The sequence below is a fragment of the Aegilops tauschii genome, chromosome 3 (genome assembly GCF_002575655.3).
Source record: "Aegilops tauschii subsp. strangulata cultivar AL8/78 chromosome 3, Aet v6.0, whole genome shotgun sequence".
NCBI classification, from domain to species: Eukaryota; Viridiplantae; Streptophyta; class Magnoliopsida; order Poales; family Poaceae; genus Aegilops; species Aegilops tauschii.
The window spans coordinates 84,196,390-84,268,478 of NC_053037.3; the positions used below are offsets into that span (position 1 = coordinate 84,196,390).

A 72,089-nucleotide genomic window follows, 5' to 3' on the forward strand; every position below is an offset into this window, starting at 1 on the left:
GGTGATTCCTAGTTTGTCACAGTGTCGACTTTGGTGGGGTCTACTGCTATTCCTTCTCCGGATATAACATGTCCAAGGAATCTAACTTCCTTCAACCAAAACTCACATTTGCTGAACTTGGCGTATAACTGATGTTCTCTGAGCTTCTCAAGTACCAAACGCAAATGTTCCTTATGCTCCTCTTCATTCTTGGAGTAGACCAAAATATCATCAATGAACACCACGACGAACTTATCCAAAAACTCCATAAACACCTTGTTCATCAGGTTCATGAAATAAGCAGGTGCGTTAGTCAGACCAAATGACATAACAGTATACTCGTACAGCCCATACCTAGTGGTAAAAGCCGTCTTAGGTATATCCTGCTCTCGAATCTTCAACTGATGGTATCCTGACCGCAGATCGATCTTGGAAAATACCTTAGCTCCTTGTAAGCGGTCAAACAGATCATTGATCATCGGCAGTGGGTACTTGTTTTTGATGGTCACTTCATTCAGTCCTCGATAATCAACAACCATCCTTAACGATCCATCCTTCTTCTCCACTAGAAGCACTGGCGATCCCCAAGGTGAAGAACTTGGGCGAATATAGCCTTTATCCAGCAACTCCTTAATCTGCTTCTTAATCTCCTCCAAATCCTTTGCGGGCATCCTGTACGGTCACTTAGATATTGGCCCTGTGCCTGGCAAAAGCTCAATCAAAAACTCAATGTCTCTATCTGGTGGCATGCCTGGCAACTCCTCTGGAAATACGTCAGGGAAATCCTTCACCACTGGTACTTCCTCCTGTACAACTCCTGATAAAGAATTCACCTGAGTCCTCTTCGGCACATGCCGGGATACATACTTGATCCTTCTTCCTTCTGGGGTGGTAAGCAAAATCGACTTACTAGCGCATTCAATGTTCCCTTCATACTTCGATAACCAATCCATGCCTAATATCACATCCAGTCCTTGCGATTCCAATACTATTAGGTCCGAGGGAAACACGTAGTTACCAATCCTTAATGGTAACCGATCACACCATAGACTAGCCATATACTCTGCTCCTGGCAAGGTTACTAACATGGGTGACCTAAGGGCTTGGGTTGGCAATTCATACTTATCCACAAATCCCCTTGATATGTATGAATGCGATGCACCAGTATCAAAAAGAACGAGTGCAGTAAATGACTTAACCAAAAACTTACCTATTACTGCATCTGGCTGGGCTTCAACCTCCTCCACGCTAACGTGGTTCACATGTCCTTTGTTGAAAGGGTTGGGCTTCTTCCCAGAGCTTCCATTGCCATTTCCATTCTTAGCTTCAGGACACTCATTAGCATAATGTACAGTCTTCTGGCACTTGTAGCAAGTGACTTGGCTCAGATCTCTCTTAGCTGGGGTTGATGGGTTGGTATGGTTCTGTCCGTTGCTTCCTCCATTCCCATTACCATTCTTGGGTCCACTATGGTTGTGCGAATCTCCTGCTCCATGGGTATGCTGAAAAGGTCCTCCCGAATTCGGGATAAAACGTGGCTTCTGATGAGCTCCAGAATTGTACTTCCCTTGTCCATAATTCCTCTTGCGGCTTTCAATCTGCTGCTGCTTCCCTTCAATCATGAGAGCTCTATCTACCAACTCCTGGTAGTTGTTGAAGGTTGCTACCATCAACTGCATGCTCAGCTCATCATTCAGCCCTTCCAGAAACTTCTCCTGCTTGGCTGCATCTGTAGCAACGTCATCTGGGGCATAACATGCTAACTTACTAAAGTCCTCCACATACTGGCCTACGGTGCGTCCTCCTTGGCGTAAGTTGCAAAACTCATGCTTCTTCATGGCCATAGCTCCTGCTGAAACATGGGCAGTACGGAAAGCTTGCTGAAACTGGTCCCATGTGACAGTGTCGATGGGGTGAGTGGCTGTGTAATTCTCCCACCATGATGCTGCGGGTCCATCAAGCTGATGTGCGGCAAAACGCACTCTCTCCGCATCTGTGCATCCTGCAGTGGTCAACTCCCTTCCAACTTTGTGGAGCCAATCATCTGCAACAATCGGCTCGGTGCTACTGGAATACACCGGCGGATTTAGCCTCAAGAAACGGGTCAAATGATCAACAGGTGGTGGTGGTGGTGGGTTGTTGTTGTTGTTGTTGCCTTGGTTCTGTACTAGTGCTTGCATCAAGACATTCTGCTGCTGAATCAACTGAGTGATCTACGGTGGGAAAACAAATCCGGTGTTGCATCTCGGAGGCATCTGATGGGTTTAGAAAAGATGAGAATTTAGAATAGAATGAGGTCTAGAGAGAAAACACTACCCATATGCACATGAGACAAACACAATCAATATCACTCAAATCAATTCAAACAAGGCATACAATCAATCTAACTATCGTCACAAAGTGCTCGGACTATACTATATACATGGGGGAATACTACTACTGATTATGGTGGTCTACTAGAAATTTTGATCGGTCGAAGACTCCATGATATCTGCTCCAGCTTCATCAACAAAGTCATCTTCACTGGGGTCCGAGTCGGTGTCGTCGATGATGATGTAGTTATCCGGGCAAGTGCAATCATCGTCTTCTCCTCCTGGTGCTGGGTCTCCCATGAATACTCCGATCTTCTTTATCAGGTCGTCATTCTTCTCCAACAACGTGGCGATCTCCTCCTCATATCCATCGCGCGTAGACTTGAGTTCTTCCTCCAACTCCATGATCTTGGTCAATGCCTTCTTCAGATCTATCATGCCTGTGCACATTTGCTTCTCCTGGCGACGAATGTGTTGGTTTAACTCCTGGATGAAAGCTGCAATTGATCTATCCTTCTTGGTACTGATCATCTCCCATTGCTCACCTCGGTGCCCAAAAATCTGGTAAATGGTATCCTTAAGCTACTTGTGGTAAACTTCTCCAATGCGTCCCATGGTGATGTGGGCTGCCATGCTCTTTCCTAGACTCCAGGTTGGTGCATCAAAGGAAAACTCTATGGGCTCGGTGACGGGCATGAACGTCCTTCCTGGAACTTGAACTTGAATCATCCAACGCTCCTCTTCTGGTAGTGTGGCGTTGTAGGTTACGGTGAAGCTTGGTATTCCGATGTTCAGGTATCTAGTGACTTCCTTCAAGTGGCGTCCAAAGGGTGTATCTTCATCCGGTTGCATGAACTTGTTCCTGGCATCCGCCATCCTATAAGAGTGGAAAAATGGAGAGGAGTCGGAAATGAGAAGAGAATAGTGATCTAGGGTTTAAGCATAGTGGTCGTGTCCTACAGTCAGCGTGTGCTCTGATACCATCTTGTAGCGACCAGACCTCAGACAGTCAAGTCTCTGTGCATCAGTGTCATCCCTGGATCAGTAATGCTGACACGCACAGTACTCGAAGAATTTATAACAGAGTAGCAATCACACACTTATTACCTCGAATGTCTCAAAAGAGAACTTAATACAATAAATATGGCTTAAGGCCATCTAAAAACGATAACAGCGGAAGACTTGGAAGATAAGCGAGTCCATCAACTCCAACGGCATCACTGAGTATAGAACCACGACCTAAGGCACCTTACTCGTCGTCTGAAAAGTCTGCAACATGAAATGTTGCAGCCCGAAAACGGGTCAGCACATGGAATATGCTGGCAATGTAACACATAGAGAGTAATGAACAGAATAATGTTATACTACATGCACATTTGGCTGGTGGAAAGCTCTATGGTTACAGTTTTGCGAAAAGCCAATTTTTCCCTACTGCAAAGGAATAAATTTTATTTAACTATCATGGTGGTTCTTAAACATTGAGAATGGGTGACACCATCTCAATCCCAATTAAGTTTCAACATTAATCCCAACAAAATTAATTAAAGTAACATGATGAGATTCACATGATAATCCAAGTACTAGATACTCAAGTTGTCCATAACCGGGGACATGGCTAACCATGATTAGTTTATACACTCTACAGAGGTTTGCGCACTTTTCCCCACAAGACTCGATCTCCTCCGTTGGGATTCTCGCACTACATGATGTTTGAGAAACAGATGACCGAGACATACTCTTTCAGAAGCGTTTGCACCTTACGATCGGGTAGACAGTACCACCTACAACCCCTACATCTGCTAGTCTACCACTGTAAGAGTTCACACAACTTAATCAACTATGCTAGAGCCCATAATAGCTTGTGGCTGCACACGGAAGTTTCTAGCATGAATAATCTCATGATCGCTTTGAGCCTGGGTGGCGGTCCATAAAAAAAACAGGCAATCGCTGGAATACCTAGGTGCCTCAATCCACCCAGATGTGTGTTTAAGCAGCCACCTTAAATTGAACCATTAATTAACAATCTCACATCTGTCATGGATACACTCACCCAATCCACGTCTACTAGCATAGCATAGCAATATAAGCAAACGTAGAAGTAACTCCCAAGGGTTTGGTAATAAACAGGGCAATAGGTTCTACCTCATCAGCTACTTCCCAACCACAATTTAATCAGATCCTAATCATGCAATTGTTTGAGGATTGATCTAATGCAATAAAACTGGGTATGAAAAGAGGTATGATCAAAGTGTTACTTGCCTTGCTGATGATCCGTGAAACCTAGGGATCCGGAGTAATAAGCGGCACACTCCGGGTACTCTATCGCAAACAAACAAGCATACAATAAGTACTCGTCTAATGCACAGGTAAAACTCAAATAAGAGATCTAACCAGAAAGTTCAACTTAAGAACTCCGGTTTGCAAAAAGAATCAAATCAAACGAAGCAACGAAAGTCAAGCGGCGAAAGAAACAAGCTTCGTTTACTAATCTGGACCTAAGTCAAATTTTACAGAAGCAAAAACTTGTTTGAGTTGGTTAAACAGAAAGAGGGTTTCGAGATGAAACTCTAGGCGCTTGAATCGCCTGATTCCGACAAACGAGCGAAAAGTTAAACCAAAACAAAAAACAGATCGGAAATCGCGATCAGAAATAATCGCGGAAAATCCGAGAAAAAGAAAAACTGATGAACAGTTTAACAAACGGACGTTCGTTAACTGTAACTAAACGATGAACGCGTTCGTTAAAACGAACGAACGAGAGAACGCTCGCTAAATAAGAAAACCGAAAAAAAGAAACAAAACCGATCTAAAAAACCTAGGGTTTCCTAAAAAAACGAATCGGTTTTCTTCCGAAAACCGGGCGGCGGGCGGCTACCTCGGCTCGGGGCTCCGGCGAAGTCCGGCGGCTCCGGCGGGGAGACGGGAGGCGGCGTGGGGCGGGGGGCTGCGGGCGTCGGCGGCGGCGGCTTTCCTGGCGACGGCGACCTTGGGCGGCGGGGCGGCTTGGCGGTGGTGCGGCTCCGGGGGCGGGGCGGGTTCCGGCGGCGGGGCTGCGGGTTCGGTGGCGGGGTGAGGGGCGGCGGCGGCGGCTATTTAAGGAGGGGGGCGGCGCGGCTTGGGGAAGGGGCGCCTCGGGAGGCGTGCTCCACCCGGACTCGGGTGGCGGCGGCGGTCTCCGATCCGGAGATGGCGGCGGGAGGCGGTGGCGTGGGCGGGCCGGCCTGGTTCGGCTAGGCTTCGGCCCAGTCGGGCGCGCGGGAGTTCTTTTTTTCAAAAACAATTCCGCCGAAACTTAGAAAAATTCTAGAAAATAAAATAAGTTTCTAAAAATGCCAAAATAAAATTTTCACCGTGTAAATAAAATATTTAGAACAAGATGAACATTTTCTTGGCCCTAAAATGCAATTTTGAAAAACATGCAATTTTCCTAAATTCAAATAAAATAGCAAAACTCCAAATAAAATAAGATTTGATTTTTTAATTAAATCCTCAATATTTCTTATTTTTAGGAAAGTCATTTTATTCCCTCTCTCTTATTTTTATAAATGAAATAATTGAAAATAAAATAAATAAAATCAAATGATCCTATTTTCAAAATTTGAGAAAACCCAAATATGAAAATAACGAAATCCCCAACTCTCTCCGTGGGTCCTTGAGTTGCGTAGAATTTCTACGATCAAACCAAAAATGCAATAAAATATGATATGCAATGATGATCTAATGTATAACATTCCAAATTGAAATTTTGGGATGTTACACGATCTATGCCAACTCAACAAACACCATCGGAGACACCTGTAGAGAATCTTTATAATCACCTAGTTACGTTGTGACGTTTGATAGGACACTAAGTGTTCCTCCGGAATTCGGGAGTTGCATAATCTCATAGTCATAGGAACATGTATAAGTCATGAATAAAGCAATAGCAACAAACTAAACGATCATCGTGCTAAGCTAACGGATGGGTCAAGTCAATCACATCATTCTCTAATGATGTGATCCCGTTAATCAAATGACAACTCATGTCTATTGCTAGGAAACTTAACCATCTTTGATTCAACGAGCTAGTCAAGTAGAGGCATACTAGTGACACTTTGTTTGTCTATGTATTCACACATGTACTAAGTTTCCGGTTAATACAATTCTAGCATGAATAATAAACATTTATCATGATATAAGGAAATACAAATAACAACTTTATTATTGCCTCTAGGGCATATTTCCTTCAGTCTCCCACTTGCACTAGAGTCAATAATCTAGATTACACAGTAATTCTAACACCCATGGAGTCTTGGTGCTGATCATGTTTTGCTCGTGAGAGAGGCTTAGTCAATGGGTCTGCAACATTCAGGTCCGTATGTATCTTGCAAATCTCTATGTCTCCCTCCTTGACTTGATCGCGGATGGAATTGAAGGGTCTCTTGATGTGCTTGGTTCTCTTGTGAAATCTGGATTCCTTTGCCAAGGCAATTGCACCAGTATTGTGAGGAAAGACTTTCATTGGACCCGATGCACTAGGTATGACACCTAGATCGGATATGAACTCCTTCATTTGCTGCTTCTGAAGCAGCTATGTACTCCACTTCACACGTAGATCCCGCCACGACGCTTTGCTTAGAACTGCACCAACTTACAGTTCCACCGTTCAATATAAATATGTATCTGGTTTGTGACTTAGAGTCATCCGGATCAGTGTCAAGGCATGCATCGACGTAACCATTTATGACGAGCTCTTTGTCACCTCCATAAACGAGAAACATATCCTTAGTCCTTTTTAGGTATTTCAGGATGTTCTTGACCGCTGTCCAGTGATCCACTCCTGGATTACTTTGGTACCTCCCTGCTAAACTAATAGCAAGGCACACATCAGGTCCGGTACACAGCATTGCATACATGATAGAACCTATGGCTGAAGCATAGGGAATGACTTTCATTTTCTCTCTATCTTCTACAGTGGTCGGGCATTGAGTCTGACTCAACTTCACACCTTGTAACACAGGCAAGAACTCTTTCTTTGCTTGATCCATTTTGAACTTCTTCAAAACTTTATCAAGGTATGTGCTTTGTGAAAGTCCAATTAAGCGTCTTGATCTATCTCTATAGATCTTGATGCCCAATATATAAGCAGCTTCACCGAGGTCTTTCATTGAAAAACTCTTATTCAAGTATCCTTTTAACTATCCAGAAATTCTATATCATTTCCAATCAACAATATGTCATCCACATATAATATTAGAAATGCTACAGAGCTCCCACTCACTTTCTTGTAAATACAGGCTTCTCCAGAAGTCTGTATAAAACCATATGCTTTGATCACACTATCAAAACATTTATTCTAACTCCAAGATGCTTGCACCAGTCCATAAATGGATCGTTGGAGCTTGCACACTTTGTTAGCATCCTTTGTATTGATAAAACCTTCGGGCTGCATCATATACAACTCTTCTTCCAGAAATCCATTCAGGAATGCAGTCTTTACATCCATTTGCCAAATTTCATAATCATAAAATGCAGTAATCGCTAACATGATTCGAACGGACTTAAGCATCGCTACGGGTGAGAATGTCTCGTCGTAGTCAACTCCTTGAACTTGTCGAAAACCTTTCGCAACAAGTCGAGCTTTGTAGACAGAAACATTACCGTCAGCGTCACTCTTCTTCTTGAAGGTCCAATTATTCTCGATGACTTGCCGATCATCGGGCAAGTCAACCAAAGTCCACACATTGTTCTCATACATGGATCCCATCTCAGATTTCATGGCCTCAAGCCATTTCGCGGAATCTGGGCTCATCATCGCTTCCTCATAGTTCGTAGGTTCGTCATGGTCAAGTAACATGACTTCCGGAACTGGATTACCGTACCACTCTGGTGCGGATCTTACTATGGTTGACCTACGAGGTTCAGTAGTAACTTGATCTGAATTTATATGATCATCATCATTAGCTTCCTCACTGATTGGTTTAGTAGTCACAGGAACTGATTTCTGTGATGAATTACTTTCCAATAAGGGAGCATGTACAGTTACCTCATCAAGTTCTACTTTCCTCCCACTCACTTCTTTTGAGAGAAACTCCTTCTCTAGAAAGGATCCATTCTTAGCAACGAATGTCTTGCCTTCGGATCTATGATAGAAGGTGTACCCAACAGTCTCCTTTGCGTATCCTATGAAGACACATTTCTCCGATTTGGGTTCGAGCTTATTAGGTTGAAATTTTTTCACATAAGCATCGCATCCACAAACTTTAAGAAATGACAACTTGGGTTTCTTGCCAAACCACAGTTCATAAGGTGTCGTCTCAACGGATTTAGATGGTGCCCTATTTAACGTGAATGTAGTTGTCTCTAAAGCATAACCCCAAAATGATAGCGGTAAATCAGTAAGAGACATCATAGATCGCACCATATCTAGTAAAGTACGATTACGATGTTTGGACACACCATTACGCTATGGTGTTCCGGGTGGCGTGAGTTGCAAAATTATTCCGCAATGTTTCAAATGAGGACCAAACTCATAACTCAAATATTCTCCTCCACGATCAAATCGTAGAAACTTTATTTTCTTGTTACGATGATTTTCCAGTTCACGCTGAAATTCTTTGAACTTTTCAAATGTTTCAAACTTATGTTTCATCAAGTAGATTACCCATATCTGCTCAAATCATCTGTGAAGGTCAGAAAATAATGATACCCGCCGCGAGCCTCAATGTTCATTGGACCACATACATCAGTATGTACAATTTCCAATAAATCTGTTGCTCGCTCCATTGTTCTGGAGAACGGAGTTTTAGTCATCTTGCCCATGAGGCATGGTTCGCAAGTACCAAGTGATTCATAATCAAGTGATTCCAAAAGTCCATCAGAATGGAGTTTCTTCATGCGCTTTACACCAATATGACCCAAATGGCAGTGCCACAAATAAGTTGCACTATCATTATCAACTCTGCATCTTTTGGCTTCAATATTATGAATATGTGTGTCACTACTATCGAGATTCAACAAAAATAGACCACTCTTCAAGGGTGCATGACCATAAAAGATATTACTCATATAAATAGAACAACCATTATTCTCAGATTTAAATGAATAACCGTCTCGCATCAAACAAGATCCAGATATAATGTTCATGCTTAACGCTGGCACCAAATAACAATATTCAGGTCTAAAACTAATCCTGAAGGTAGATGTAGAGGTAGCATGCCGACGGCGATCACATCGACTTTGGAACCATTTCCCACACGCATCGTCACCTCGTCCTTAGCCAATCTTCGCTTAATCTGTAGTCCCTGTTTCGAGTTGCAAATATTAGCAACAGAACCAGTATCAAATACCCAGGCACTAGTGAGAGCATTAGTAAGGTACACATCAATAACATGTATATCACATATACCTTTGTTCACCTTGCCATCCTTCTTATCCGCCAAATAGTTGGGGCAGTTCCGCTTCTAGTGACCAGTCCCTTTGCAGTAGAAGCACTCAGTCTCAGGCTTAGGTCCAGACTTGGGCTTCTTCACTTGAGCAGCAACTTGCTTGCCGTTCTTCTTGAAGTTGCCCTTCTTCCCTTTACCTTTTTTCTTGAAACTGGTGGTCTTGTTGACCATCAACACTTGATGCTCCTTCTTGATTTCTACCTTCGCAGCCTTTAGCATTGCGAAGAGCTCGGGAATTGTCTTATCCATCCCTTGCATATTATAGTTCATCACGAAGCTCTTATAGCTTGGTGGCAGTGATTGAAGAACTTTGTCAATGACATTATCATCAGGAAGACTAACTCCCAGCTGAGTCAAGTGGTTGTGGTACCCAAACATTCTGAGTATATGTTCACTGACAGAACTATTCTCCTCCATTTTACAGCTATAGAACTTATTGGAGACTTCATATCTCTCAATCCGGGCATTTGCTTGAAATATTAACTTCAACTCCTGGAACATCTCATATGCTCCATGATGTTCAAAACGACGTTGAAGTCCCGGTTCTAAGCCGTAAAGCATGGCACACTGAACTATCGAGTAGTCATCAACACGCGACTGCCAGGCATTCACAATGTCTGCAGTTGCCGGCGCGGGTGGTACACCTAGCGGTGCTTCCAGGACGTAATTCTTCTGTGCAGCAATGATGATAATCCTCAAGTTACGGACCCAGTCTGTGTAGTTGCTACCATCATCTTTCAAGTTAGCTTTCTCGAGGAACGCATTAAAATTCAAAGAAACAGTAGAATGGGCCATTGATCTACAACAACATAGACATGCAAAATACTATCAGGTACTAAGTTCATGATAAATTAAAATTCAATTAATCATATTACTTAAGAACTCCCACTTAGATAGACATCCCTCTAATCATCTAAGTGATCACGTGATCCAAATCAACTAAACCATGTCCGATCATCACGTGAGATGGAGTAGTTTTCAATGGTGAACATCACTATGTTGAGCATATCTACTATATGATTCACGCTCGACCTTTCGGTCTCAGTGTTCCGAGGCCATATCTGCATATCCTAGGCTCATCAAGTTTAACCCGAGTATTCTGCGTGTGCAAAACTGGCTTACACCCGTTGTATGTGAACGTAGAGCTTATCACACCCGATCATCACGTGCTGTCTCGGCACGACGAACTTTCGCAACGGTGCATACTCAAGGACAACACTTGTACCTTGAAATTTAGTGAGAGATCATCTTATAATGCTACCGTCGAACTAAGCAAAATAAGATGCATAAAGGATAAACATCACATGCAATCAATATACGTGATATGATATGGCCATCATCATCTTGTGCCTTTGATCACCATCTCCAAAGCACCGTCATGATCACCATCGTCACCGGCGTGACACCTTGATCTCCATCGTAGCATCGTTGTCGACTCGCCAACTATTGCTTCTACGACTATCGCTACCGCTTAGTGATAAAGTAAAAACAATTACAGGGCGATTGCATTGCATACAATAAAGCGACAACCATATGGATCCTGCTAGTTGCCGATAACTCTGTTACAAAACATGATCATCTCATACAATAAAATTTAGCATCATGTCTTGACCATATCACATCACAACATGCCCTGCAAAAACAATTTAGACGTCCTCTACTTTGTTGTTGCAAGTTTTACGTGGCTGCTACGGGCTGAGCAAGAACCGTTCTTACCTACGCATCAAAACCACAACAATTTTTCGTCAAGTGTGATGTTTTAACCTTCAACAAGGACCAGGCGTAGTCACACTCGATTCAACTAAAGTTGGAGAAACTGACACCCGCTAGCTACCTGTGTGCAAAGCACGTCGGTAGAACCAGCCTTGCGTAAGCGTACGCGTAATGTCGGTCCGGGCCGCTTCATCCAACAATACCGCCGAATCAAAGTATGACATGCTGGTAAGCAGTATGACTATTATCGCCCACAACTCTTTGTGTTCTACTCGTGCATATAACATCTACGCATAAACCTGGCTCTGATGCCACTGTTGGGGAAAGCAGTAATTTCAAAAAAAATCCTATGCACACGCAAGATCCATCTAGTTGATGCATAGCAATGAGAGGGAAGAGTTTTGTCCACGTACCCTCGTAGACCGAAAGCGGAAGCGTTATGACAATGCGGTTGATGTAGTTGTATGTCTTCATGATCCGACTGATCCTAGTACCGAAAGTACGGCACCTCCGCGATCTGCACACGTTCAGCTCGATGACGTCCCACGAACTCTAGATCCAGCTGAGTGTCGAGGGAGAGCTTCGTCAGCACGACGGCGTGATGACGGTGATGATGAAGTTACCGATGCGGGGATTCGCCTAAGCACTACAACGATATGACCGAGGTGGAAATCTATGGAGGGGGCACCACACATGGCTAAACAATCAACTTGTGTGTCTATGGGGTGCCCCCCTGCCCCGTATATAAAGGAGGGGAGGAGGTGGTCGGCCGGCCCTAGAGGGCACGCCAAGGGGGAGGAATCCTCCTAGTAGGAGTAGGATTCCTCCTTTCCTAGTCCTACTAGGAGGGGGAAGGAAGGAGAGGGAAAGAGGGGCCGCGCCCCCCTCCCCTAGTCCAATTTGGACTCCCTTGGGGGGGGCCACCTCTTGGCTGCTGCCCTCTCTCTCCCCTAAAGCCCACTAAGGGCCCAATAACTTCCCGGGGGGTTCCGGTAACCCTCCGGCACTCCGGTTTTATCAGAAATCTCCCGGAACCCTTCCGGTGTCTGAACATAGCCGTCCAATATATCAATCTTTATGACTCGACCATTTCGAGACTCCTCATCATGTCCGTGATCACATCCGAGACTCCGAACTATATTCGGTACATCAAAACACATAAACTCATAATACCGATCATCACCGAACGTTAAGCGTGCGGACCCTACGGATTCGAGAACTAAGTAGACATGACCATGACTCATGTCTGGTCAATAACCAATAGCGGAACCTGGATGCTCATATTGGTTCCTACATATTCTACGAAGATCTTTATCGGTCAAACCGCATAACAACATACGTTGTTCCCTTTGTCATCGTTATGTTACTTGCCCGAGATTCGATCGTCGGTATCTCAATACCTAGTTCAATCTCGTTACCGGCAAGTCTCTTTACTCGTTCCGTAATGCATCATCCCGCAACTAACTCATTAGTCACATTGCTTGAAAGGCGTATAGTGATGTGCATTACCGAGAGGGCCCAGAGATACCTCTCCGATACTCGGAGTGACAAATCCTAATCCCGATCTATGCCAACTCAACAAACACCATCGAAGACACCTGTAGAGCATCTTTATAATCACCCAGTTACATTGTGATGTTTGATAGCACACTAAGTGTTCCTCCGGTATTCAGGAGTTGCATAATCTCATAGTCATAGGAACATGTATAAGTCATGAAGAAAGCAATAGCAACAAACTAAAGGATCATCGTGCTAAGCTAACGGATGGGTCAAGTCAATCACATCATTCTCTAATGATGTGATCCCGTTAATCAAATGACAACTCATGTCTATGGCTAGGAAACTTAACCATGTTTGATTCAACGAGCTAGTCAAGTAGAGGCATACTAGTGACACTCTGTTTGTCTATGTATTCACACATGTACTAAGTTTCCGGTTAATACAATTCTAGCATGAGTAATAAACATTTATCATGATATAAGGAAATATAAATAACAAGTTTATTATTGCCTCTAGGTCATATTTCCTTCACTAGGGCCATAGGTTTCACTAGTGGCTTCTCTCAAGATAGCATGTATTACGGTGGGTGAACAAATTACTGCCGAGCAATTGATAGAAAAGCGCATAGTTATGAAGATATCTAAGGCAATGATCATGAATATAGGCATCACGTCCGTGTCTAGTAGACCGAAACGATTCTGCATGTACTACTATTACTCCACACATCGACCGCTATCCAGCATGCATCTAGAGTATTAAGTTCAAAAGAACAGAGTAACGCATTAAGCAAGATGACATGATGTAGAGGGATAAACTCAAGCAATATGATATAAACCCCATCTTTTTATCCTCGATGGCAATAATACAATATGTGCCTTGCTGCCCCTACTGTCACTGGGAAAGGACACCGCAAGATTGAACCCAAAGCTAAGCACTTCTCCTATTGCAAGAAAGATCAATCTAGTAGGCCAAACTAAACCGATAATTCGAAGAGACTTGCAAAGATATCAAATCATGCATATAAGAATTTAGAGAAGAACCAAATAATATTCATAGATAATATTGTTCATAAATCCACAATTCATCGGATCTCGGCAAACACACCGCAAAAGAGTATTACATCGAATAGATCTCCAAGAACATCGAGGAGAGCTTTGTATTGAGAATCAAAGAGAGAGAAGAAGCCATCTAGCTAATAACTATGGACCCGAAGGTCTGTGTAAACTACTCACGCTTCATCGGAGAGGCAATGGTGTTGATGTAGAAGCCCTCCGTGATCGATTCCCCCTCCGGCAGATCGCCGGAAAAGGCCCCAAGATGGGATCTCATGGGTACAGAAGGTTGCGGCGGTGGAAAAGTGGTTTCTTGGCTCCCTCTGATCGATCTAGGGTATAAGAGTATATATAGGCGGAAGAAGTACGTCGCTGGAGCTACGAGGGGCCCATGAGGGTGGGGGGCGCGCCTACCCCCTGGGCGCGCCCTCCTGCCTCATGACCGCCTCGTAGAGTTCCAGACTTCAACTCCAAGTCTTCTGGATTGCTTTCGGTCCAAGAAAGATCATCGGCAAAGGTTTGGATTCCGTTTGGTATTCCTTTTCTGCGAATCTCTAAAATAGGCAAAAAAACAGAAATTGGCACTGGGCCTCCGGTCAATAGGTTAGTCCCAAAAATAATATAAAAGAGCATATTAAAGCCCATTAAACATCCAAAACAGATAATATAATAGCATGGAACAATCAAAAATTGTAGATACGTTGGAGACGTATCAGGGGGACACAGAGATTTGCAAAATACATACTGATCTGAATGTGGCAGACCCGTTGACTAAGCCTCTTCCACGAGCAAAACATGATCAGCACCAAGACTCCATGGGTGTTAGAATCATTACAATGTATTCTAGATTATTGACTCTAGTGCAAGTGGGAGACTGAAGGAAATATGCCCTAGAGGCAATAATAAAGTTGTTATTTATATTTCCTTATATCATGATAAATGTTTATTATTCATGCTAGAATTGTATTAACCGGAAACTTGATACATGTGTGAATACATAGACAAAACACAGTGTCCCTAGTATGCCTCTACTAGACTAGCTCCTTAATCAAAGATGGTTAAGTTTCCTAACCATAGACATGTGTTGTAATTTGATGAACGGGATCACATCATTAGGAGAATGATGTGATGGACAAGACCCATCTGTTAGCTTAGCATAATGATCGTTAAGTTTTATTGTTATTGCTTTCTTCATGACTTATACATATTCCTTTGACTATGAGATTATGCAACTCCTGAATACCGGAGGAGTACCTTGTGTGCTATCAAACGTCACAACGTAACTGGGTGATTATAAAGATGCTCTATAGATATCTCCGAAGGTGTTTGTTGGGTTGGCATAGATCGAGATTAGGATTTGTCACTTCGAGTATCGGAGAGGTATCTCTGGGCCCTCTCGGTAATGCACATCATGACGAGCCTTGCAAGCAATGTGACTAATGAGTTAGTTACGGGATGATGCATTACGGAACGAGTAAAGAGACTTGCCGGTAACGAGATTGAACTAGGTATGAAGATATCGACGATTGAATCTCGGGCAAGTAACATACCGATGACAAAGGGAATTACATATATGTTGTCATTACGGTTTGACCGATAAAGATCTTCGTAGAATATGTAGGAACCAATATGAGCATCCAGGTTCTGCTACTGGTTATTGACCGGAGATGTGTCTCGATCATGTCTACACAGTTCTCGAACCGGTAGGGTCCGCACGCTTAACGTTCGATGACGATTTGTATTATGAGTTATGTGATTTGGTAACCGAATATTGTTCGGAGTCCCGATGAGATCACGGACATGACGAGGAGTCTCTAAATGGTTGAGAGGTAAATATTGATATATTGGATGATAGTATTCGGACACCGGAAGTGTTTCGGAATGTATCGGGTACATATTGGAGTACGGGGGGGATATGGGCCATAGGAGGGAGGAAAACCAGCCCACATAGGGGTGGCGCCCCTGAAGGAAATATGCCCTAGAGGCAATAATAAAGTTATTATTTATTTCCTCATATCATGATAAATGTTTATTATTCATGCTAGAATTGTATTAACCGGAATCATAATACATGTGTGAATACATAGACAAACATAGTGTCACTAGTATGCCTGTACTTGACTAGCTCGTTGATCAAAGATGGTTGAGTTTCCTAACCATAGACATGAGTTGTCATTTGATTAACGGGATCACATCATTAGGAGAATGATGTGATTGAATTGACCCATTCTGTTAGCTTAGCACTTGATCATTTAGTTTACTGCTATTGCTTTCTTCATGACTTATACATGTTCCTATGACTATGAGATTATGCAACTCCTGAATACCGGAGGAACACTTTGTGTGCTACCAAACGTCACAACGTAACCGGGTGATTATAAAGGTGCTCTACAGGTGTCTCCGATAGTGTTCGTGGAGTTGGCATAGATCAAGAATAAAATTTGTCACTCCGATTGTCGGAGAGGTATCTCTGGGCCCTCTTGGTAATGCACATCACTATAAGCCTTGCAAGCAATGTGACTAATGAGTTAGTTGCGGGATAATGCATTACGGAACGAGTAAAGAGACTTGCCGGTAACGAGATTGAGCTAGGTATTGAGATACCGACGATCGAATCTCGAGCAAGTAACATACCGATGACAAAGGGAACAACGTATGTCGTTATGCGGTTTGACCGATAAAGATCTTCGTAGAATATGTAGGAACCAATATGAGCATCCACGTTCCGCTATTGGTTATTGACCGGAGACGTGTCTCGGTCATGTCTACATAGTTCTCGAACCCGTAGGGTCCGCACCGCTTAAAGTTCTGTGACGATCGGTATTATGAGTTTATATGTTTTGATGTACCGAAGGTAGTTCGGAGTCCCGGATATGATCACGGACATGACGAGGAGTCTCGAAATGGTCGAGACATAAAGACTGGTATATTGGAAGCCTACATTTGGACATCGGAAGAGTTCCGGGTGAAATCGGATTTTACCGGAGTGCTGGAGGGATTACCGGAACCCCCCGGGGGTTAATGGGCCTTGTTGGGCCCTAGTGGAGAGACAGAGGGGCCGGCCAGGGAAGGCCGCGCGCCTCCTCCCCCTTTGGCCCGAATTGGACTAGGAAGGGGGGCGCCCCCATTTCCTTCTCCTTCTCCCCCTTCCTTTCCCCCTCCTAGTAGGAGTAGGAAAGAGGGGAGTCCTACTCCTACTAGGAGGAGGACTCCTCCTCCTGGCGCGCCCTACAGGGCCGGCCAGCCTCCCCCGCTTGCTCCTTTATATATGGGGGCAGGGGGCACCCTAGAACACACAATTTGATCATTGATCTCTCCCAGCCGTGTGCGGTGCCCCCCTCCACCATAATCCACCTCGGTCATATCGTAGCGGTGCTTAGGCGAAGCCCTGCGTCGGTAGCTTCATCAACATCATCTCCACACCATCGTGCTGACGAAACTCTCCCTCGAGCTCTACTGTATCGTGAGTTCACGGGACGTCACCGAGATGAACGTGTGCTGAACGCGGAGGTGCGGTACGTTCAGTACTGAGGATCGGTCGATCGTGAAGACGTACGACTACATCAACCTCGTTGTCATAACGCTTCCTCTTAACGGTCTATGAGGGTAAGTGGACGACACTCTCCCCTCTCGTTGCTATGCATCACCATGATCTTGCGTGTGCGTAGGATTTTTTTTTGAAATTACTACGTTCCCCAACAACCCCCTGTTGGAAATATGCCCTAGAGGCAACAATAAATGGTTATTATTATATTTCTTTGTTCATGATAATTTTCTATTGTTCATGCTATAATTGTGTTATCCGGAAATCGTAATACATGTGTGAATACATAGACCACAACGTGTCCCTAGTAAGCCTCTAGTTGACTAGCTCGTTGATCAACAGATAGTCATGGTTTCCTGACTATGGACATTGGATGTCATTGATAACGGGATCACATCATTAGGAGAATGATGTGATGGACAAGACCCAATCCTAAGCATAGCATAAAAGATCGTGTAGTTCGTTTGCTAGAGCTTTTCCAATGTCAAGTATCTTTTCCTTAGACCATGAGATCGTGTAACTCCTGAATACCGTAGGATTGCTTTGGGTGTACCAAACGTCACAACGTAACTGGGTGACTATAAAGGTACACTACGGGTATCTCTGAAAGTGTCTGTTGGGTTGACACGGATCGAGACTGGGATTTGTCACTCCGTATGACGGAGAGGTATCTCTGGGCCCACTCGGTAATGCATCATCATAATGAGCTCAATGTGACTAAGGAGTTAGCCACGGGATCATGCATTACGGTACGAGTAAAGTGACTTGCCGGTAACGAGATTGAACAAGGTATTGGGATAGCGACGATCGAATCTCGGGCAAGTAAAGTACCGATTGACGAAGGGAATTGTATACGGGATTGATTGAATCCTCGACATCGTGGTTCATCCGATGAGATCATCGTGGAACATGTGGGAGTCAACATGGGTATCCAGATCCCGCTGTTGGTTATTGACCGGAGAGGCGTCTCGGTCATGTCTGCATGTCTCCCGAACCCGTAGGGTCTACACACTTAAGGTTCGGTGACGCTAGGGTTATAGAGACATTAGTATGCGGAAACCCGAAAGTTGTTCAGAGTCCCGGATGAGATCCCGGATGTCACGAGGAGTTCCGGAATGGTCCGGAGGTGAAGAATTATATATAGGAAGTCCAGTTTCGGCCACCGGGAAAGTTTCGGGGGTTATCGGTATTGTACCGGGACCACCGGAAGGGTCCCGGGGGTCCACCGGGTGGGGCCACCTATCCCGGAGGGCCCCATGGGCTGAAGTGGGAAGGGAACCAGCCCTTAGTGGGCTGGGGCGCCCCCCCCTTGGGCCTCCCCCTGCGCCTAGGGTTGGAAACCCTAGGGGTGGGGGCGCCCCACTTGGCTTGGGGGGAAGCCACCCCCCCTTCCCCCTTGGCCGCCGCCCCCCCTTGGAGATCTGATCTCCCAGGGCCGGAGCCCCCCCAGGGGTCCCTATATATAGTGGGGGAGGGAGGGCAGCAGCACCACAGCCCCTGGCGCCTCCCTCTCCCCCTGCAACACCTCTCCCTCTCGCAGAAGCTTGGCGAAGCCCTGCCGAGATCCCCGCTACATCCACCACCACGCCGTCATGCTGCTGGATCTCCATCAACCTCTCCTTCCCCCTTGCTGGATCAAGAAGGAGGAGATGTCGCTGCTCCGTACGTGTGTTGAACGCGGAGGTGCCGTCCGTTCGGCACTCGGTCATCGGTGATTTGGATCACGGCGAGTACGACTCCATCAACCCCGTTCATTGGAACGCTTCCGCTCGCGATCTACAAGGGTATGTAGATGCACTCCTTTCCCCTCGTTGCTAGTATACTCCATAGATGGATCTTGGTGATGCGTAGAAAATTTTAAAATTCTGCTAAGATCCTCAACAGTGGCATCATGAGCCAGGCCTATGCGTAGTTACTATGCACGAGTAGAACACAAAGCAGTTGTGGGCATAGATGTTGCCAATTCTTCTTGCCGCTACTAGTCTTATCTTGTTTCAGCGGTATTGTGGGATGAAGCGGCCCGGACCGACCTTACACGTACGCTTACGTGAGACAGGTTCCACCGACTGACATGCACTAGTTGCATAAGGTGGCTATCGGGTGTCTGTCTCTCCCGCTTTAGTCGGAACGGATTCGATGAAAAGGGTCCTTATGAAGGGTAAATAGAAATTGGCATATCACGTTGTGGTTTTACGTAGGTAAGAAACGTTCTTGCTAGAAACCTATACAAGCCACGTAAAAACTTGCAACAACAATTAGAGGACGTCTAACTTGTTCTTGCAGCATGTGCTATGTGATGTGATATGGCCAGAAGATGTGATGTATGAGATTGATCATATTCTTGTAATAGGAATCACGACTTGCATGTCGATGAGTATGACAACCGGCAGGAGCCATAGGAGTTGTCTTTATTTTTTGTATGACCTGCGTGTCATTGAATAACGCCATGTAAATTACTTTACTTTATTGCTAAACGGGTTAGCCATAGAAGTAGAAGTAATCGGTGCCGTGACAACTTCATGAAGACACAATGATGGAGATCATGGTGTCATGCCGGTGACGAAGATGATCATGGTGCCCCGAAGATGGAGATCAAAGGAGCAAAATGATATTGGCCATATCATGTCACTATTTGATTGCATGTGATGTTTATCATGTTTTGCATCTTATTTGCTTAGACGGTAGTAAGTAAGATGATCCCTTATAATAATTTCAAGAAAGTGTTCCCCCTGACTGTGCACCGTTGCGAAGGTTCGTTGTTTCGAAGCACCACGTGATGATCGGGTGTGATAGATTCTAACGTTCGCATACAACGGGTGTTGACGAGCCTAGCATGTACAAACATGGCCTCGGAACACACGCAATACACTTAGGTTGACTTGACGAGCCGAGCATGTACAAACATGGCCCCGGAACACGGAGGACCGAAAGGTCGAGCATGAGTCGTATAGAAGATACGATCAACATGGAGATGTTCACCGATCTTGACTAGTCCGCCTCACGTGATGATCGGACACGGCCTAGTTAACTCGGATCATGTTTCACTTAGATGACTAGAGGGATGTCTATCTGAGTGGGAGTTCATTGAATAATTTGATTATATGAACTTAATTATCATGAACTTAGTCTAAAATCTTTACAATATGTCTTGTAGATCAAATGGCCCACGTTGTCCTCAACTTCAACGCGTTCCTAGAGAAAACCAAGCTGAAAGATGATGGCAGCAACTATACGGACTGGGTCCGGAACCTGAGGATCATCCTCATAGCTGCCAAGAAAGATTATGTCCTAGAAGCACCGCTAGGTGAAGCACCAATCCCAGAGAACCAAGACGTTATGAACGCTTGGCAATCACGTGCTGATGATTACTCCCTCGTTCAGTGTGGCATGCTTTACAGCTTAGAACCGGGGCTCCAAAAGCGTTTTGAGAAGCATGGAGCATACGAGATGTTCAAAGAGCTGAAAATGGTTTTCCAAGCTCATGCCCGTGTCGAGAGATATGAAGTCTCCGACAAGTTCTTCAGCTGTAAAATGGAGGAAAATAGTTCTGTTAGTGAGCACATACTCAGAATGTCTGGGTTACACAACCGCTTGTCTCAGCTGGGAGTTAATCTCCCGGATGACGCGGTCATTGACAGAATCCTTCAGTCGCTTCCACCGAGCTACAAGAGCTTTGTGATGAACTTCAATATGCAGGGGATGGAAAAGACCATTCCTGAGGTATATTCAATGCTGAAATCAGCGGAGGTGGAGATCAGAAAAGAACATCAAGTGTTGATGGTGAATAAAACCACTAAGTTCAAGAAAGGCAAGGGTAAGAAGAACTTCAAGAAGGACGGCAAGGGAGTTGCCGCGCCCGGTAAGCCAGTTGCCGGGAAGAAGTCGAAGAATGGACCCAAGCCGGGGACTGAGTGCTTTTATTGCAAGGGAAGTGGTCACTGGAAGCGGAACTGCCCCAAATACTTAGCTGACAAGAAGGCCGGCAACACCAAAGGTATATGTGATATACATGTAATTGATGTGTACCTTACCAGTACTCGTAGTAGCTCCTGGGTATTTGATACCGGTGCGGTTGCTCATATTTGTAACTCAAAACAGGAACTGCGGAATAAGCGGAGACTGGCAAAGGACGAGGTGACGATGCGCGTCGGGAATGGTTCCAAGGTCGATGTGATCGCCGTCGGCACGCTACCTCTGCATCTACCTACGGGATTAGTTTTAAACCTCAATAATTGTTATTTAGTGCCAGCTTTGAGCATGAACATTGTATCTGGATCTCGCTTAATTCGAGATGGCTACTCATTTAAATCCGAGAATAATGGTTGTTCTATTTATATGAGAGATATGTTTTATGGTCATGCCCCGCTGGTCAATGGTTTATTCTTGATGAATCTCGAACGTGATGTTACACATATTCATAGTGTGAATACCAAAAGATGTAAAGTTGATAACGATAGTCCCACATACTTGTGGCACTGCCGCCTTGGTCACATTGGTGTCAAGCGCATGAAGAAGCTCCATGCCGATGGACTTTTGGAGTCTCTTGATTACGAATCATTTGACACGTGCGAACCATGCCTCATGGGTAAGATGACCAAGACTCCGTTCTCCGGAACAATGGAGCGAGCAACCAATTTATTGGAAATCATACATACCGATGTGTGCGGTCCAATGAGTGTTGAGGCTCGCGGAGGATATCGTTATGTTCTCACTCTCACTGATGACTTAAGTAGATATGGGTATGTCTACCTAATGAAACACAAGTCTGAAACCTTTGAAAAGTTCAAGGAATTTCAGAGTGAGGTTGAGAATCAACGTGACATGAAAATAAAGTTCTTACGATCAGATCGTGGTGGAGAATATTTAAGTCACGAATTTGGTACGCACTTAAGGAAATGTGGAATCGTTTCACAACTCACGCCGCCTGGAACACCTTAGCGAAACGGTGTGTCCGAACGTCGTAATCGCACTCTATTGGATATGGTGCGATCTATGATGTCTCTTACCGATCTACCGCTCTCATTTTGGGGCTATGCTTTAGAGACTGCCGCATTCACTTTAAATAGGGCTCCGTCGAAATCCGTTGAGACGACACCGTATGAATTATTGTTTGGGAAGAAACCTAAGCTGTCGTTTCTAAAAGTTTGGGGATGCGATGCTTATGTCAAGAAACTTCAACCTGAAAAGCTCGAACCCAAGTCGGAAAAATGCGTCTTCATAGGATACCCTAAGGAAACCATTGGGTATACCTTCTACCTCAGATCCGAAGGCAAGATCTTTGTTGCCAAGAATGGGTCCTTTCTGGAGAAAGAGTTTCTCTCGAAAGAATTAAGTGGGAGGAAAGTGGAACTTGATGAGGTGATGGCCACCCCTTCCGAACCGGAAAGTAGCGCAGCGCGGGAAGATGTTCATGTGGTGCCTACACCGACTGGGGAGGAAGTTAATGATGATGATCATGAAGCTTCAGATCAAGTTACTGCTGAACTTCGTAGGTCCACAAGGACACGTTCCGCACCAGAGTGGTACGGCAACCCTGTCCTGGAAATCATGTTGTTAGACAACGGTGAACCTTCGAACTATGAAGAAGCGATGGCGGGCCCGGATTCCAACAAATGGCTTGAAGCCATGCAATCCGAGATAGGATCCATGTATGAAAACGAAGTATGGACTTTGACTGACTTGCCCGATGATCGGCGAGCCATAGAAAATAAATGGATCTTTAAGAAGAAGACAGACGCGGATGGTAATGTGACCATCTATAAGGCTCGACTTGTCGCTAAGGGTTATCGACAAGTTCAAGGGGTTGACTACGATGAGACTTTCTCACCCGTAGCGAAGCTGAAGTCTGTCCGAATCATGTTAGCAATTGCCGCATTCTATGATTCTGAGATATGGCAAATGGACGTCAAAACGGCATTCCTTAATGGCTTTCTTAAGGAAGAATTGTATATGATGCAGCCGGAAGGTTTTGTCGATCCTAAGAATGCTGACAAAGTATGCAAGCTCCAGCGCTCAATCTATGGGCTGGTGCAAGCATCTCGGAGTTGGAACATTCGCTTTGATGAGATGATCAAAGCGTTTGGGTTTACACAGACTTATGGAGAAGCCTGTGTTTACAAGAAAGTGAGTGGGAGCTTTGTAGCATTTCTCTTATTATATGTGGATGACATACTATTGATGGGAAATGATATAGAATTCTTGGAAAGTATAAAGGCCTATTTGAATAAGTGTTTTTCAATGAAGGACCTTGGAGAAGCTGCTTATATATTAGGCATCAAGATTTATAGAGATAGATCAAGACGCCTCATTGGTCTTTCATAGAGTACATACCTTGACAAGATATTGAAGAAGTTCAATATGGATCAGTCCAAGAAGGGGTTCTTGCCTGTATTGCAAGGTGTGCAATTAAGCACGGCTCAATGCCCGACCACGGCAGAAGATAGAGAAAAGATGAGTGTCATCCCCTATGCCTCGGCCATAGGGTCTATTATGTATGCCATGCTGTGTACCAGACCTGATGTAAACCTTGCCGTAAGTTTGGTAGGAAGGTACCAAAGTAATCCCGGCATGGAACACTAGACAGCGGTCAAGAATATCCTGAAGTACCTGAAGAGGACTAAGGATATGTTTCTCGTTTATGGAGGTGACGAAGAGCTCGTCGTAAAGGGTTACGTCGACGCTAGCTTCGACACATATCTGGATGACTCGAAGTCACAAACCGGATACGTGTATATTTTGAATGGAGGAGCAGTAAGCTGGTGCAGTTGCAAGCAAAGCGTCGTGGCGGGATCTACATGTGAAGCGGAGTACATGGCAGCCTCAGAGGCAGCGCAAGAAGCAGTCTGGATGAAGGAGTTCATTACCGACCTAGGGGTGATTCCCAATGCGTCGGGCCCGATGACTCTCTTCTGTGATAACACTGGAGCTATTGCCCTTGCCAAGGAGCCCAGGTTTCACAGGAAGACCAGGCATATCAAGCGTCGCTTCAACTCCATTCGTGAAAGTGTTCAAAATGGAGACATAGATATTTGTAAAGTACATACGGACCTGAATGTAGCAGATCCGTTGACTAAACCTCTCCCTAGAGCAAAACATGATCAACACCAGAACGCTATGGGTGTTCGATTCATCACAATGTAACTAGATTATTGACTCTAGTGCAAGTGGAAGACTGTTGGAAATATGCCCTAGAGGCAATAATAAATGGTTATTATTATATTTCTTTGTTCATGATAATTGTCTATTGTTCATGCTATAATTGTGTTATCCGGAAATCGTAATACATGTGTGAATACATAGACCACAACGTGTCCCTAGTAAGCCTCTAGTTGACTAGCTCGTTGATCAACAGATAGTCATGGTTTCCTGACTATGGACATTGGATGTCATTGATAACGGGATCACATCATTAGGAGAATGATGTGATGGACAAGACCCAATCCTAAGCATAGCATAAAAGATCGTGTAGTTCGTTTGCTAGAGCTTTTCCAATGTCAAGTATCTTTTCCTTAGACCATGAGATCGTGTAACTCCCGGATACCGTAGGAGTGCTTTGGGTGTACCAAACGTCACAACGTAACTGGGTGACTATAAAGGTACACTACGGGTATCTCTGAAAGTGTCTGTTGGGTTGACACGGATCGAGACTGGGATTTGTCACTCCGTATGACGGAGAGGTATCTCTGGGCCCACTCGGTAATGCATCATCATAATGAGCTCAATGTGACTAAGGAGTTAGCCACGGGATCATGCATTACGGTATGAGTAAAGTGACTTGCCGGTAACGAGATTGAACAAGGTATTGGGATACCGACGATCGAATCTCGGGCAAGTAAAGTACCGATTAACGAAGGGAATTGTATACGGGATTGATTGAATCCTCGACATCGTGGTTCATCCGATGAGATCATCGTGGAACATGTGGGAGTCAACATGGGTATCCAGATCCCGCTGTTGGTTATTGACCGGAGAGGCGTCTCGGTCATGTCTGCATGTCTCCCGAACCCGTAGGGTCTACACACTTAAGGTTCGGTGACGCTAGGGTTATAGAGATATTAGTATGCAGAAACCCGAAAGTTGTTCGGAGTCCCGGATGAGATCCCGGACGTCACGAGGAGTTCCGGAATGGTCCGGAGGTGAAGAATTATATATAGGAAGTCCAGTTTCGGCCACCAGGAAAGTTTCGGGGGTTATCGGTATTGTACCGGGACCACCGGAAGGGTCCCGGGGGTCCACCGGGTGGGGCCACCTATCCCGGAGGGCCCCATGGGCTGAAGTGGGAAGGGAACCAGCCCTTAGTGGGCTGGGGCGCCCCCCTTGGGCCTCCCCCTGCACCTAGGGTTGGAAACCCTAGGGGTGGGGGGCGCCCCACTTGGCTTGGGGGGGAAGCCACCCCCCCCTTCCCCCTTGGCCGCCGCCCCCCCTTGGAGATCTGATCTCCCAGGGCCGCCCCCCCCCCCCCAAGGGTCCCTATATATAGTGGGGGGGAGGGAGGGCAGCAGCACCACAGCCCCTGGCGCCTCCCTCTCCCCCTGCAACACCTCTCCCTCTCGCAGAAGCTTGGCGAAGCCCTGCCGAGATCCCCGCTACATCCACCACCACGCCGTCGTGCTACTGGATCTCCGTCAACCTCTCCTTCCCCCTTGCTGGATCAAGAAGGAGGAGACGTCGCTGCTCCGTACGTGTGTTGAACGCGGAGGTGCCGTCCGTTCGGCACTCGGTCATCGGTGATTTGGATCACGGCGAGTACGACTCCATCAACCTCGTTCATTGGAACGCTTCCGCTCGCGATCTACAAGGGTATGTAGATGCACTCCTTTCCCCTCGTTGCTAGTATACTCCATACATGGATCTTGGTGATGCGTAGGAAATTTTAAAATTCTGCTACGATCCCCAACACCACCCCCCCCCCAAGGGAGGAGTCCGAATTGGACAAGTTAGGGGGCGGCGCCCCCTTTCCTTCTCCCTTTCTCTCTCCTTCCCCCTTTCCCCCTCCGATAAAAGGAAGAGGGGGCGAATCCTACTAGGAGCCCAAGGGGCCGGCCTCCTCCCCTCTCCCTCCTTTATATACGGGGGTGGGGCGCCTCTAACACACATCAATTGTTCCAAGCCATGTGCGGCGCCCCCCTCCACAGTTTACGCCTCCGGTCATATTCACGTAGTGCTTAGGCGAAGCCCTACGCGGATCACTTCACCATCATCGTCACCATGCCGTCGTGCTGACAGAACTCTCCCTCGACACTTTGCTGGATCAAGAGTTCGAGGGATGTCATCGAGCTGAACGTGTGCAGAACTCGGAGGTGTCGTACATTCGGTGCTTGATTGGTTGGATCGAGAAGACGTTCGACTACATCAACCGCGTTAAGTAAACGCTTCCGCTTTCGGTCTACGAGGGTACGTGGACACTCTCCCCCTCTCATTGCTATGCATCTCCTAGATAGATCTTGCGTGATCGTAGGAATTTTTTGAAATTGCATACTACGTTCCCCAACACCATCGACTAACCCAAATTGGGATTTCAGTCGACTAGCACTTAGCCAGTCCCTTACACTTTTTTTAGTTGTAAGAGTGGTCATTCTTGATAAATTTTCAAAGGTACAATTGATACATCCCAAGGCTTGTTGAGCCAAACAAAATGACCACTACCGAGTGATAAAATGCTCCGAACTAAATTATGGGCATCTGCATTTGAAGCTCATTTTTCGTGGACGTGGATCACCTCCCAGAATCCATTCTTCCTTTCTTGAATCTCCCTGATCACCGAGCTATAATGGCCAAGTTCTCCTTTGTTGAGAGCATCACAACCGAGCTAGAGATTAGTCTTCCAATGCATGGTGTGAGGCCCGCACCAGTGAGAGCAGCCTGTGTTGGATCCTGCCTCCTGCTGGTTACATGAAATTCAATGTGGACGCGTAACTTGACCATGGGAGGTGTCCAAACCTCTAGATGGTCTTGTTCATGGTAGTCAACGTGGACCCGAAGAGTTGGATCCTATAAGCAGAGGGCGCCGAATACTTTCCATTTGCCTCAAATTTCCAAGAGATGATGTCATCAACGCCCAATTAAAGTTGAAACTGCTCGAGACGAACCCAAGGATCATTCCACGCAACCCAAGGCCATCTCAGTGCGAGAGCTCTCACAAATTTTCCTAAGTGGAGGATCCCAAGCCCACCGATGCGGGTGCGGCGGCAGGCAGACTCCCAGTTGACCTTGCATTTTGTGCCTGAAGTTTTATCTTTTTTTAGAGAGGGGGACACCCTTAGCTCCGCATCTAGTGATGCACACATCCATTTTTTATTAAAAAAATGCAAGGTTCAACATCCGAGTTCAATAGAGTTCAACAAATAAAATGCCACAAATGGCTGCCCTAAGGGGAATAAAAAGACATAGGAAAATGAGCCTCATACCAGAAGTTTATCCTTAGCTGACTAGAGGAAGGCACACTCAATCTTCTTGTTGTTGTGTAACAGGGGCCGTCGAGGGGGTGATGTGGTAAACGACTTGTGAAGTAATGACCAATTTAACCAAAGCCGCCCGGCCGACCATGGTGATGTTTCTCCCTTGCCAGGGAGGAAGCTTCCCAGAATGCTAGAGTCTTCAAGAAAAAATCAACGTTGCCCTACTACATTCGCGACCTAACTTTGGACCACCGCAACGGCTAGGCACCTGAGTATCATCATGCCGTGAGAGTAGTAGTTGTTGTTTTCTTTTCAAACGGGCTGTGTTGTGGAGCTGATATGTTGTACTCTAAACCCTTCTCCTTAATTAATGAAAAAGGCACGCCTTTTGCCTCTGTTTAAAAAAGAAAGTGAACGACGGTGCGGCGAAGGTGCAAGCGGAGAGAGCATCAGTGGTTGTTTGCAGAAATGTTGATGGACGTTTCAGGGCCCATCAGCTCGTGTGTTTGATAACCTGACTCATCCTGCAATATTAGAGGCATAGCCATGTTGTGAAGCTTTGGCACTTGAAAAGGATCTTCAGGCACAGAAAATCATGAACAACATGTGTAAATGGGCAATACTTAGGTGATGGTTTTTATGGCTAGTAGTTTACATGGACGACCCATGTAGGGAGGCGGCGCTACTGAACTCCCTTTTAGCCGGTTTTGTAAACATTTTAGATTGTTCCGCGCGAGGTTTGTTCTTTTTGTTTTAGTTCTTGTTTTGACTTTGATTTCAAATTTATTTTTCTATTCATGAATATTTATAAATTTTTGCTCTCTTTAAAAAAAGTCAAAATTTTCAAATTTGTGAATATTTTTAAATTCATGTTTTTTTCAAATTCATGGACTTTGTAAAATCCACAAATTTCTTTCAAAACCAATGTACTTTTTATTATGCCATTTTATGAATTAACAGAAAAAGGCAGATGTTTTCCCTAAGCTAGTTTTTCTACACAATTTTCCTAAGCTAGCTGACTAGCCATAGACGAGCGAAAAAAATCAATGAACATGCGGGTTCTTAAACAGGCTGGCCCATAGAGTCTGGTTTGGGGGAACAGTCTTTTGTGTGGTTTTTCCTGATTTTTTTATGAATTATCAGGTTTAAAAGATGTGAACGATTTAAGTTAGTGAAGGTAAAATAAATGAGTGCATTTGTTTGGGAGAGAAAAGGGCAGCGCATGCATAGTAGGTTGATAATAGGTAATAGGTGGATGAAGGGGCTCACCTCAATTGAATTCAGGGGGAGGGAGATGATTAGTTTGGAAAGTTATTAAGTAAAATGTTTGCACTCCTCCGCTCCTAAATGTAAGTCTTTTTAGACATTTTAAATGGACTACAAGATACGGATGTCTGTAAACATATTTTAAAGTGTAGATTCACTTATTTTGCTCCGTATGTAGTCATTTGTTGGAATCTTTAGAAAGACTTATATTTGGGAACGGAGGGAGTAGAATTTTGTAGGTCTAGCATTATATTGGACTGAATAACATGTGACCTATTGTATCATCTATCACGTTAAGAGTGTATTGCAGTTATTTCATTTGAGTAACAGTTCCACTTATACATTATTCTGGCCACCAATCTTGAGCACTCGATTAAGGATCCGGATCTGCCGGCACCCAGCGGAACCTCAATTTTCCGTTTTCATAAGCTACCACTACACAGAGCCGGAGGGTGTGGGGGCGGGGTAGGAACTCGCGCAGTCTGCTGGGGCGAAGGTCACGGTGCCCTTGTCGAGGTCGTACCCAACGTGCATGTTCTGCTGGGCGATGTTCCCGATGATCGACGCCGGTAACTGCTCCGACATCGCCGCCACCGCCAAGCACAGGGTCCCCTCCTGCACCTCCACGAACGTGTTCTCCGCCTTCAGCGTCACCGCAGCGCCGCCGCCCAGCCCCAGCGTCACGTCAGGGATCATGGCCGCAAGCTGCCCCTCCCGCACCCCGCTCACGTCGAAGCACAGCGGCAGGAACTTTTCTGGCGACTGCGCAGGCGGGAGCTTGATCCGCCGTGTCAGCTCCTTCACAAGTGGGTCTAAAAGCGCCTCCGGGAGGTATGTGAGCGTCGTGCCGGAGTCGACGATGATGGGGGACTGGTCCGGCGCCGGGAAGGTCTTGTTCCCGACCTTGACGGACCGGAGCTCGACGGTGTAGTATGCCTTCACTTGAGATGGGATCAGCGGCGTCGTCGCCGCGCCCGGATCCGTCACGGCGGCCCGGGAGCCGAAGTTGAGCGCGGAGGAGGCCATGACGGAGTAGGGCACGAGGCAGTAGGAGAACCTCCGGCCCAGAAAGGTGTGTGCGCCGAGCTGACTGACGAGGGAGAGGTCGCCGCCGCCGAGGCCGACGAGGCCGTCCCCGATGAACGTGCCGACGAAGGTCGTGGAGCAGCCGAAGTTGACGTTGGCCAGGCGCGTCGTCCCATCGCCGCGGCCGCCCGGGGCGGCGAAGGTGAAGGTCTCTGTGGAGAGGACGCCGCTCGTGTGGGACCCGTCGCCATAGGAGTATGAGTACCTGCACTTGGAGTCGGTGCCACAGGCTGCGTCGGGCAGCTCGCCGCACGCGCCGGAGTCGCAGTCCACGAGGCTGAACGTCGTCGATTTCGAGGGGTCGAACTGGACGCCCAGCGGCTGCGCGTACGCGTCACGGGCGGTCGCCGGACCAGGACCGTCGTCTCCGTAGCTGCAATTGAGCCAGATGAGGTCGCTGCCGGTGTCGGCGATGGCGACCATAGGAGTGGGCGGCGTGCCTATGTTCACGGCCATCAGGTACTCGGACGACCTGGACGTGACCTCGGACACGACGCCGTCAGCTGAGGGCGCGTCGGCGCGGACGTAGGAGCGCGAGAGCGCCGCGGCGCGGGCCGCGGACCGCCGCGCGGCCTCGAGCACGCGGGCGGGCGCGGTGAGCGTCGGGTCGTGGAACGGCGACCTGACCGAGTCACGGTGGATGAACTCCACGCTAAAGCCATCGCCACCGCTGCCGGCGTACGCCGTGCCCGCGCACAGCTGCGCCGTCAGGACGACGGCGACGAGCAGGAGAGCGCCGGATACCATCGTCCGAGGCATTCTGTGCTAGCTTAACTCCCAAGGATTAGCTCTACTGGGGTTGCTTTGCTGCTGCTGCTATGCAGAGGGCGGTATTTATAGGCGAATTTGCGTAAGATCATAATGGTAGATGATTAATGGGGAGACGAATGTGGTAAGTCGTGATATGATATGAAGTCATGAAACTGTCGAGTGCCATTCGGCAGCTCGCTGCGTTATTGTAATTACGTGCTGCACTACGCATGGAATGGAATCAAGGGTAGATAGTGCGGTTTCCACTGCATTTTTTGAAGGCAGCCATTAATTCGCGCCAAAAGATCACGACGAGAAATTTGCAATTTCTAATCTTGTACTAGCTAATCTTGTAGAAGAAGGATTGTTTCCGGAATATCGGCCACTGGAGTGGCAAGAAGAGGCAGTGTTTGATTGCTTGGTGCCACCGGTCACCTGGAAAATTTGTAGTAACCGTTCTCCAGTTTAAGCTTCCTTTTGTTCTACGTCTTGCCCTTCATGTCGGGCTCATTTCAGTGATTCCATTCCGCACTTTTCTGCAGCAAATATGCAATCTGTTACACTTTTTTTTAGCGGTATAAGGGCATCTACAATGCAGGCGCTAAGGACGGACGCCAGGTTTCGAATCCTACTCGATTTCAGCGATTCCCATCCAATCCCAGGAAAATTGTTGGCGTCGATGCCATATCATTCGCCGGGCGCTCCAGCCCTTTTTTCGCACGGATTAAACTGGTCCGGAGCCAGGCGCTTAACTATCAGCATTGTACACAAAGGCTCCAAGGCAAACGCCAGGTTTAAAATTCCTTTTTTTTTCTCAAGCGCCTTTGGAAGCGCCTTCCATTGCAGATGCCCTAAGAGTGGCCTTCATTGATCCATGTTCAAAGGTACTACTGTATAATTGATATATCCCAGGGCTCGATGAGCCAAACAAAATGATAAGTTTCGAGTGATAAAACGCTCCAAACTAAATTATGTGCATTTGAATTTGAAGCACGGTTTTCGTGGATGAAGGTCGCCTCCTCGAATTCACTCTTCCTTTGTTGTCCTAACTGATCACCGAGCTATAATGGCCAAGTTCGCCTTCGCTGGTTACATGAAATTCAATGTGGTCGGAGGCGTGGCGAAGGTGCAAGCGAAGGGAGCGTCAGTGGTTGTGTTGCAGAAATGTTGAAGGAAAGTTCCAGGGGCCATCAGCTCGTGTGTTTGATAACCTAACTCATCCTGCAACGTTAGAGGCATAGGCGTGTTGTGAAGCTTTAACATTTGCAAAGGATCTTCAGGCACGGAAAAATCGCATGTCGTCACATGAATGATGCATGGATCATGAACATCATGTCATGTGTAGTTGGGCAATAATACCAAGGTGATAGGTTTTTTTAGTGCGGGTGCTATATCTCGCATTAAGCGAGACCGAAACAACTCTCCTGCAAGAGTCTACAATAACGGGCCGGCCAACTCTCGCATGCTTAAAAGAAAACAGTGTAGAAAAAGGAGCACTGGGGTGATTCGAGCCTTGGTATCCTGGACGGGAGCTCCTATACATCGCGCTGGGGGAGTCGAAGTGCGCACCCCTCGCGCGCCCATTTGGGCCGGTGAAAGGATCGATATGGTTGACTAGAGGGGGGGTGAATAGGCAACTACCAATTTTTAGCTTTTCTTAACAAATTAAGTTTAGCAACAAATAGGTTGTCTAGATGTGCAACTAGGTGAACAACCTATATGATGCAAACAACAACAAAGTGAAAGCAAAGGATACAACATAATGATAGCTTGCACAAAGTAAAGGGAAGAGATAATCACAAGTGGAGACGAGGATGTATTACCGAAGTTCCTTCCCTTTGGGGGAAGTACGTCTCCGTTGGAGCGGTGTGGAGGCACAATGCTCCCCAAGAAGCCACTAGGGCCACCGTATTCTCCTCACGCCCTCACACAATGTGAGATGTCGTGATTCCACTAGTGGTGCCCTTGAAGGCGGCAACCGAACTTTTACAAACAAGGTTGGGGCTCTCTTCACAACCAAATTGGAGGCTCCCAACGAAACCACGGAGCTTCACCACAATGGAATATGGCTCAGAGGTGACCTCAACCGTCTAGAGTGCTCAAACACCCAAGAGTGACAAAATCCACACAAGAAAGTATGGGGGAATCAAATATCCTTTGGTGGAATTGTATATATAGGTCTCCTCCTTCAATGCCTAGCAAATCAACAAGTTTGAGTGGCTATAGAGAAATCGGGCAATAAGCTTGAAGGACATTAATGGTGGAGAGAGAGAGAGAGAGAGAGAGACAAGAGGTAAGAGGGTAGGTGGAAGAAGCCCCCTTTATATAGGAAACCCTAAGATCCAACCATTACAGCAGTTTTTACATTGCAGCGGTACAACCGCTCCTCTCCCCGGTACAACCGGGAATCACGGGTAAGTTGTTGAAACCCTGACAAGCGGTACAACCGGACGCTAGAGCGGTAGTACCGGTTATCAGTAATAACCGGACCAACCGCTTCTCTACTGCTCAACAACCGCCTTGAAACTAGAAGGGAGTGACCCCTATGGGCGGTGGTCGAGCGGTAGTGCTCCGGAACTACCACCTGCTCCTGGTGCTAGGGGTGGCTAAGTCCCAAGCGATAGAACCGCTTAGGACACCCGGTAGTACCGGTATGTAGAGCACAACCGGGCCACCGCCGCCCAAGTACTGCCCTATCACAGAAGCGAGTCTGGTGGTCGGGCGGTACCCAGCCGGTACAACCGCCCAAGATGCAACTCCGGAGTTCTTCCAGCGAGAGGGCGGTACCACCGCCCGGGGCAGCAGTACAACCGCTTGGCAAGAACCTGGGAGGTGCAACCCCAGGGTATCACCCATGGGGTGGTGGTTGAGCCGGTACAACAGGCCAGCGGTACAACCGCCCTAGTGGGCGGTACAACCGCGAAGGAGAAACCACTTCAATAGTATGAAACAAAAGGGACCTCTCTCTACACAGAATGGAAGGTAATGGTGGGTGACGAGAAGAGTGTACGTGCAATGATTCACCCAATGCCTTCCGATGTGGATTCCCTCTTGATAGTACGGGTTTCCTATGACCAAGGAAATAAACACGCAGAAAACTCCGTCTTCGATCTTTTCCTTCCAGAGAGAATGTCTAATCGATGCATACCTGAGCATAGAGAACCTGAAGAACTTAACACAAGATTAGACCATAAGGAGACTTGTCATCATCACCCAAAACACAAAGATGGGAAATTTCCTAACAATCTCCCCCTTTTTGGTGGATGATGACAACAACGAAATTTGCACAAGAGGTCTAGAAAATATAGACGGGCTCCCCATAGATGTGTGCGCTATTTTGATTTTGCTTTTGGAATGCAAAGTCACACATTAGGATCAAAGCTCCCCCTAGATTCTATAGACCCACCACTCCTACTATCTGAGATAGATAAACAATAAGCATATAAGTAGAGAGTAACAAGCTAAGGATAAACCGATAAGGTAGATAGATAGAGAATGCATGTCTCACGCCATGCAAGTCGAGTCTCACATCACAGGGTCCACAAACTAAGAAAGAGCAGAAAGAAACTCAAGTTCAACTCTCAACTCAAAAAACAAATACACCCAAGCAACTCCCATGCAAATCCCAAGACCTAATAGACCTCTCTCCCCCTTTGGCATCAATACACCAAAAAGGAAAAGAGTGATGCTAACGCCCCAGAGCTCAGTAGATCTCGTCTGACCCCTCAGTCTCATCTGAATCACGATCTTCGGACTCTGCATCTTCTTCCATAGCACCATCAACAGCAGCAGACGTGGAGGTTGCAGGATGACCAGATGCCTCAGCCTCATCATCACTCCAGGTGTTGTGCGTAGAGATCCACCAGTCCTCTGGAGTGATGCTCTTCTCAGATCCACTCTTCACAGGCATATTGAGGTGCTTCATCATGGCAATCTGACAGAGACGAGCAAGCTTCTTATTGACATGTGCCTCATACATCTTCTTCTGAATGTGTGTCTGAAGGCAAAAGGTCTTCTTCACTTTAGAAGTGAGCTTGGCCACCCAGGAGGGCTTGGCACCCGGCTCCAACTCAAAGTCCTCATCATCAGAGGTGGCATACACATCCTCGGGATCATCCGCAGGAAAGCGGGGCTCAGCATGCTTCTTCTTCTTAAGCTGCTTGATCTCATGCACGGTGAGGTTATCTGGTGAGGTGAGGAACTCTCCATGACAGCGAACAGCCCAAACTGAGTTCAGAAAGCACATGACAAACGGTGCATAGATGGGAACCTTTCTGTAGATGACAGTGTTGTACATATCCTGCCAAAGCCAATTGGACGCATCAAAAGTAGCACGAGTCCCCACTTTGGTCTTCATAGCAACAAGCAAGTCAACAAGATGCCCATAGATCTCATCCTGATTCCCAACCTTGGGCAGAAGCACATTGCGAAACACGCGATGCATGATGTCATAGACCTTCTGAATATCCTTGGACTCACCAATAAGCCTCGTCCACTAATGTCACTACAAAAAAAGACACATTCGTGACATTTTGGGCCGAACAAATTTTTTTCTGTCATGCTTATGACACTTCTATGACGATAATTGTGACAAAACCCGCTATCATCATAGATGTGGTGGGCTCCTACTTCTATGACAAAAAATCATGACAGAAAATGGGCTTTTCGTCCTGGGCGGGCCGGAGACGCAGCTGCATGACATTCTTTGGGCCGTCCATGACGAAAAAACTGTGGTAGAAGCGAGGGCGAGGAAAATATCGGGGGAGTTCCCGGTTACGGTGGGTGGTCGGGGGCCGAGCGATGGGCGTTTCTCTCATACGTACGCGCGTGTGTGCGAGGCATTGAGCTCTAACTGAACCCGAGCGAGGCGTTGGGCTCTAACTGAACCCGAGCGATGCTGCCTCTGGATGAACAGTGAGCGTTGTTGAGGGGGTTTGGATGAACAGTTCCCGATGGGGGGTTGGATGAACATGACCCCATGGTAGTAGAGGCCGTTGTCGCTGGAAGAACAGGACCCCGATCGAGCCGGTTGGGGGTGGATGAACAGGACCCCGTGAAGGGGTGGATGAACAGGACCCCGTGGAGGGCTGGATGAACATGACGACCCCGTGGAGGGCTGGTTGAACAGTAGCCGGTGGAGTGCTAGATGAACAGTAGCCCATGGAGGGGTGGTTGAACAGGACCCCGTGAAGAGGGCTGGTTGAACAGTAGCTGGTGGAGGAGCGGTGGAGGCTGGATGAACAGGAGCCCGTGGATGAACAGTGGTTGGTGGAGGCAGGAGGGGAGACGTCGTGGATGAACAGTAGCAGGTGGAGGCTGGAGGAGGTCGACGGTGGATGAACAGTAGCCCTTGGAGGCTGGAGGAGGTCGACAGTGGAGATGAACAATATCCCGTGGAGTCCCGTTTTGCGGTACGCCACACCCCTCCCGATGAACAGGACCCCCATTTCGACCGAAGCGCTCCAACATAAGTCCGTTTCCTCCGTTTTGCGGTACGCCACACCCCTCCCGATCAACAGGACCCCGTTTCGACCGTAGGAGGTCTGTGTCCTCCGTTTTGCGGTATGCCAGACCCCTCCCGATGAACAGGATCCCGTTTCGACCGTGGTCGGTCGAACACAAGGCCGTTTCCTTTGTTCTGTGGTACGCCAGGCCTCGTTTCCATTGGCTGTTCCGTCCAAGCCGGTTGGCTCCCGATGAACAGCACGCGTTCCGTTGCTTCCCGATGAACACGACGCATTCCGTTGCCTCCCCATGAACACGACGACGACGCAGTTTCTCTGTTCCGACCCAGCCATGTACACGAGCCCTGGCCGTACGTATGCGCGAGTAGGCGTTCGAGAGCCTGCCCGTATGTACGTACGTGGCCGTATTTACTTTCTTGCACCCTGGCCGATGTACGTACGTGTACATGCCACGTGCACGCCTCTACTACGACACGTGCCCTTCCTTACTCGGCCACGGTTCATCGCTGCAGCCTGCAGACAGACCGATCATATGCATGTACACGTTCGCGACCAGAATGACAACGCTACGTACGCTTCGACTAGGTGGGTCCCGACTGTCAGGCACTTCCTTGCGTGCGAAGATGAAGTTGGTGGGTCCCAGCAGTTAGGGGGCGAATCACTTTTTTGCCCGTAATATGGACGCACTTCCTTGCGTGCGAAGATGTAGCTGGTGGGTCCCAGCTGTCAGGGGGGAAACATTTTTTCCGTGAAATATGGTGGCCCGTCCGGTGGGTCCCTGCTGTCAGGTGGAGGAATAATTATTTTGTGCCTAATAAGGAGGCACTTCCTTGCTGCGGCCGTGGACCCAGCTGTCAGCCTCTCCACATACAGTACTCTTCCGATGGAAGTCGTTCGTTGACCACATTGACCACGCCGCGCCGAGAGCACCAAGGCGGTGGACAACGGTGAGGCCTGGGAAGGGGACGACGCGGAGCTGGGGAAGACGCGACAGTGGATGCCCGCGCGAAGGGGAGTACGTGGGTTGACTGCTTCGGCTGCGGTGTGAGGCTGCCGTCGCCGGAGAATAACAGGAGGTGTGGGTGAGTATAGAGGGATGACATGGCCAGCGGTGGCAGCACAGCCGGACACGGGAGGCAGGAGCAGGCGGCATGGCCGACGCTTGTTTGGGCGGCTGGAGCAAGAAGACCAGAGGTTGAAGAAGCACTACGGCCGTTGGATGGACATCGTACGGTCACTGGAGCTAGAATCATTCATATTGACTAAGTTGACAAAGCCCTCCGTCCGCGTCAACTTAGTAGGCCCACAAGTCAGCCTCCCACTATGGTAGGTCCCAGCTAGCAGGGGGAGTATTCATTTTTTTTGTGCGTAATAAGGAGGCACTTCCTTGCGTGCAAAGATATAGCTGGTGGGTCCGAGCTGTCAGCGGTAGTTTTCATTCTTTTTGGCGTAATAAGGAGGTACTTGCTTGCGTGCGGCCATGGACCATGTGGATCCCAACTATCAGCCTCTCCATGTACATCCCTCTTCCGATGTTGTCGTTTGTTGACAACGTTGACCACGCCGTGCCGAGAACACCAGCGCGATGGACAATGGCGAGACCCAGGAAGGGAATGACCCGGAGGCAGCGAAGCCACATCAGTGGAGGGATGTGGGTGAGTAGAGGGATGGCCTGACCAGTGGTGGGAGTAGTAGGGGCGGTGAGGCCTGCACGGCAGCACAGCCGGCCACGGGAGGCGGGAGCATGCGGTTCCGCCGGCGCTGGATTTGGCGGCTGGAGCAAGAAGATCAGAGATTGAAGAAACACGACAGCCATTGGATTGACATCCAATGGTTACGTTTGCTAGAATCGTTTGTTGTCATATATAATAAGTAAAAAAAATCTTGCATACGCGTCAACTTAATAGGCCCACAAGTCAGGCCATTCCCTATTTTTTTTAATAATTTATATATAGCTCATTGCAACTTCTTATGCAATTTATTGCAGTCCGTTATGTTTTGTTGGCCAGGGCCAAGGTTAAAATTTTAAACAAAATTTCGCATATTTCTATGGGTTCCAAACTATTTTTAATACCAAAATGTCGAGCCGGATTTAAAGTACTTTGAAGATATATTTAAATTAGGTTAAAGCCCAGTGAAATTGGAATCTGAAAATGTGAAAAAAATCAGAAATTATAAAGTAATTGCCAATTTGTCATCTGTTTTTATATTTACAGCCCATTTCATATTACTTTCAAGATTTGCGGGTGTCTTGAAAGAGTTGCAGCCCATCAGGGCATAGAAAAATAGGTATGCATGGATTGGGTATTCTTCAGAAAAAATAAATTGGGCTCATTTTCACAAAAAAATAGCTGGGCTGGTCATGTGGTGAACATAAAATATAAGCCTGGGCTAGACGGGCCACAGCCCAGTTCAAACCCTGCTCCGTCTGAACAATAACAAAAAAATATTGCTCGAGCAGCTACATCCCAGGTGTCAGCCGATCTTGTGTTGTTCTCTTGTCTATTGACTATATACGCTGACAATGTCATGGGTCCCAGATGTCAGGAAACCACTAGCAGGAAGCATTTTCTTTTTCCATACGCTGACAATGGAGTATATATAACAAAAATGAGGAACTTCCTTGCGTCCGGCCATGGACATGGTGGGCCCCTACTGTCATCCTCTCCACGTATAGTCCTCTGCCGATTCCTCTTGTTTGTTGACCATGTTGACAATGCGAGAGGGCAGCGCCGCGGCGAGCGCAGCAAATCGTGAGGAGGACGACGGCGAGGCCTCGGAGGTCGACGTTAACAATTTAGGAGACGGGCGGGCGGCGATGTGTGCGCTGAGGCGCAGCCAGCCGTGGGAGGCGGAAGCAGGCGGCCCTGCTGGCGCTGGTTTGGTTTTGGCGGCTGGAGGAAGACAGGACTGAAGAAACACGACAGACTTCAAAAGCAGCAGGAGTACTTAACAACCTTAACTGAAACCAGCAGGGGCACTTAACAACCATAGCTGAAAGCAGTATGAGTACTTATACAGGTTCAACCGTACAAAGCACGCCTCGAACGGTGCTACTTTGTCTACAGTTAACCAAAGGGTGAGGCCGCCAAGCCCCAGGACAAGGCCCAGGCACCACCCCGCGCATCCACAACCTTATGAAAGCGGCTTCATTTTGCAATGTGGTCAATAAACAGGATATTCGCTTTAGAGCCATGGAAAAGCAGGAACATAATCTTCTGTCCTATTCTCCAAGATGGACGGGCCTTCATTATTTGAGACCACCCATGAATAAGTATCTTTTCACCTCCAAGGGGAATGGAGTAGGTCGACATAAACATCATGTTGTGACCAAGCGCAAGTCTGGCCCGACCATGGTCAGGCATCTGTATAGGAACAATAGAACTGGGAAGTTCCTATTTCAAGAAGATCACAGCTGTAAAACTATGCATAAGCAAGAGTTTATGAACAACATATATAACAGAAAACAGCTCGTACCATAAGTTTCTCAACACAGTTGGACCTGTTCAACGAGTGCAGCAGTGGCACACATATCCCATGTGGCCTTCCACCATTGAAACACCCCACAAGGACCTCAAGACGATCAATAAAGTGTAGGAACTTGTGGATGTCGTCCAAGTCAACTTCAGTGCCATGAGTAACAGCCGAGTTCTTATAGAATAACAAACGAGTAGCCTGCTTAACTCTGAAAAAACCTACACGTGCCACCAATTATAAGAAAATATTAGTTAGAAGTAGCATCTTCGTGAGGGATTCGTTGCTACTTCTAAAGTTAAATTGTGATTAGTTAGACAGAATAGGCGGATTAAGAAGTAATCAAGGCAACAAGCAAGAACCAGATACAAAACTAACATGGATGAACAATTGGAATGACGTCGGGGTGGAAGATCGCAGTGAAGATGAGACCAGGCTCTGCTATTTCCATCAACATTCGTGCGCCAACTTTCAGTCTGTAACACTTGAGAAAGTTTATCCAAGTTCGGACATAAAAAAAGCAGCGATCTTCTTGCTTCATGAACCCAACTCAGAACTTATATCCATGGCTTGTCTTCACTGTGACCATTAAACTGGTGTATTCAGTTATGGCAAGGCCGAGCATCTTGAGTACATGTGTTCTGGCAGAGCAAGGAATGCACTGCAGGAAAAATAATATGAGAACGCAATGTATTCCCTATATCCAAATCTAGAAATAATTTCCTCCTTCACGTCAGTGTTGACCATGGTACTAGTACCTTTTATCCAAATATAGCAATCCAAATTTCCAAATTAGTCGACAGCATGTTCAAAAAACCCCACCCTCCCGGATAGAAAAGAGGATTCTAGGAACATACTGTGCGCGTTTTAAAATCCTGTGTTAGGATGAGAAGGAACAAGTGTGGCGTCTCGCTAAGGGTGCAGAAACCTGTAGGGTCCTCGCACTTTGGGCACTACAAATGAAACACACTAGATTCAGTAGGAAGAAAAATGCATCAACGGCGGCGGCTGCCATCCTAGGATTACCCGCGACCAAGAGACTTGGATTTATCGGGGATGGATGAAGAATTCGTGCCAGGTTCTCCATGAGAAAACCCTATGCAATCGTCGAGCGGGGGTTTTCTCTGAACAAGAATAGGAGGGAGAAGGGGATTCGGGCCTAGTGAAATATTGTCTCTTCGTCCGTCCAGCTTACTACTAAAGCTGGAAAGGTGGGGGGTTTTGTGATTTGATGGCTCATTGGGCATTACTGCGGCACTACGACCGGGGTGTGTCTACCGTGCAGTTGTGCATTCTAATTTGGTGCATATTGCACGTGGACCCCGTTGCCGGATGCCCCACATATCAGCGAAAGGAAGTAGAAAGACAGGAGTAACTAGTTACACATAAATATATTTTTGACAGAGATACTCCCTCTGTAAAGAAATATAAAGATCTTTTATATCACAACTTTATACATAAGAAAAATCAAGGGGAATATATATAACATATATAATTATAAAAACAGAGTTTTTTTGAACACAGTATAGACGAGTTGGTGATGATGGTGTGCCTGCCATTCTGCAATATAGGCCGTCCGATTTATATCTGACGGATAGGAAGGAAACTATGGCAATTTTGAAAAAAGGTACCCACACACCTCTCCACATTTGCAAATAAGGCCTTCCCTTGTTAATCCTTTTCTCTCACAAGATAAAATACTCATACAAATGCATCTTGATATTACGTGCAACGCACGGGCATTATGGGGGTTCAGCTGAGAAATAGTCAGACAGGCTCACGGTTCTAGACTTTGGGCCACAGGCCGGTGGGCCTACATGTTTGGGGGCCCATGTGTTCTACCTCAGCGCTTTTCATATTTCAAGCGATTGGTAGGGCGCTGGTTTTAGATGCTGTCGCAAGGCGAATACACAAAATTGAATAAAGCACTGCAGCTGTTGGAATGAAATCGAACGACAGTTCCTAACCAGCAATCAGAGTTGCAATTCTATCAACGATACTGTCGTACTACTTATACACACAGGACACTTGTTTCACCATGCCAGAGTATTACATCAAAATCTCTTGGAGGATAGATCAGTTCGGCAGTTGCGTGCTGCTACTGAAGAATTTCAAAGTTAATTTGGACCAGCTCTCCTTGCCGAGAAATTCGATTTTGACATCATCCCCTACCGCAAGATATGGTTTAGATTTGAACCTTGACCATCCTTTAGCATCAATCATCATGCCACCATCCTTTGTACTTACGATATATTGAGCAGGTTCATTCACACCAAGGTTGTGCATGGTAAGAGAAATTTGGCCACGGTCGCCCGAATTGTTGAACGACTCCCTCGTTGCTCTAGGAATTCTCTGTTTGCAAACAACAAGACATACACAAACAGTTAGATCAACACAGTGAATCATGTGAAACAACATGGAAAGAAAAAAGAATGAAGCACTTGGGCGGACAATGCTTACCAAGAAGGTGGACATGTCGGTTTTTGTAAGGACTTTGGTATATGAAGTGCGAACTGCAGCCCAGTCTGTTGTCGGTGCAACTGCTGGTTCCATTGCCGCTGCACGGGCCGGAGCAGATGCAAGTGCAAGTGTTGGTGCAGGTGCCGAAGCCGTTGCTGGTGCCCGTGCCGGTGCGACTGGTAGTGCCGCTGCTGCTGCTGGAGATGGTGCTCCTTGTAGAGCTGGTGCTGGTGTCGGAGCAGGTGCCGGTGTCGATGCCCGATCCTCCGGTAGATCAGCCTGATCCGCTGACGCGGTCGGTGCCCAATCCTCAGCTGGATCAGACTGAGTTGCTGCCGCTGTTAGTGCTAGAGCAACTGTCGGTGCTCGATCCGTTGCTGAAGGTGGTACCGATGTGCGAGACAGCGGCAATCGTGTCTGGTCTGCTATGATCAGCTTTCTAACTTGACTAGGCTCCGTGACCTTGATCCAGTCTTTTTCTTCGTTTCTTTTAAATGCGAGAAGGACTAATTGTGGCGTGTTTGTTAAACCAAACTGCAGTTCATCATAGGGATTCGGCTTGTACTCAGACAATAGACTGGTCCAATTTTTTCCAGTAACATAAGTGATGGACAGTGCCTTCGTTACTGACACGACATAAGAAGTGAAACCTGCAAAAATATCCATCATAGAGCAAACCAAACGGTTTATTCTGTGATGAATGTCACATGGCAAAACCTGCATCGTAAAATTGCAGCAAAAGAAAGAAAACATGACATTAAATCAATAAGATTTAGACAGTAAATCAATAAGATTTACTTGATGTGACATGAGTGAATCCTTACCAGGAAATCACTATGTTGAAGTACTAAACAGAAGATTGATCGTCGAACTACGCGTGGCATACAGGGCTCCCACCTACTCCCACAAGCAGGACAGTCCAAAGGTCTTGACAAATCGTATGGACCGAACATCCAAGGGACTGGAAATCCTGGTGGGTGTGATAAACCCTGCAATGCATACAGATATTGGAGTGTAACCATAATTGATAAACCATCCTCACAAAAAAGATGATCTGGATACTTCAGAATATACAGACTTAATTGAGTGGACAGACATTAACATTGACTGTTCTCAGGACTCACCACACACCAAAAGCGGCAGTACTAAACAATACAGGGTTCACAAACACAAATCAAGTACTGAACAATAGTACTTACTACAAACAAGCAAAGTTGCACTAATTAAAATCTGCAGACTATTTCTTGCCACCGACCTACGGGATGAACCCCGCATAACTCACTAGGCCATGGACTTCGTGGGAGATGTCTACCGGCACCATCACCATCTTGTCAACCTTGGAGAAGCTAACAGAGTGGTCTTTCCACTTATAAACATGACGATGAAGACAGGCCACATCAGATTTGTCGGGAAGCTTTACAAGAACCACACCCTTCGTAATCGAAGGCACAGCCATGAAATTGTTGTGGCCAAGTACAGCCTCAAGAACACGCCTAACAACAATGCTACAGGAAAACACTAGTTCAAGACATGTGGCGACAAGGACACAGCAGCTGGATAGTTTAGAAGTAGAACTCATCTTCAGGTCTTCCAGTTCACATGGCATGACTTTGAGAACTTATTCTCCACCGCGGACCTGGTTCCAATTCAAACAGAAACCAAATATTTTATTACTACCTCCGTTCAGAAATATAAGATGATTTTCGATATTTTACTCCATATATGACTACATATACGCACAGAAATGAGTGAACAAAGACACTAGAACATGTCTTCAAAGGCATGAGAGCAGAGGGATTACTTGCAATATCCATAACACAAGTTACTAAGGCAAATATACCCTCTTCAAAGGTAGCATTGATGTTCATAAAGTAACTGAAAGTAATCTATAAGAAATCAGTGTCAACCTCTCACATGTTTTGGTCAAAATAGGAATTTAGAACCGTCATTTGGCACACAAAAATCACATGCAAGATCACCTAGAAAGTTGTACTACTAGTACTAGTACTGCGTGTTAGATGAAAAAACATGATCAAGATCAAGAAAAAGATCTTCAAGAAGAGATATTACATGGACTTGCTTAATGAGGGATCCCGGAGAGGGGGGCTTGACAGGGCGATAGCATTGAGCTTGTCTGTGGTAGTCTCGGCGGGGTGCTTGCGCTTCTTCATACTAGGAGCCTCGACGGTTTTGGCCAGAGCCATAGACATCACTTCGGCCGGTGCTCCAGCATCCATCAAGAAACTGTCAAATAGAAATAAAATAAAAGAAACCATAATCACAAACCCAAAAGAAGAACAGAGAGGGAGTTATAGGATCAGTCTCAGGGTTGCAAGACCGGGCCTTGGCCAGAATAAACACCATTGATGTGCTCACCTTTGCTTCTTTGGGAGAGAAGAACAATGGCAGAAGCAAGTCGGGGTTTTCTTGAAGAAATGAGGAACAAGTTGAGGGAGAAGCGAGTTGGATAGAGAGGAAGCTGAGAGAGAAGAGTGAAATGATGGTTGCTTCGTCCATCCAACTTACTGCTGGAAAGGAGGGGGTTTTGTGATTTGACGGCTCATTGGGCATTACGGCGGCACTTCGATCGGGGTAGTCTACCGTGTAGTTGGGCACTCTACTATGGAGTAATTTAGTGCATGGCTGGTGGACTCTGATGCTGGTTGTCCCGCATGTCGGCGAAAGTGAGTAGCAAGGTTTCCGACGACCGTCGAGGAGGATCCGCATGGTAGAGCGAGTCCACTGTTTTTCTGAAGAAAAAAATGATTACATCAAGCGTTTCCACTCTTACGATGGAGGAGTGCGAAACACGGTAGCCACCTGAACATACACGGTGCTCCTACTACTAGGCATGTGCAGTGGTTCATACGTCAGTACTACATAATCTTGTTGCTAGTGTAGTAAGATATGATGATAACAAACGATGTTGTCCACTTTTTCGACTGTCCGGTCAAGAATGAATGGTGAGATCAATGTTAACAGAACTAGGTCTACAGTGCACGGAGAGTATGGTGCTACAGTTCTCCACGAAACATGAACCATATGAAGCACGACTCAGTGTTGGGCAGGGTGTATGAAGGGTGCATGGCATGGGAGCAAAAGTTCCCTTCTCGACCCACTTTTGGGTGTTTGGCAGAGTGCATGAAGGGTGCATGAGTCCACACTAGTAGGTTAACACAAATACACGAAGAGGGAACAACTATATTAAGATGAGAATGCAACCAAACACACCCACACGCTTTGTGCTACAGTGACTGATCTACACCGTCTGAGTTTGATCCAACGGTCATGTTGCGCTGAGACATGGACATGCCCACGCAGAGGACGCCTAAACACCACCAAAGTCCCTCTGCTTCTCGAGGCGCATGACGTTGGTGATGCAGGGTGCAACGGCCCGCAGAGCCCGCTCTCGGTCGACGGGAGCCAGCTCATCAAAGACGGCGTCCAATGGCACGAATGGATTCCGGTGACGGAGCCCTCAGAGGATTTGCCCGGCAACGGCGACGGCAGCCCGCAACCCCTCCTTGTCTAGCTCCGCCCCCACCATCGTGCGGAGACGGCTCAGCTCCTCGGAGATATAGGTGAAGAAGGAGACCAGGTCAGGAAGCCATAGCTCGTTGAAGTTGATGGGGTGGTCGAACGGGTTTAGCCCGACGGCCGGCATGGTCGCGCTGGCACGACGGTAGGCATCGCACAGCCGCAACATGTGCGTGGAAACTTGGTCCACCAAGTGGCTGAGGCGATCCTGGACCTCGTCATGATTGGCCCGCTCGCGCTCCAGCCGGCTCCCCTGACGGCCTATCGTATCACCCGCTTTCTGCAGCAACGCCGCCGACGCCTCGAGCATCTTTGTGGTGGACGCCTGCCGCTTTTGAAGCTCCGTGAACTCACGCACATAACGGAGGAGCATGGCACTCCTCTCCTCCTTGAGCTCACGGAGCTCCACGTCCTTGGCCCTGAGCTCCGCATCCTTGGCCTGGAGCTCCTGTGTCAGGCGCCTCACCTCAAACTACGTGATCTGTTGCACCACCATGGCACCAGGTAGAAGCAATGGGGAGAGGAAGCAAAGGGGGTGAAACGGCTGAAAGGCAATGCAATCTGCGGGAAGGCGGAGGGAGCGAGCCGAGGAGCGGGGAATCTTTTGGTTTTCACCATGGGAAAACACCAGCCGACGACTTCTCACATCAGGGAGCAGTGGGTTTTACCGGCGGAGTCATCGTGACTAATTACTGCCGCGCCTGATCCCGTCAATCAAAAATTAAAAATCCTGCCGCGCCTGCCGCACCCAAAGACTAGAGCAACGCCGCGGTGGATATTTAAATTTACCTGACGGCAAGGAGATAAAAAGGGGTAAAAAACAAATGTGGTGGCGGCCTAGCTAATCGGTCGCACTAGCCCAACTAGCTAGCCACCGTGCTTCACTGATGTACTCGGCGGGAAAGGTGGTCTTTCGTGATTTGACGACTCATTTACTTGCTTCGGCGCTATGACCGAGGAGGACCCAGAAAACGCGTGGTAGGGTGTCCCACATCTCGGCAAGGAAGAATATATGCGTGCACCACCCGGGAGGACCCCGAAACCACGCGCTAGGGTGTGACACATCTCAGCACGGAGGAAAAACGTGTGTGTAAAAATATACTGTATCAGACGTAGTAGTACCTATGGTTCAACCTCGGGACCCAGCCAGTCGGTCGAAAACACCCCACTAGCCACACAGCTTCATCATGCTAACATGGCACGGAGGATAGGTGTGGTTAGCTCCGTCTCGACCAGCCACAACGTCTCTTGTTCTAGGCGATTCTTCTGTTTTCCAAGCTTTTTTTAGTTATAATAACACCACGGCAAGCTAGCGCCGCTCTTCGTGTGTGCCCGTGCGTCTAAAGGTTAGACGATGGAGAGGAGAGAGAGATCGTAGGCCTGTGACCCACCAGTAAGTGAGTCAACAGTCATGCACGTGTTGACGAGGCACTCCCTCTACTCTACTCAATGTAATACTGTATAAAATCAAGTTATGGGACAAAGCCAACAACCGTTGTTGTTTCAGGCTATCGACTAACGCTTTGTATTCCAGGTTGCCAGTTCGAATCTCGTCTTTCAGATTTGTTAGTTTTAGGTCCAAATTTGATCAATGACAAGTGGGACCCCCGTGTGTTGTTCCGATATTTCAGTGTAATATGGTTTTTTTGAACAAACACTTTGCACGGTTAGACAAGTAACGGCACGAGTTACACGTATTTTGCAAGTTTACAAACAAAAATGACAGCGGCATAGAATATCACATCCACCCCGCAGCTTAGATGCTATGGTGATATGAGTTTTTACATCGTTGGAACTGAGATCCAATGGCTTGGGAGTAGTCTTTGTAATTATGCGCAATTTCCAAACTCTCTAAGGTTTTTTTGCAAATAAAACATTCAGGCCTCGTCTGTGCCGCTGCATCTTGGATCCAACGGCTCCCCGTTGCTCATATTAGGTGCTCCCCGTAGCTTAATTAGCCGCTACGGTGATACGAGCATCTAGGTTGTATGATATGTGATCAGATGCCACATGCGTAGTACTTGTACTTTCTGCGCAATTCCCAAACTCTCTCACGCGTATATTGCAAAAACATTCAAACCTCCTACTATGAGCCGTCAGATCTCCATGAACTCGTATCACCATAGAATCTACGGTGCGGGAGCACCTCATATTCTCCCGTGCGAGAAAACATCAGGTGCTCTCGCAGCTTGGATGGTACTGTGATACGAGCTTTGAGGTCGTTTGATCTAAGATCCAATGGCATCTGAGCAGTCTTTGTGCTTGTAAGCAGTGGCTGAACTCTTTGGGGGCTTTTCTGCAAAAAAACATTCGAACCACCGAGGAGTTGTTGGGTCACAAATCCAACGGCTCCGAAGAGCTTGTATCACCAAAGCATCTAAGGTGTGGTAGCACATGATATTCTTACATACAAGAGAATATGATGTTCTCCTTCATCTTAGATGCAACGGTGATACGAGCTTCGAGGTCCTTGGATATGGGATCCAAGGGCATCTGAGTAGTTTTTGTACAAATTGTGTGCAATTCTCAAACTCAGTAAGGTTTCCTGTAAAAATATTAAGACATCATGTGAGCTGCTATATCTCAGATCAACAAGCTCCAAGCAACTCGTATCAGCATATAGCATCTAAGGTGTGGGGGCACATGATATTCTCCCGGGGAGGAGGGGGTGCACAACCAATCGGTGTTTGGGAGGGTGGGGACAAATATAATCTAAACAATCCTAAACAGAGCTTCACAATTTTATCTAGGGTCAAGGGGTTAACCCCCGACAATCTACATAGCTCCGGCTAAACACAACATTTGCATGTACTGTAGTACTAGACATAATATTCATGTTTCAGTTTCCTGTTCATTTTAAATATTGAATTGAGGACCATGCATTTCTTACATTTTACTCCATTCGTTCCTAAATATTAGTCTTTTTAGAGATTTCAAATGGACTGCCACATACGGATGTATATAGACATATTTTAGAGTGTAGATTCACTCATTTTGCTCCGTATGTAGTCACTTGTTGAAATCTCTAAAAGACTAATATTTAGGAACAGAAGGAGTATTTTTGAGTTCGTTTCATACATGCATGGTTTGGAAAAATAGATGCACTATACTTATTGGATTGTTGTTGTGTTCGTGTGTTTGTGTGTGTGTGTGTGTGTGTGGTCGTATGCTTGATACATACAAAGTTTTCTCACCACCATACGGTTCATCTTTTAAATTTGAATTTGCAATGAAAAACTTACTAGGGATACCATGAAATGTGAAATCCACGTTCAGATCACTATATCACAAACTCACTCTAATTCAAGAACTTGTCATAAATCAATTACCACGTTGATATTACTATTTGCAAGGAAAATATGGGCATTGTAATACACATAGATTTGTTCGGCGATTTAAAAGATTCCTTTCGTATTCTTTTTTTAGGGATCCTTTCGTACTCTTGAATGGTAGGACCCAACGGCGTACCAGCCAGACCTTGGCTCATGTTGATCCTAAAAAAACGTGCTCGTGTCCTTCTGGTGGTGTGCGTGGTACGCACATTAAGCCAACCCCACCCAGTCGAGCCTCCGCGTTTCAAGTCGAAATATCTGAGGGCCAGAATTCCAGCCCTAGGAAATTCCCCTCATGTCCCCGGTCCATAATGACTACCGATGAACAATGGAGGGATGCTTTAGTAACTAGACAACGTTACCTACCGTGCCGAGCATGGTTCACTTCCCTCGGTCGCCGCTACCAAGGTCACCCGTCAACTGCATTGCCTAGTACTACTACTACACCAGGATGAGCACAGAATTGAGCCCGTTTGTCCGTGCCTACTAGTACTTGAGTTAATATATCAGGCAATGCACTGGTACGGAGGGATTATCCTTTTAATATGCATATATAACTTGTCTGAAGTCTAACTAAGCAAAATGTTTGACCAAATCCTTTCTTAAGAAATACAATAGGAAAGATGTATCGCTTGAAAATTGATTGCATGATGCAGGTTATGATATTGTTTCGAATCCTGGATTTTAAATTTCAGAAAATCCAAAAGTGACCAGAAATTCATGAAACTGAGCATGGTCACGTGATATGGCACAAATATTCCTACGTAATTTTTTTCTTCAATTTGAGACAAGCTGCTTATGAGAAGTTGCACAAATGAAGAGCCAAGGTATTTTGGAACAAAGACATGTCACGTTTAGGCGAACGCTTTCACTATTGAAACCGTGGGCGTTTACGTGCAGCCACGAGTCCCGCTTCTCATCGGCAGGTGCCATCCGAGCAAGCGTGTGAGTCAACGGGAGGCGTGCGAGCAGACCGCTGCGCCGGCTGACAGGGAGGCGTGCGAGCAGACCGCTGCGCAGGCTCACCGGGAGGCGAGCCCTTTGACCAGGCTCCGCCGCCCACCTTCGTCCCAACTGCTCCCACTTTCAATGTTGCCGGCGCCGCAGTTTAAAATCAACCCCGCACTACCCGGTATCGCTACAATCTTCTCTCTTCCCCTCCGACCTCCTGTCGTCTACCTCTAACCAGCCTGACCTAACCGTACGCCATGCCGCATCACGATGGTCTGCCCTTAGTCTTCCAGTTTCCTGAGGAAGACACCCAGCCGGAGTCTCAAGAACATAAGGCTCTTTGGGACGAGCTTGAACCGGCCTTGCGGGAAGACGTCGCGCATGTCCCCGGTCCTGTTCCAGCTCCCGTAGCCCCGACTGCGCCAGTGCCCATCTCCATGGCATTGATGGGCTTGGAGCCGCACATTGTCGCCGAGCTTGATGCCATGGGGTTCCACGAGGTCCCCACCGACTTTCACGCGCCCGTGCACCTACCAACGCATGCGCCTGCGCGTGCACTAACGTGCACGCCCGTGCCGATGCCCGTGCACCTGCCAGCGCATGCGCTTGCGTGTGCACTGACGTGCGCGCCCGTGCCGGTGCCCGTGCACACGAATGTATCTGTCGCGCCGTTGCCAGCGCCTGTCCCCGCGTGGGTGCCAGTGCCCCCTCAGCAGCATGGATGGCCGCCGTCGACCGCTTCCTTGCACCAACGCCAGTCGCCTCCTCCCGCCAGTTGACTCGCTCCTGGAGACCGAAGTCCAGAACATTGTGGCCTTCCTTGAAGCTAGGGCCAACTTCCAGGAGTACGCCAACAACGGCGCAAGATGCCGCCGTCGCCGTCGGTTAGTGGCCCGACGACACACAGAGCACGGCAGAGGAGCCGCTTCCCACCGCATGGCGCCCCCGCCGCCGCCGCATAATCTAAATTTGCCATGAAAAACGTTCAGATTGCCATGCTTAGAATCCGAACGTTTATCATTTCCGTTTATTTTAGATCGATCATCGTGAATGTAAATTCGGAGTCAGACTGAACGAAATCTATGGTTTGATCGATTGAATGTTCTGCTAGAGCCATATCAAATTAAATATAAAACGTCGTCAAGCCACATGTATTCCTTCTCATCCAACGACCTAGACAGCTTCAATGTCGAACTCTCAACACATTTAGCGTGCAGTTAATTTCATGCCAAAAATAGTGCTAATCACATAATAACACGCAAATAATATCCTACTTAATGTCCGCATGCACTTAATATACTTCCAAATTAACGTGCATAGCACGTACACATTGACTAGTACTACTAGTACATGAAACTGGTGCCGTAACTTGTGAACGCGTCCAGATATAGTCAACGGCGACATCGCCCGCGAGTTCTCCGTGTTTGCCCGTGCGTCTAAACGCAGAAGGGGAGGAGAGAGAGAGAGAGAGAGCACACATGGAACCTACCAGTAAGTGAAGGCGAATAGTACGTGCTAACGAGCTGGTCCCACTAATGTACTAAAAATAATATTACATGTTATCCATTAAATAGGCTGTGGTAATATAAAAATATTATATGAACAAAGGGGGGTACAACAAACATTGCTATTCTACGTATGTTGCCTATTGACGTGCGGCTTGAAGGCCCTGGTCACATGTTCCATCCTCGTCCTTTATTTTTTTAAATTTGTATATGGGTCCAAATTTGTTTCATGACAGGTGGGCCCCTCGGTGTGTAGTTTGTAGCACTTTAATTTATGGGTCGAAATTTGTTCCATTCCAGGTGGACTATCGGTGTGTAGTTTTGTAGCTTATTTGTAATAATTTAAGAGAACAACAGAGTTTTTGCAATAATACCATGGTGCGACGTTGAAGGCAAGAAAGGACGTGCAGAGAGCGATGACCGAGCCAGAGGGAAATCAATTGGGGGAGGTGCGGGGGTTGCAACGGCGTTTGGAGTAGTGTGTGGGCCGAATGCTCCGAAAATATAATCTAAACCCACCAGAATAAATGCCTATACAAATTAATTCAAGGTTGGAGTCCCCCTCGCAATGTAAGTAGCTCCGGCTTTGCGAGAGATGGAGAGGTAGCTTCAATGTGTGGAAGATACGGCGTGATAAAGCGAGGTCAATCGAGAGACATGTAGATAGAGAGACAAAGTGAGTGTGGTCCGATATTCATTGAAAAGATATATATGCTCTGGAGAGATATTATCCGATTGAGCTTTTAGGAAGGGTGAGGGCTATAAGATAGAGCTTGAGAGATGATCCAGTCACAGACATGTAGATATATTTTGTGCGTGGGAAGAAGCAAGGTCAACCGATTACATATATAAAGGGAGAGAGATTGAGCGAGTGTGGGTCGTCGTGCGATCGAAAGAGTGAGACGGGTTGGAGAGAGTGACCTAGATAGACAACGTGAGTGAGAGAGTATACAATATGAATATGTCGAATTGGGCTCAAACATGGAGATATATTGTTTGTGTCCGAGAAAGAGCGAGGTCAATCGAGACATACAGAGAGAGAGAGAGAGAGAGATTGAGCGAGCGGGGGCGGCTTGGATGGACTGACCTAGATAGACAATCTGCGTGAGAGAGTATAGAGTGTGTCGATCGAGGCCCGAACAGGGAGATATATCATTTGTGTGTGAAAGAAAACGAGGTTAATCGAGACTCGGATAAAGAGACCGAGATTGAGCGAGTGTGGCCCGCCGTGCGGAAGAAAGAGTGAGACAGTCTCGAGGGAGTGACCTAGATAGACAACGTGCGTGCGTGCGCACGAGAGGTTGGGGGCCTAGATAGGCAATGCATGTATCTAGCGAGAGAGGGTGGGAGGGAGGGAGAGAGAGAGAGAGAGAGAGAGAGAGAGAGAGAGCTCGGAATTGGGTGCAATGGCGGGTGTGTGAGGTAAATACATTTGGTAACAGGGTGTAAAAAGGGGGTTGTGTAGTTGAGAGAGTTAGAGATCGAAACATGGAGAGAAAGAATGAACGTGTGTCGGAAACCGATAGCTTCCTAATGTGGTTAGGAGAGAAAGATTGACCGATACAGGAAGTATGCAGCGTGTGTGCCGAGGGGGGGGCTAAAAACAACATTTGTATTTATATAGTACGAGACTTAATATCGATGTTTCAATTCGGTGTACATTGTAAGATTTGAACTGAGGACCATGCATATGGGTAATTATTTCGAATTCGTGCCATACTAGGTTTGGAAAAGTTGACATTGACTCGATTGTGGTGCTATTTATTAGGTCATATGTTTGAATCCATCCAAAGTTTTCTCACTACCATGGTGTTCAACATATACATATGAATTTGTATTAAAAAAAGTAGCGTGGATACCGTGAAATGCGAAATCCACGTTAGAATTGGAGGTCGTTGTGTGACACACACTCTAATTCAAATAACTAATTATGTGACACACACTCTAATCCACGTTAGCGTGGATACCGTTTCAACTTTTTTTCAAATAACTCCTCATTAATTAATTTATAGTATCTCATTTCAAATGACTAATTATTTGCAAGGAAAACACGGGCATGGTAATACATACAGATTCGTTCGCAAATGAAAGAAGATTCGTTTGCATTCCCAAATGTAGGTGCACCAGGCAGACCAGGGTCGTGTCGTGGTGGTCGCGTGTGTCGTACGGACGCTTAGCACCCAGCCACCCACCCCCTCCCTCCCTCCCCCTCCCCCCCAAAAAACGACGACACAATAAGTTCGCGCTTCCACGTTTCGGATTGAAATATCCGGCGGCCCCAAGCAAAATATCCCTTCTCCACCGTCCCCTTCCGCTCCCAGATTGCTCAAATCCCTAATTCGCCGCCAACCCAAGCAAAGTTTGAATCGGCCCTCGTCTCGTCTCTTTCCACACCTCTGTGCCGGACGACGACGACGACGAAGACAATGGTCGCGCTTCACCACCGCACCGGAGCTACCTCATCTATGCCCTCGTCCACCACACCGGGTGGTCCACCAACAACGTCGGCCGCCGCAAACGACGTGCCTCACAGGCACCGACTTCCACCGCATCAGGTGCGCTTCACCGACGTTGTCTCACACCTCACCGGGGCTACTTCACCAAGTACATCGTCGCACCTCCACACCCTCCCCCCCCCCCGAGGCTGTTGGGGCTTCACCAACGGTCTCGTCCACCGCATCGTATCGCTCCGCTGCCACTCAAGATCTGCATCCGTGCGCGGCCAGCCAGTGCATCACCCTCAATGGCTCTGAAGTGACCCGCACTCTAGCTAGGCAAGCATGCCCAAACGCCGGCCCAAACTAGGTATCCACACATCACTCCCTTGTGCATTGTTCCGATGATGTTTGGATATCCTTTCACTGCTCTCTTAGCTTACACGCCTATGCAACTCTGACTTTAACTCTTAACTCTTCTGGAGATATCATCTGAAACAAGCAAAACATTTTTTAGCAAACCATGATGGCGCTACGGGATCTGGTACACATCCTGCACACCCGTATAACCTTGTAAGTATCTGTCCTCCGGTACAACAGCAAGGTCGATTCCTCTTATTTGATCAACCATTCGCCGTGTCAAAAATGCAGAGGGGGATTCAAGGAGCACAAGGCCTGCACATCCAAGCAAGTGGTAACATGGACTTGTACATGGAACATCCCAAGCGCAAGCAGAGCTGCAGTGAGCCTGTACAACGAGCTAGCGTAAGTCCCTGCATTTCATTTAATTCATACTAGCCTGCGTGTATGATTTGTGTGCAGTGGCGGATCCACGAATTCAAGTTACCAGGGGCGAACATTTAACTTAAAAAATACGAAGTCACTTGCACTCCGGAAATCAACATAACTTGAGAAATATGAAGCTACATGCACTTTGAAAACCAGCTAATGATCCAAAGTAGTTCAGATTATAAAACACTAAATGATGTAAGCACCAAAAACACAAAATGCAACATGGTGTACAGGGACTACTAACATGGTCTGTACCTGCTTGAATTATTCGTTCTCTGGCTGAAAATATTGAAGTGTAATTGCACCTATAACCAGTGCGCAAACTGCATATCAATATATCTATCCTGCACAAGTATGCCAATAGTTTCAAATAACAGATTAGAAAAGTATTTATGCTACGTTGTCATGATACGGGGACTTTCTAGTAGATGGCCTCGACGTTTCCTCAAGCCATGAAAATGCACTATAATTTGCTTGTCATCAATGCCTGCAAATCTCTATGTCTCTCTCAACATAGCAGATCATCATTAGACACTAAATCCTTCAATGGGAGCTTGCAAAATGCTTGCATTGGATCCCTCATCAGACACTATATGTTCATCACCAGGAGCATGTAAAATGTTTGCATCAAATCCTTCATTAGCAGTCTGTTCATTAGACACTTCAGGCTCAAGAACAACATGAGCTTGTATGTTTGCACCGGAAACTTGATTAGATACATCAGATTTAGTCAATTCAGTATTGATTGGGGGAGTTATAAAATAAGCAGAAATTGGTTTCATTTTCTCATAGATTCCCTACATACAAGCAGTTTTACAACACCGTCAGGTTTAACTATTGGCCAGAAATTGAACAATTGAATTAGATATAATCAGGGATGTGAAGTACCTGCTCGTTGTGCATGCTACTCTTACAAGCTGCGAATGTCCGTTTGCGCATGCCCGTGCTGCCGCTGCTGCCTCCCACGCAGGCTACACCCGGGGTTGGATCTTCATCTTCTTGTCCTTCTGTTTGCTTGAAGCCCGGCGATCGCCCTCCAACGAGGGCGCGAGGAAGTGCTGTGTCGGTCTGTCCAGCGGCGGCTAGGTTAGGAGCGAACCAGACTGGAGGCTGGAGCGGATGAATTGGGATTTTTCCTGCTGTCGATCGATATGGGAGGCGCTCGTTTGGCCGCGAGCCTGCTATAGGGCCTGCCTTGCACTTATGTTATTGGCCTATCCAAATTGAAACATTTTTCTTCATTTTTTACATTGCCTGCTCGTGCGTTGGGACGAACAAAACTAGCCTGGGCCAACCTGGACGACTCGAACTAGGTGCACACTTTCGAGCCACCCGAGGCGGCCACCCATACCAGCCCCTATGGTGGCGTCGCCCCTTTTTGCGTGTATGATAGGGGTAGTGAAAAATATTCCAGTGGCACTTTTGATTTACCCACAGAATGGTTGAATTGCTTGTTTCTATGAACTGAGTTCACCAATAATGTGAAGGATGCCAGTCTTTTCATCCTATTGTAGATTGCTTAGATCTCGATATGCCAAAAGTAATCGCATGAAATATACAGTAAAAGCCAGTGTGATGTGTGTGGCTACAACTAGTCTGACTACACGTCCTCATATAACATATCAAGGACGCACCATGTTACCAGATTAACCATTCGACTTACCAATGCAGTGTGGGAAGAAAGAAGTATTGGGACTGCGTCTCCAAGCAATTGATGCCATGGACTCCTTCGTACAACCTTATAAGCGAAAAAGAAGTTGCAGTGTGCCTGTACAAAGAATTAGCGTAAGTTCAGTTACCTGCTTCTCGGAATTTTAGTTAGCCACTTATTGCAAAATTGTTCAATTACGTTGCTTGGCTTAATTTAGTTTGCTACTGATTACATAATGCCACAGCCTATTAATCGTATTATAGACTGCGTCCATCTATGTGTTTGGTACTTACTGTTAAGAATTACCTGTTTGCCTGAACTTAAATAGCTACTTGTTTGTTTAACTGCTTTGCTGCTGCAACAACGGGTTATAATGATGTTAATAACTACTTTTCAGCATCGAAATGAAACTCTTTAATTCCTTGTTTGTTTAACTGGTTTGCTGTTATAACTCCCAGTTGAGATGTTTTGCTAACTTCAACTTTTCTGAATCCAATCAGAACTTTAATGGCAAAACAGGTTAGCCCAAGATCAAAGAGCGAGGTCCCCATGTACGTTGTATCATCCCACAGCAGTGGCACCGGCCCAATCGTGCATTATGAATTGCCAACTGCTGATGCTCTAGAGGCTAAACTAGTGGTAGTAAGAGATTCTACTTCTGCACTTAGATATGAAGTTGACATGTTGAGGAAGCAAACAGCACAATCAGTAGCAGTACTCAAGACAACCATTAATAATTTGGTGGATTTCAAAACGAAGCAAGTTGAGACTGACCACACTGTTAAGGTCCTGAAGGAAAAAAGGAAATTAAATTCCCACTTGGTAAATCATAAGTGAAATGTTCTTTCCATCGTTGAATAACCTTTGTGTTGTTTGTTCATGTAATCAATCATACCATTTGTTTTAGAGATCATGTAATAATTGTTTTTTGTTTTTTGGTTTGTAATTTTATTTGAGCACAAGTCTGTATTAATTGATAAGACTCGGAGACATTTCATTTTGATTGCTGTGCCAGACCTGCAAATATGCCAATCGGGCTGAATGTGCATTCAGCAATAATAGTAGTATAGATGGACCATAAGTGGCACGCATCAGAAAGGGCCAAGATGCTGTAGTAGCTTGGCTAAAAAAAGGATGCTGTTGTAGCAAAGAAAAGTATAGTGGCCTGGCTTATGTATGTTAGTTGATATTATTGATCCATATACTCTATAAGTGTTTCAATGTCTGTTAGTTCTGTACATTCTTGGTTGATTGACTCGGTATTTGAATCTTGATACATCGCTTGTGTACATATCTAAATGGGAGTACACATTATGTTGCGTGTGAAATTTGAGTTGGACATGAAGTGTTCCAAATATTTGAATTCACCTTAAACTGGATTCTAGCTTCTGAATTTGAGTATTGGCATTTGTAAACCATATTCATATATGACAGTGGAATACATCTTTGTCGTCCTTTTGAAGATATATAAAAACACAAAGAATGATTTATAAAGATTCGTATAGGAATACAAAATGGATTCGAATTTAGTTGCCAGGGTAAACGTGGATGCTTATTGTCCCAAAATTCGAAAGAAGCGGCAAAATGTCCACTCCCACGTCGGTTGCCCGAAGCCAAGTGTTTGGGAGATGGAAATTACTGTCTACCCATTACACGGACAATCCATCGACCCGATTTCCGCTGCTCTAAATAGGGGTAGGATAGTAACTTCAATTAGACGTGACACGACCGCCTCTGAGCCCATTCCGACACGGTGGGCGCCAAACATGGGCGACAAAACACATTTGATTCAAGCTCGTCCGAAAGACCTCTGTTTCTCCCTCCATTTCCCCATTCATACACGGTGGGCGGCAAAACAAACTCGACTCGGCCGAAATCGATGTAGGCAAATATTTTCAATAGGGGCAGGTTTGTAACTTCACTCAGACGTGACACAACTGCCCTACCTGTCAGCCCCGTTCATACACCGTGGGCACCAACCATGGGCGCCAAAACACCCTCTCCTCGCCAGAAATCGCTCTGGGCAAATATTGGCGAGATGCGAGATTACCGTCCTATCCCCAACCGACGGGACGTCCAAATTTTAAACGGGGGCTAAGTTCGTAACTTTCCCATATTTCAGACAGGCGCGTCCCACAAACATGGTTCCTCGTACCTCTCCCTCCATTTTCCCATTCATACATCGTTCGCGCTAGAACACCATTGCTACCTCTTGAGCACTGCGTTGGTTTTCCCTTGAAGAGGAAAGGGTGATGCAGCAAAGTATCAAGTGATTCATAATCAAGTGATTCCAAAATCCCATCAGCATGGAGTTTCTTCATGCGCTTTACACCAATATGACCTAAATGGCAGTGCGACAAATAAGTTGCACTATCATTATTAACTTTGCATCTTTTGGCTTCAATATTATGAATATGTGTATCACTACAATCGAGATCCAACGAACCATTTTCATTGGGTGTGTAACCATATAAGGTTTTATTCATGTAAACAGAACAAAAATTATTCTCTAACTTAAATGAATAACCGTATTGCAATAAACATGATCAAATCATATTCATGCTCAACGCAAACACCAAATAACACTTATTTAGGTTCAACACTAATCCCGAAAGTATAGGGAGTGTGCGATGATGATCATATCAATCTTGGAACCACTTCCAATACACATCGTCACTTCATCCTTAACTAGTTTCAGTTCATTATGCAACTCCCGTTTCGAGTTACTACTCTTTAGCAACTGAACCAGTATCAAATACCGAGGGGTTGCTATGAACACTAGTAAAATACACGTCAATAATCTGTATATCAAATATACCTTTGTTCACTTTGCCATCCTTCTTATCCACCAAATACTTGGGGCGGTTCCGCTTCGAGTGACCAGTCCCTTTGCAGTAGAAGCACTTAGTCTCAGGCTTAGGTCCAGACTTGGGCTTCTTCACTTGAGCAGCAACTTGCTTGCCGTTCTTCTTGAAGTTCCCCTTCTATCCCTTTGCCCTTTTCTTGAAACTAGTGGTCTTGTTAACCATCAACACTTGATGCTCTTTCTTTGATTTCTACCTTCGTCGATTTCAGCATCGCGAAGAGCTCGGGAATTACTTTCATCATCCCTTGCATACTATAGTTCATCACAAAGTTCTACTAACTTGGTGATGGTGACTAGAGAATTTTGTCAATCACTATTTTATCTGGAAGATTAACTCCCACTTGATTCAAGCGATTGTGGTACCCAGACAATCTGAGCACATGCTCACTGCTTGAGCTATTCTCCTCCATCTTTTAGCTATAGAACTTCTTGGAGACTTCATATCTCTCAACTCGGGTATTTGCTTGAAATATTAACTTCAACTCCTGGAACATCTCATATGGTCCATGACGTTCAAAATGTCTTTGAAGTCCCGATTCTAAGCCGTTAAGCATGGTACACTAAACTATTAAGTAGTCATCATATTGAGCTAGCCAAACGTTCATAACGTCTGCATCTGCTCCTGCAATAGGTCTGTCACCTAGCGGTGCATCAAGGACATAATTCTTCTATGCAGCAATGAGGATAATCCTCAGATCACGGATCCAATCTGCATCATTGCTACTAACATCTTTCAACATAATTTTTCTCTAGGAACATATCAAAATAAACATAGGGAAGCAACAACGCGAGCTATTGATCTACAACATAGATATGCTAATACTACCAGGACTAAGTTCATGATAAATTTAAGTTCAATTAATCATATTACTTAAGAACTCCCACTTAGATAGAGATCCCTCTAATCCTCTAAGTGATCACGTGATCCAAATCAACTAAACCATGTCCGATCATCACGTGAGATGGAGTAGTTTCAACGGTGAACATCACTATGTTGATCATATCTACTATATGATTCACGCTCGAGCTTTCGGTCTCCGTGTTCCGAGGCCATATATGTTATATGCTAGGCTCGTCAAGCTTAACCTGAGTATTCCGCGTGTGCAACTGTTTTGCACCCGTTGTATTTGAACATAGAGCCTATCACACCCGATCATCACGTGGTGTCTCAGCACGAAGAACTTTCGCAACGGTGCATACTCAGGGAGAACACTTATACTTTTATAATTTTGTGAGGGGTCATCTTATAATGCTACCGTCAATCAAAGCAAGATAAGATGCATAAAAGATAAATATCACATGCAATCAATAGAAGTGATATGATATGGCCATCATCATCTTGTGCTTGTGATCTCCATCTCCGAAGCACCGTCATGATCACCATCGTCACCGGCGCGACACCTTGATCTCCATCGTAGCATCGTTGTCGTCTCGCCAATCTTATGCTTCTACGACTATCGCTACCGCTTAGTGATAAAGTAAAGCATTACAGGGCGATTGCATTGCATACAATAAAGCGACAACCATATGGCTCCTGCCATTTGCCGATAACTCGGTTACAAAACATGATCATCTCATACAATAAAATTTAGCATCATGTCTTGACCATATCACATCACAACATGCCCTACAAAAACAAGTTAGACGTCCTCTACTTTGTTGTTGCAAGTTTTACGTGGCTGCTACTGGGCTTAGCAAGAACCGTTCTTACCTACGCATCAAAACCACAACGATAGTTTGTCAAGTTGGTGATGTTTTAACCTTCGCAAGGACCGGGCGTAGCCACACTCGGTTCAACTAAAGTTGGAGAAACTGACACCCGCCAGCCACCTGTGTGCAAAGCACGTCGGTAGAACCAGTCTCGCATAAGCGTACGCATAATGTCGGTCCAGGCCGCTTCATCCAACAATACCGCCGAACCAAAGTATGACATGCTGGTAAGAAGTATGACTTATATCGCCCACAACTCACTTGTGTTCTACTCGTGCATATGACATCTACGCATAAAACCAGGCTCGGATGCCACTGTTGGGGAACGTAGTAATTTCAAAAAATTCCTACGCACACGCAAGATCATGGTGATGCATAGCAACGAGAGGGGAGAGTGTTGTCTACGTACCCTCGTAGACCATAAGCGGAAGCATTTTATCAACGCGGTTGATGTAGTCGTACGTCTTCACGATCCGACCGATCCAAGTACCGAACGCACGGCACCTCCGAGTTCTGCACACGTTCAGCTCGATGGCGTCCTCGCCTTCTCGATCCAGCAAGAGGGGCGAAGTAGTAGATGAGTTCCGGCAGCACGACGGCGTGGTGACGGTGTTGGTGAAGAACAATCTCCGTAGGGCTTTGCCTAAGCACTACGAAAACTATGACGGAGGATAAACTAGAGGGGACGAGGTTGCCGGCACACGGCTTGGTGTTTCTTGATCTGTCTTGGGTGCTAGCCCTACCCCTCTATTTATATGTTGAGCCTTGGGGTCGAAACTTGGAGTAAAAGCCTCCACAAAGTCGGTTTCACCCGAAAGGCAAGAGTCCTTCTCGGACTCCAGGGCCAGACGCCAGGGTTCCCGGCGTCTGGACCCAGACGCCAGGGACCCTGGCGTCTGGCCCCTGGACTCCGCAAAACTTCCTTTTGCGCTTTCCAAAAACCTCATGGGCTTTCCCCTTTGGCCCAGATAAAGTGTTCTCGTGCCCAAACATTTCGGGAAACATCCGGAACCCCTTCCGATGGATTCCGGAACCTTTCCGGAGATCAAACACTACTATCCACATATCAATCTTTACTTCCGGACCATTCCGGAGTTCCTCGTCATATCCGTGATCTCATCCAAAACTCCGAACAACATTCGGTCACCAACATACATAACTCATAGTACTATATCGTCAACGAACGTTAAGCGTGCGAGCCCTACGGGTTCGAGAACTATGTAGACATGACCGAGACACCTCTCTGGTCAATAACCAATAGCGGGACCTGGATGCCCATATTGGCTCCTACATATTCTATGAAGATCTTTATCGGTCAGACCGCATAACAACATACGTTGTTCCCTTTGTCATCGGTATGTTACTTGCCCGAGATTCGATCGTCGGTATCTCAATACCTAGTTCAATCTCGTTACCGGCAAGTCTCTTTACTCGTTCTGTAATACATCATCCCGCAACTAACTCATTAGTTGCAATGCTTGCAAGGCTTATAGTGATGCGCATTACCGAGTGGGCCCAGAGATACCTCTCCGACAATCGGAGTGACAAATCCTAATCTCGAAATACGCCAACCCAACAAGTACCTTCGGAAACACCTGTAGAGCACCTTTATAATCACCCAGTTACGTTGTGACGTTTGGTAGCACACAAAGTGTTCCTCCGGTAAACGGGAGTTGCATAATCTCATAGTCATAGGAACATGTATAAGTCATGAAGAAAGCAATAGCAACATACTAAACGATCAAGTGCTAAGCTAATGGAATGGGTCAAGTCAATCACATCATTCTCCTAATGATGTGATCCCATTAATCAAATGACAACTCTTTGTCTATGGTTAGGAAACATAACCATCTTTAATTAACGAGCTAGTTAAGTAGAGGCATACTAGTGACACTCTGTTTGTCTATGTATTCACACATGTATTATGTTTCCGGTTAATACAATTCTAGCATGAATAATAAACATTTATCATGATATAAGGAAATAAATAATAACTTTATTATTGCCTCTAGGGCATATTTCCTTCAGCAAGAGAGGTGGTACTTCATATCTCCTCAACTTTTTGATCTCAACCAGAAAATAGATCGTAACTTGGTTACTGTACTTTCTTTTCAGCTCTTAGAATTTAGTTCTTAGTTCGAAGCAAACAATGGATGCTAAATAGCATTTCTTCGGTTTGCAGCTTTAAATCTGCCATGGCACAGTCATAATAGGGTTTAATTGATCATGCTTAGGGTTTAATTGATCATGTTGGTTCCGTGGTGGTTTCTTTAATAGAAATCGGAGGGGAAACCCTCTTTTGCTCAAAAAAATGCTAGCAGAAGAACACTCGTGTGTGTGTGTATCTCTACCGGGTGCCCACGGTGGGCCGCGGCCCACCCTGGGATTTTGGGTCGGCCCAGGCCCCGATTCCCCTCTGCTCAGTTGCGCGCTTCCGATCTCTACTCACCCCCAGCCGCCTGCCTCGCCGGCGACTTGCCGTCCCCGAACGGCATGACTCTAGGAGGAGACACCGGACTAACAGGAGGTCAGGAGCCGCTCGCCCAACAGCGTCACCGCTGCCCGGGCGCGCCGCCGTGACTACCTTCCTAGTCAGTTCAGGGATCAAGCGTGCAGCACCTACTAAGCCAACCCGATTTATCCTGAGATACGTCCTCAACACTCATCAGCCACTCCTCATCACTCATTTTCTAATTGATTCATTACTCATTAGGTAGGACTGTCATTAGGGTTTGTTGTGTGCTGAGTGCTAGCTACACTTAATGGTTCAAATATATTTCAGTACTCTGTAGTACATGTAAAGTTCACAGGGTTTCAAAATTCCGGCCCTAGGAACAGACACTAGTCATTTTGGATTGTTGGTCGTAGTGACATTGACCCAGATTACTACTGCAGGCCAGGTTTGTTGACAATTTTACTTGTCTTTTTTACTCATTCGATATGATATCCAATTATTCACATCGATTAGTTGCAAACAATAAGTTCTAGACAAACTTCTTGATTCAGATTTTGGACGGTCTCTTACTGCAGTTACAATTCTACTTACTAGTCCTAGTAAGCTCACAAGTAAATGATTGATTCACTACATCTATGCTTGCCTTGTCATATTTGTTGTCAATATTCTTTTAGGGCGGACCACCCTATTTCAAAATACTGGAACCGTAGACATGAGTGAACAATATTTCTCTGTGTGATCTCTTCCATCAAGTGTGGGCAACGGACACTGCATTGTATAGAAAGAAAGTGTCATTTCCAGCTTTTCTCAATATTCTTTTAGGGTGGACCACCCTGTTTCAAAATACTGGAGCCGTAGACATGAGTGAATAGTATTTCTCTGTGTGATCTCTTCCATCATGTGTGGGCAACCAACATTGTATTGTATAGAACGAAAGTGTCATTTCCAGCTTTTACATAGACTACAATCTTTTACATGGAATACAATCTGCCTACTTGCTATGTGTCGCACTACGAGCACTCCACCCTTGAAGCTAAACATTATGCCACTCATAATTCCTTAGTTTATTTGTTCAAATAAGAATTTGATATGATTATAATGTTCCTACTTCAGTTTTGAAATGTGTGTTGATACGTCTCCAACGTATCTACTTTTTCTCACGCTTTTCCTCTTGTTTTGGACTCTAATTTGCATGATTTGAATGAAACTAACCCCAGACTGACGCTGTTTTCAGCAGAACTACCATGGTGTTGTTTTTGTGCAGAAATAAAAGTTCTCGGAATGGAACGAAACTTCGCGAGGATTTTTTATATCAATAATAAGAATTTCTGGAGCCAAGACATGCTGGAGAGGGGCACTTGGGTGGGCACAACCCACCAGGGCGCGCCTCCCTCTCCTGGCGCGCCCAGGTGGGTTGTACCCACCTGGTGGCCCCGCTGACGACCCCCCTGATACTATAAAATCACATATTTCTAGAAAAAAAATTGGGGAGAAATAGTTATTGCGATCCATGAGACGGAGCCGCTGCCAAGCCCTGTTCTTCCTCGGGAGGGCAGATCTGGAGTCCGTTTGGGGCTCCGGAGAGGGGAGTCTTCGTTCTTTGTCATCACCAACCCATCTCCACCGCCAATTCCATGATGCTCCCCACCGAGAGTGAGTAATTCCTTCGTAGGCTCGCTGGTCGGTGAGGAGTTGGATGAGATTTGATACGTCTCCAACGTATCTATAACTTATGAAATATTCGTGCCATGTTTACAATAGTTTTATATGATTTTGGTATGATTTGATTAGAACTAACCCGGACTGGCGCTGTTTTCAGCAGAACTACCGTGGTGTTGCTTTTGTGCAGAAATAAAAGTTCTCGGAACGCGATGAAAATCAACGGAGAATTTTTCTGGAAAATATAAAAAATACTGCAACAAAAATCTACCAGAGAGGAGTCCCGTGGGCCCCATGAGGGTGGGGGGCGCGCCAACCCCTCCTGGGCGCACCCCTGTGCCTCGTGGACTTCCCGTGGGGCCCCTGACTTGTTCTCGACGCCAACCTCTCCTATAAATGCCCAAACCTCCAGAAAATAACCTAGATCGGAAGTTCCGCCTCCGCAAGCCTTTGTAGCCACGAGAAATCAATCTAGGGCCTCTCTGGCACCCTGCCGAAGGTGGCCATCATCACCGGAGGCCATGGAGGAGGATCCTGAAGGGGCCATCATCGCCATGAAGGCCAAGGACCAGAGGGAGAACCTCTCCCCATCTTGGGGGACGCCATGGAGGAGGAAGCACAAGGGGGAGAACCTCTCCTCCTCTCTCTCGATGGCGCCGGAGTGCCATCGGGAGGGGAATCATCATCGCGGTGATCGTCTTCATCAACATCACCATCATCATCACCATCCTCATCTCTTTTACGCGGTCCACTCTCCCGCACCCCGCTGTAATCCCTACTTGAACATGGTGCTTTATGCCACATATTATGATCCAATGATGTGTTGCCATCCTATGATATTTTGAGTAGATATCCTTTGTCTTTGGGTTGATTGATGATCTAGATGGTACGAGCTGTATGTTTTATTTTGGTGTTGTCCTATTGTGCCCTCCGTGTCGCGCAAGCATGAGGGATTCCCGCTGTAGGGTGTTGCAATACGTTCATGATTCGCTTATAGTGGGTTGCTTGAGTGACAGAAGCATAAACCCGAGTAAGGGGGTTGTTGCGTATGGGATAAAGGGGACTTGATATGTTAATGCTATGGTTGGGCTTTACCTTAATGATCTTTAGTAGTTGCGGATGCTTGCTAGAGTTCCAATCGTAAGTGCATATGATCCAAGAAGAGAATGTACGTTAGCTTATGCCTCTCCCTCATATGAAATTGCAATGACGACTACCGGTCTTGTTAACGATTGCCTAGGATAATTCCGCACACCGACCCATCATTATTCCACACTCGCTATTTATAATATTTAGTAATATATTCTAACTTTATGATAACAGCAACTACTTTTATGTTTTAGCTCTCCGATATCATGCAAAGTTGTCCTCTTCATACCCACAACGTAGTTTTGTATCTTGTTTCTAGCTGGAAGCAAACGTTCGGTGTACGTAGAATCGTATCAGTGGCAGATAGGACTTGAGAGAATATTGATCTTACCTTTAGCTCCTTGTGGGTTCGACACTCCATACTTATCACTTCCACCTTTGGGAATTGCTACGATGATTCCCTGCACTTGGGGATTATCAAGCTCTTTTCTGGCGCCGTTGCCGGGGAGCAATAGCATGGGGTTGATATTCTCGTGTGTGCTTGTTTGCTTTCTTCACTAAGTAGATTTTGTTTTTCCTTTTTGTTTCTGTTTAGTTGTTGGTGAAACATACAAAAAAATTAAAAGAATGAAAATACAAAAAAATTACTTGCCTTTCATGCCTAAAAAGTTTTTCAATAAGACAAGTGATTGGAAGATTATGCATTGAACAAGTGAGGGTCGACCTTGAGCACTTGTGTTCATGCTCATGGAAACAATGTAAAAAAAATTCATGGAAGATTCTCTGAAAATAATTATATCATTGTATATATCCATTGTATTATAAAAATAATGTGCCAAGCTTTGGTTCTGGGATGATTAGATTGCTTGTTTACTATGTGCAGTACAGAAACAGAAACTTTGGCTGTAGTGCGTGAATTTACATTTTTTACTGGAAATTCAAATGGGTCTGAAACTTTTTGAACATTACTTATGTACAAATGTTTTAAATTTTCATATTTGTTTAGAATTTTTTGGAGTTACAGAAGTTTACTAAACTTCCAGATTACTACAGACTGTCCTGTTTTTGACAGATTCTATTTTCTATGTATTGATCGCTTATTTTGATGAATCTATGGGTAGTATCGAGGGGTATGAACCATGGTGAAGTTGGAATACAGTAGATAAAGTGCTAATATGAAATTGGTATGAGTTTGCAACAGTACCTAAAGGTAGTGATTTGCTTTATTATACTAACGGATCTCACAAAGTTTTTGTTAAGTGTTTGTGGATGAAGTGTTCAAAGAACGAGGAGTTACCGATGTAAGAAGAATGAAGAGAGGAAATAGTTCAAGCTTGGGGATGCCCAAAGAACCCCAAGTAAATATTCCAAGGATACTCAAGCATCTAAGCTTGGGGATGCCCCGGTTGGCATCCCATCTTTCTTCTTCAACAATTATCGGTACACCTCGGTTTTTGTTTTGTTCACATGATTTGTGTCCTTTGTGTTTTTCTTTTTCTTTAAGAACCATGCTAGTATGAGATGTCCCTTCATAAATTTATAGAATGATTCATGTGCTTCACTTATATCTTTTGAGTATGACCTTATAGAATGCTCTTTGTGCTTCACTTAAATCTTTTGAGTATGGTTTTATAGAATGCTTCGTGTGCTTCACTTATATATTTTGAGCTTGGATATTGGTTAGTCTATATTAATTGTATAATTCTCCATTAACTTCACTTATATATTTTGGAGTATGAATAATACTATCATCTAAAGCGGGTTTGGAAGAGTGTCAACTTTAGGAATTAGTGATCCCACTATTCCGAATGAGAAGAATTTTGCTTATGTGGAGAGTAGAAAAATTTATATGCTTGTAGATCATGAAAAGAATGCTTTATGTGATGGTTATATTGTTGAAATCATTCATGATGCTACTGAAAATTATTATGAGGGAGGAATACATGTTTGTAGGAGTTGCAATAATACCAAGTTTCCTCTCTATGTGCTTAAAGTTTTGAAGTTATACTTGTTTTGCCTTTCTATGCTAGTTGATTCTTGTTCCTATAAATTGTGTGCTCACAAAATCCCTAGGCATAGTAAGTGGGTTAGATTTAAATGTGCTAGTCATATTCTTCATGATGCTCTCTTTATGTTTCAATTCTTATCTTTTATGTGAGCATCATCGAAATCATCATGCCTAGCTAAAAGGCATTAAAGAAAAGCGCTTGTTGGGAGACAACCCAATATTTACCCTTACTGTTTTTGTGTGTTTACATGATTAAGATACTGTATTAATCACGTTTTATAGCTTTTTTTTCAATAAAGTACCAAGTAAGACCTTTGGGAAGACTTGGGTGAAAGTTAATGTGATCTTGCTGTAAAAAACAGAAACTTTGCGCTCACGGGATTAGCTACCATTTTTTACATAAGAGTGATATTGAATTGATTCTTTTTTCAGAAGATTAATAGAAAAATTACTCAGTCCACCAATTTATTTCATAATTTTTGTAGTAGCAGAAGTATGGTTGCTGTTCAGATCATTACCGACTGTTCTGTTTCTGACAGATTCTGTTTTCATTGCATAGTTTGCTTGTTTTCTAGTTTCTATGGCTTATATTTCTCAATATAAATTGTAGAAATGGTATGGTACAGTAGGCTTTGTGTGAGAACAATTATGAACCTTGTCTTTGACAGTACCAAAGTGAATGGTTTACTCTTTATCATACTAACCTATCTCACGAAGTTCCGTTAAGTTTTGTGTGATTGAAGTTTTCAAGCTTTGAGTGAGATATCGATATGAGGAGAATAAGGAGTGGAAATACCCTAAGATTGGGGATGCCCAAGGCACCCCAAGGTAATATTCAAAGAAGACTCAAGCGCCTAAGCTTGGGGATGCCCCGGAAGGCATCCCCTCTTTCGTCTTCAAAACTATCGGTATACCTTACTCGGAGCTATATTTTCATTCGTCACATGATATGTGTTTTGCTTGGAGCGTATTTTCCATTTTACTTGCTGTTTGAATAAAATCATTGGATCTGAAATCTTGAATGAAAAAGAATCCTCCCATGGCTAGTTAATTATTTGACTACTCAGTGTTCTTCACTTTTATCTTTTGGAGTAGTTTGTCATTTACTCACATGCTTCACATATATCCTATGAGTAAATGGTTGAATGAATTGAATATCATAAATATGAATTTATATATGTTTCATATGCTTATACCATGGGGAGTAATGACTTCACACAGAATAAGTATAGGTAGTAAACTTATTGAAAGTTAGCAAACGCAGAATTGGTCACTTGAACAATTCATGAAAGAATATTGAAGGAAGAGAGATTTCACATGTAAATATACTATCTTGGACATCTTTTGCAATTGTGAGCACTCATTAAAATATGACATGCTAAAAAGTTGATGTTGGACAAGGAAGACAACTTAATGAGTTATGTTTTCCTATATCCGAAACGTTATATTGTCTTGGATCATCCAACATGTTGAGCTTGCCTTTCCCTCTCATGCTAGCCAAATTCTTTGCACCAAGTAGAAATACTACTTGTGCTTCCAAACATCCCTTAAACCAGTTTTGCCATGAGAGTCCACCATACCTACCTATGGATTGAGTAAGATCCTTCAAGTAAGTTTTCATCGGTGCATGCAATAAAAAATTCTCTCTAAATATGTATGATCTATTAGTGCGAAGAAAATAAGCTTTATACGAACTTGTGATAGGGAAGAAATAAAAGCGACGGACTGCATAATAAAGGTCTTTATCACAAGCGGCAATATAAAGTGACATTCTTTTGCATTAAGATTTTGTGCATCCAACCATAAAAGCGCATGACAACCTCTGCTTCCCTCTGCGAAGGGCCTATCTTTTACTTTTATCTTCTACCCTTATACAAGAGTCATGGTGATCATCACCTTTCCTTTTTACACTTTTTTCCTTTGGCAAGCACTTTGTGTTGGAGCGATCCAGATATATATATCCACTTGGATGTAGGTTTTCATAAATTATTATTGTTGACATTACCCTTGAGGTAAAAGGTTGGGAGGCGAAACTATAAGCCCCTATCTTTCTCTGTGTCCGACTAAAACTTTGAACCCATTAATATCACATGAGTGTTAGCAATTGTGAAAGATTAAATGATAGTTGAGTATGTGGAGTTTGCTGAATCAAAGCTCTTACATAGACTCCCGAAAATAAGATGAATTGCAATTGTTTGATGACTAAGAGCGCGGTTTGTTAGCTTTCAAGAAAGTTTATGATCTATACGTTAACATGTGAATAGCTTGTTACTTGATCATGAGAAGTTTATGAGTTGAGCTACTGTTATGATATATAATGATGCTAGAAAAAGTTATTGGAACTATCATTGATCAAACTCATGCACTTACTAGCATTCACACTTCATAAATTATTTCTTTTATCATTTACCTACTCGAGGACGAGCAGGAATTAAGCTTGGGGATGCTGATACGTCTCCGACGTATCTATAATTTATGAAGTATTCATGCCATGTTTACAATAGTTTTATATAATTTTGGTATGATTTGATTAGAATTAACCCGGACTGACGCTGTTTTCAGCAAAACTACCGTGGTGTTGCTTTTGTGCAGAAATAAAAGTTCTCGGAATGCGATGAAAATCAACGGAGAATTTTTCTGGAAAATATAAAAAATACTAGAATAAAAATCTACCGGAGGGGAGTCCCATGGGCCCACGAGGGTGAGGGCGCGCCCCTGTGCCTCGTGGACTTCCCGTGGGGCCCCCTGACTTGTTCTCAACGCCAACCTCTCCTATAAATGCCCAAACCTCCAGAAAATAACCTAGATCGAAAGTTCCACCGCCGCTAGCCTCTGTAGCCACGAGAAATCAATCTAGGCCCTCTCTGGCACCCTGCCGGAGGGGGGCATCATCACCGGAGGCCATGGAGGAGGATCCCGAAGGGGCCATCATCGCCATGAAGGCCAAGGACCAGAGGGAGAACCTCTCCCCATCTAGGGGGGCATGGGGGAGGAAGCACAAGGGGGAGAACCTCTCCTCCTCTCTCTCTCGGTGGCGCCGGAGTGCCATCAGGAGGGGAATCATCACCGCGGTGATCGTCTTCATCAACATCACCATCATCATCACCATCCTCATCTCTTTTACACGGTCCACTCTCCCGCACCCCGCTATAATCCCTACTTGAACATGGTGCTTTATGCCACATATTATGATCCAATGATGTGTTGCCATCCTATGATGTTTTGAGTAGATATCCTTTGTCTTTGGGTTGATTGATGATCTAGATTGGTACGAGTTGTATGTTTTATTTTGGTGCTATCCTATTGTGCCCTCCGTGTCGCGCAAGCGTGAGGGATTCCCGTTGTAGGGTGTTGCAATATGTTCATGATTCGCTTATAGTGGGTTGCTTGAGTGACAGAAGCATAAACCCGAGTAAGGGGGTTGTTGCGTATGGTATAAAGAGGGCTTGATATGTTAATGCTATGGTTGGGTTTTATCTTAATGATCTTTAGTAGTTGTGGATTCTTGCTAGAGTTCCAATCATAAGTGCATATGATCCAAGAAGAGAAAGTATGTTAGCTTATGTCTCTCCCTCATATGAAATTGCAATGATGACTACCGGTCTTGTTAACGATTGCCTAGGATAATTCCGCACACCGACCCATCATTATTCCACACTCGCTATTTATAATAT

The 72,089-nt window shown here is 45.7% G+C and overlaps 1 protein-coding gene across 1 annotated transcript; it reads right to left on the minus strand.

The window, feature by feature from the left end:
* Positions 1 to 29,416: 29,416 nt before the first annotated feature.
* LOC109740005 (aspartic proteinase CDR1-like) lies at positions 29,417 to 31,080 on the minus strand. Its single transcript, XM_020299055.4, has one exon. It carries the CDS (start codon positions 31,033 to 31,035, stop codon positions 29,626 to 29,628), a length of 1,410 nt encoding a protein of 469 aa, XP_020154644.1. The 5' UTR covers positions 31,036 to 31,080; the 3' UTR covers positions 29,417 to 29,625.
* Positions 31,081 to 72,089: the final 41,009 nt, after the last annotated feature.

What these genes read in the sequence shown, in the direction of transcription:
- LOC109740005 (XM_020299055.4), bottom strand. Translation starts at nt 31,035, where the DNA reads ATGCCTCGGACGATGGTATCCGGCGCTCTCCTGCTCGTCGCCGTCGTC.